The 72,089-nt window shown below is 49.9% G+C and overlaps 1 protein-coding gene across 1 annotated transcript; it reads left to right on the plus strand.

The window, feature by feature from the left end:
* Window positions 1–14,130: 14,130 nt before the first annotated feature.
* Window positions 14,131–53,311, plus strand: LOC140724338 (NACHT, LRR and PYD domains-containing protein 3-like). Its single transcript, XM_073038791.1, has 10 exons — window positions 14,131–14,222; window positions 16,125–16,628; window positions 17,201–17,361; window positions 21,451–21,622; window positions 21,722–21,787; window positions 23,342–25,079; window positions 47,788–47,874; window positions 48,030–48,200; window positions 48,356–48,507; window positions 53,268–53,311. The coding sequence occupies exons 1-10, from the start codon at window positions 14,213–14,215 to the stop codon at window positions 53,309–53,311; spliced, it is 3,105 nt and encodes a 1,034-aa protein (XP_072894892.1). The 5' UTR covers window positions 14,131–14,212.
* Window positions 53,312–72,089: the final 18,778 nt, after the last annotated feature.

The raw sequence follows: 72,089 nt of genomic DNA on the forward strand, positions 1-72,089 counted from the left end.
GCCCCTCTCCAGAAATCAAATGCAACCGGGTCTGAAAAAAAAACACCCTCCTGCAGGCGCAAAGAAAGTCACTTCAATATCGTTCTTAACCCTTTCTGCTGCAGGGAAGAGCGAGATAATCTCTAACATGATTTACCCAGGGTCCCGAACGCGCAACATTACCAGTTACAGTTGTTGTCCTGTTTGCCGCGAGTTTCCAGCACCTTATGTTTATCTCAAACTCGAACCGTCTGCAGTTGGCTTGAAAATATTCTTCAAGGATTTTGTTTTTTTTTAAATAAACCGGTCCAGGAGACCTTTCCCGGGAAAACGTCTGGCCATTTGGAATGGCCGGAAACCTATTCCAAAGGTATTACCGGCGGGGTGTGAACCAACAAACATTGCTTGTGGAAAGAAACCCGCTGTTAACCGTGGGCGACGGGGTTCCTTGTAATAATAGTTGTCCAGATGGAACTGCAATAATCTCTAGTGTTAGAGTTAATCAATTCCCCTGAATCGAGAGGCGCTGAGGAAATCTTTGACCAGATGTGTTACAGTTGAGTGTGAATATATTTAGTCGGAGGTGTTTGGATTAATTTCAGCAGAAAGGCGGCTTCCCGCACCTGAACAGGTGAGTGACGTTGGAGCTGAAACTACCTACACCGGGCAGTCCTGCTTACACACAGGGGGCTGAAGCTCAGCCCCTCCCAGAACCCGGGCTGGATCAAATTCTTAGCCTGGGACTGGCTGGGTTAAACAGAGAAACTCCGCCCCACTGGTTGCAATGAAAGAAAAAGGAGGGATCTAGGCGGAAATCCGACAGAAAGGTCAAACCCGTCCTGAGCCGGTGAGAGTTAGTGTGATCCGGACCGCGGCAGTCCCGCTCTACCCCGGCTCACCCGGCCCTGTCCATCGGTTCACAGTCGAATGTCCTCGGGAGCAGCAGCATAGACTCAACTCTCCGTACAGGGAGAACAAACCGGTTCCCGGACCATTGTCCGTCACACCCGGATATCAGACTGCGTTTTTCCGGGACCACACTGAACACCAACCGGTTACGATATCAGAGGTAAGTGTTGTCTATTATTCTGCACAAGCACAACTATTCAGCGAGGCGAGGCTTTGTTCGGGATCGGGAGTGAATTTAGTGGGAGAAGGGAGTCCTGACGTGCTCGTGCTAACGAGTCAATTGTCCAAATGGATTAAGAGAAGCGAGCTGGGTACTACTGAGTGAGAGCAGAAGGAATCTTTCACCCTGGTAGAAACATATGAAATATCCCACGGGGCAGCGAACCGTCACCGATCTCTCTCGAACAAGAGAAAACAGCAGATGCTGGAAATCCGAGCAACACGCACACAATGCTGGAGGAACTCTGCAGGCCAGGCAGCATCTGTGGAGAAACAGTCCAGTCACCTTGGAGGCCACAGGTAGCGTTCTTTACATCGCGCCATTGGTTCCACCGCTCTTCCCTGCAGCAGAAATGGTTAAATACAATATTAAGCTGCCTTCACATCTGAACCACAGTGTCCTGTCGAACCGGTTGGATTGGATTTCAGCGGAACAGCCGCTCCCTGTTCTGAGGAACGCGCACTGACGGGCAGCCGCTTACACACAGACCCTGAGCACCGAGTCTCACAGAACAACAAGCCCCACCTTCCAAATCAGTCAATCATCTGCCCTCTTACCCTTTCCACTCCAGTCCTGATTAAAGGTCTGGTTCCGCAATGTCGTCTGTTTACACATATCCATAGATGCTGCCTGACCTGCTGAGTTCCTTCCAGCATTCTGTCTGTTGCCATGGTTACGAAAGTTCCGTGTGGGGCGGTGGGCGGGGCTATTTCTAAGAAACGGCCCACAGTACCCACATTGTCAGAATGTTCTTGGGGAATTAACTTGAGAACAATTCAACTTGTGATATTTATTTCCCATATTTATTTCCAACTAACCAGTTGTCTGTGCTTTGGATCAGCGAACAAGGAGATATTTGTGTTTTCTAAGCTACTTCTGCTGCTGGTGCTCTTTGTGTTCCTGCTGTTTTCTGTTTGCACGAGTGACATTTTCCACCGGTCAGGTGAAGTTTAAGATCAGCCCCCACCAGTTTCTGAGCAAGGGTGCGAGATTAAAACAGCAAGCATCTGCTCTGTTTCCGGAATTTCCTATTTCAGACCAACACATCTATTGTTCCTGTGTCGATTGAGGGTGTTTTGAACTCTTCTCCTCAATGGCCAGTGGAAGCAAAGACCATAATTCTGTTGAAGGCCGAGATTTTTGATAAACAACGGGCTTGACGTGTTGCAGGGATGCACATGGAGGCATAGGTAATGCAATGTTACATCAGTTCAGCCGTGATCTCATTATCTGCACAGCAGTTTCGAGGGCCGGGGTGGTCCAATTATGTGTTTTCTTGCGTTGACTGGAAAAAAAATTGCGTTCAGCTTTGTGTGTTAAATGTGTGCCCCAGCTGTATTAACGTGTCGAAATTTTGACAAATTCAGTGAGCTAGCCAGCACGGTCCTGGACCGAGGGACGCGCTCCTCGTTCCCCGTTACTGACTCCACAGTCTCCACTGCTCCACGCGCACCAGCTCACCGCCCCGCCCACTGCACTCGCGCGCACCAGCTCACCGCCCCCGCCCACTGCCCTCGCGCGCACCAGCTCGCCGCCCCGCCCACTGCCCTCGCGCGCACCAGCTCACCGCCCCGCCCACTGTCCTCGCGCGCACCAGCTCACCGCCCCGCCCACTGTCCTCGCGCGCACCAGCTCACCGCCCCGCCCACTGCCCTCGCGCGCACCAGCTCGCCGCCCCGCCCACTGCCCTCGCGCGCACCAGCACACCGCCCCGCCCACTGCCCTCGCGCGCACCAGCTCACCGCCCCGCCCACTGCGGTCGCGCGCACCATCTCACCGCCCAGCCCACTGCGGTCGCGCGCACCAGCTCACCGCCCCGCCCACTGCCCTCGCGCGCACCAGCTCACCGCCCCGCCCACTGCCCTCGCGCGCACCAGCACACCGCCCCGCCCACTGCCCTCGCGCGCACCAGCTCACCGCCCCGCCCACTGCCCTCGCGCGCACCAGCTCACCGCCCCGCCCACTGCGGTCGCGCGCACCATCTCACCGCCCAGCCCACTGCGGTCGCGCGCACCAGCTCACCGCCCCGCCCACTGCCCTCGCGCGCACCAGCTCACCGCCCCGCCCACTGCCCTCGCGCGCACCAGCTCGCCGCCCCGCCCACTGCCCTCGCGCGCACCAGCTCGCCGCCCCGCCCACTGCCCTCGCGCGCACCATCTCACCGCCCAGCCCACTGCCCTCGCGCGCACCAGCTCGCCGCCCCGCCCACTGCCCTCGCGCGCACCAGCACACCGCCCCGCCCACTGCCCTCGCGCGCACCAGCTCACCGCCCCGCCCACTGCGGTCGCGCGCACCATCTCACCGCCCAGCCCACTGCGGTCGCGCGCACCAGCTCACCGCCCCGCCCACTGCCCTCGCGCGCACCAGCTCACCGCCCCGCCCACTGCCCTCGCGCGCACCAGCACACCGCCCCGCCCACTGCCCTCGCGCGCACCAGCTCACCGCCCCGCCCACTGCCCTCGCGCGCACCAGCTCACCGCCCCGCCCACTGCGGTCGCGCGCACCATCTCACCGCCCAGCCCACTGCGGTCGCGCGCACCAGCTCACCGCCCCGCCCACTGCCCTCGCGCGCACCAGCTCACCGCCCCGCCCACTGCCCTCGCGCGCACCAGCTCGCCGCCCCGCCCACTGCCCTCGCGCGCACCAGCTCGCCGCCCCGCCCACTGCCCTCGCGCGCACCACACGTGGCCAACTCATTTGAGCTTTTCAAGCCTCCTCGTCAGCAGTCTGGCTCCATTTCTTCAAGTATTGGCTTGTCCGATATTCTTGCTGTCTAATGCACTCTTAACACTTTCCTTCAGCATCCAAGTTCAAAGTCGTCGATTATTTTGTATTCAGCCTCACTAACAGATCAGCTCTCACAGCCATACATCGCAACTGGAAATACCATAGACCCGACTCTACGTTCTTCGTAGACGATTTTATGTCTCTGCGCTTCAGAATTTTATCTAAATTTCCCATTTCTGCCCTGTCCGGAAAAAAGAGCTATTTAATTTCGTGGCTGCTGTTACCAGCTATAGAAATCTTTGAACCGCCAAAATCTGTTACTGTTTCCACTTCCTTTCCATTTATTACCACGAAGTTGATAGGGCTGGCCGGTATACTTAGTATTGAGGAACAAGTCAACTTTTCCACTTACTTCTTTCACGTTCATTTGAAGCTTCCGCAGATCTTTCTCACTTTCCCCATTGGAGTCGCATCACCCGCAAGTCTGAGGCTGTTAATGTTTCATCCGGCAGTTTTACAAATCCTCCCTTGGAGTGTCCGGCACCCTGAGCCCATAGGCTGGTCCTGGACTGATTCCACTTATTCCACTTACTGTTATTTAATTATTTATGGTTTCTATATTGCTATATTTCTACTCTATTCTTGGTTGGTGCGACTGCAACGATACCTAATTTCCCTCGGGATCAGTAAAGTATGTCAGTCTGTCTGTCTGTCTGTCTGTGTCTGTCTGTCTGTCTGTCTGCCTGTCTGTCTGTTGATTACAACACTTTGAGTCCTCGATGCCAGCATTTCTCATGATGTGTTCAGTATAGGAATAAAACAAGCAGGGTGGCCGTATGCAGCCTTATCGCACTCGTATCCCAATCCTGAACCAGTTTGTTGTTCCATGGTCAGTTCTAACTGTTGCTTCTTGATCTTCGTACAAGTTTCTCATAGGGGAGATCAGATGTCCAGGTATCCCCATTTCTTTAAGGATTTGCCACAGTTTATGTGGTCCACACTGTTGAAGGCTTTAAAATAGCCAATAAAACACAGATAAATACTTTTCTGGAATTCTCTCGATTTCTCTGTTATCCAGTGTAAGTTAGCAATTTGGAGCACAGCGCAACTGCCTCTACCTCTTCTAAAACCAGCTTGTACATCCAGCAGTTGTCGTTCCGTGTATTGCTGGAGGCTTGCTTGCATGATCTTTAGCAATACCTTGCTCGCATGTGAGATTTGTGAAATTGTTGGAAATATGACATTCCTTTACATTTCCCTTCTTGGAAATTGGGATATAAACTGTTCTTTTTTTTCCAGTCTAAAGGCCATTTTTACGTTTACCAGTTTGCATGCAAATTGCACGCAGCACTTTTACAGCATAACTTTTAAAGTTTTAAACAATTCATCTGAACTCCTGTTTCATCCTGCAGCCTTATTATTGGCAAAGTTTTCAATTCGACTTCACTTTCCAGAATATCTGGCTCTGGATCGACGAGGAAGTCACTGCAGGTGTCTTTGCTATTGGGATATTTCCTGTACAATTCTTCTATGTACTCCTGCCATTTCTTTTTGATGTCTTTGCTTCTATATAGTTCTTCCTTTTTTTTGTCTTTTCCTATACTCATTCTGGCATGAAATGTTCCTTTAATTTCTGTAATCTTCTTGAACAGATTTCTTTTTTTTTTCTAATGTTGGCTTCTTCAGCTTCTTGGCATCACTCCTTTAAGTAAGTTTCCGTATCTTTCCTCTTCTTGAACTTCGTGTACAGTTGGTGGTATTTGTTTCAATCTCTATTGGCCTTCACTTCTATTCACAGCTCAGCCTCCGCAGAAAGCCAATTTGCTTTCCCGACCTCCTTTGTGTTTGCAATACTTTTTGTTGGCACCTCTTGTATAATGATCTTTATTTCTGTCCATAGTTCTTCCGGCGTTCTGTCCACCGAGTTTAATCCATGAATCTGTTCTTCACCTCCATGTCATGTTCTTGAGGGATGCGATCAACATCAAACTTCTGGTCCGTTGGTTTTCCTGATGGTCTTCAGTTTCATTCTGAATATTGCAGCAAGGAGCTCCTGGTCTGAGATTGTCAGAGACCAGAGGGACTGATGAGTTCACTCACTGCGGCGACACGGGGCTGTGAAGGGGTGTTTGCCACGCTGTCCTTCAGCAGTCAGGGTACTGAGTGCAGGAGTTGGGAGCTCCTGGTCTGAGATTGTCAGAGACCAGAGGGACTGATGAGTTCACTCGATGCGGCGACACGGGGCTGTGAAGGGGTGTTTGCCACGCTGTCCTTCAGCAGTCAGGGTACTGAGTGCAGGAGTTGGGAGCTCCTGGTCTGAGATTGTCAGAGACCAGAGGGACTGATGAATTCACTCGATGCGGCGACACGGGGCTGTGAAGGGGTGTTTGCCACGCTGTCCTTCAGCAGTCAGGGTACTGAGTGCAGGAGTTGGGAGCTCCTGGTCTGAGATTGTCAGAGACCAGAGGGACTGATGAGTTCACTCACTGCGGCGACACGGGGCTGCGAAGGGGTGTTTGCCACGCTGTCCTTCAGCAGTCAGGGTACTGAGTGCAGGAGTTGGGAGCTCCTGGTCTGAGATTGTCAGAGACCAGAGGGACTGATGAGTTCACTCACTGCGGCGACACGGGGCTGCGAAGGGGTGTTTGCCACGCTGTCCTTCAGCAGTCAGGGTACTGAGTGCAGGAGTTGGGAGCTCCTGGTCTGAGATTGTCAGAGACCAGAGGGACTGATGAGTTCACTCGATGCGGCCACACGGGGCTGTGAAGGGGTGTTTGCCACGCTGTCCTTCAGCAGTCAGGGTACTGAGTGCAGGAGTTGGGACACTATTCTCTTTGAGATAACATGAGCCGCGCTGCCCAGTAAGTCCCCTGAATTAACCCTAGTCTTGTCAAAGGACAATTTACAAGCTGCCCGCCTGCACGTCTTCAGACTGGGGTGAAAGCGGATCAGCCGGAGGAAACCCATGTGATCACGGTGAGAACCTGCAAACTCTCAAAAACTTTCAAAAGTTGAAACCGGGTAGTTCCAACTGTAAAGACTTGTGTTAACCACTATGGAGCCTTTGTAAAAGTCGTTGGCGAGACTGCGTTTGCAGGACAAAGTATAGTTCTAGCTACTATGTTTGAAAAGGCTTGATTAAAGTGGAAATAGTGCGGGGAAGATTTGCGAGTGTGTTGTCAGGGCCAGAAGGCCTCAGTGCTGGGGAGAGGATGCCACTCTATGTCTTTACTCCCTGGAATGTAGGAAACTGAGCAGCGACCTTACAGAAGTGTTTTAAATTATGAAGGGCAGTGAAGCCTCGCTATCCCGTCACTCAGAGCTCTCTCTCCCATTCCCTTATTCGTGATCCATCTTATCCTCCTCAGTGGGCGGCAATTTCGCAATTTCCCACAACTTCGCCACCCCATTCCCCGTTCCGCCAGTATTGAGTGAATCACTGGCCAACTCTCCCAGTCCCGTCACTCCTGATCCCCGCAGCTCCCTGTGCCCTCGCTCCGACCTTATTGCCGTCCACCTCATCCTGGGTGGCGGCCATTTTGTGCTTGGTACAGTTGCCGCCCGACCATCCGACGTCGTCGAATACGTAGCAGCCTAAAGCTCATTATCCGCTCACTCCTCTCGCCGTTCATTCAATCCTAACCATCCTCAACCATCCCTCCTCACCATCCTCAACCATCCCTCCTCACCATCCTCAACAATCGCTCCTCACCATCCTCAACCATCCCTCCTTACCATCCTCAACCATCCCTCCTCACCATCCTCAACCATCCCTCCTCACCATCCTCAACCATCCCCCCTTACCATCCTCAACCATCCCTCCTCACCATCCTCAACCATCCCTCCTCACCATACTCAACATTCCCTCCTCACCATACTCAACATTCCCTCCTCACCAGCCTCAACCATCCCTCCTCACCATCCTCAACTATCCCTCCTCACCATCCTCAACCATCCCTCCTCACCATCCTCAACAATCCCTCCTCACCATCCTCAACCATCCCTCCTCACCATCCTCAACCATCCCTCCTTACCATCCTCAACCATCCCTCCTCACCATCCTCAACAATCCCTCCTCACCAGCCTCAACCATCCCTCCTCACCATCCTCAACAATCCCTCCTCACCATCCTCAACCATCCCTCCTCACCATCCTCAACCATCCCTCCTCAACATCCTCAACAATCCCTCCTCACCAGCCTCAACCATCCCTCCTTACCATCCTCACTTTCCCCTCGCTTTCCTCTCTCCCGGAAGTCAATCTAAACTTCTGCCGGGAGATATTTTCCGACATGAATTGTAAAACCAACATCTACTATGAGTGATGTACACCCCAGTCCCCAGGGTGTTTGCACTCCTCCGTGTGTCAGTCCCTCCAGGCCCATTTGTAATCTGTCCATCACCCGCTCCCTCAGCAAACTTCGAGCCGAACGCAATAGGTGACTTTTAACAGGGAGAATCTCCACGAATGTGTCTGACAAGATGTGGATCAACAACCGTTCCTTGTGAATTGATGTCAACCGTGGGCCACAGGTTTCTTGTGGCGACAGCTGCGCGAATGGGAAATTAATAATTTTTTAATGTTACCAATGTCAAAAACTCTCCGGAATCGCGAAGCTCTCGGAAAATATATGACTGAAGACTTTCAGAAATCCTGTGGGGGCAAATTGTCGAACGTGTTTGTGTGACTTCAGCAGAAAGGCGACTCCCTGCACCCGGACAGGTGAGGGATGTTCGAGTTGAAACTCGTCCTGAGCTGGGAAGCTTCATTCTCACACAGGGTGGAGCTCAGAACCTTCCAGAACCCGAGATGGATCAAATCCTCGGACTGGGATTCGCTGAATTAAACAAAGAACCTCCGTCCCATTGGTTGTGATGGAACTGCAAGGAGGGAAATTGTTTGACCTACGCGGAAGTTCAGACAGAACCTACCCGCGTCCGCGAGAGACGGTTAACGCAGCCTTTGATATTCCTGTCTGTGGTTCCTCCATTTGCCCCCAGTCCCCTCTCCCCCCGCTGCCGGACATACCCCGGGCCGCCGAGGGTGCGCGCACCAGAAATGCGGCCATGTACGCTTATTCCAGCTCAATCGGACCAGTGTATCTGTAATGCCCGACGGACACTGTATAAACAAATAGCCTCGGAGGTAGCAGCTTAGACTGAAATCTCTGTACATGGTGAGCACACCGCTCACCCGGGACCGCACTGAACTCCGTCCGGTTTCAACATCGCAGTAAGTGTTGTCTCCGATTCTTCAGAACCAGGGAGCGTTCACAGCGGGGTTCGGACCGGGAGGGAATTCAATGGCAGGAAGGAGCTCTGAAATGTTCAAGTTAACGAATTAATTACTGAGCAAACGGATTAGGAGAAGCGACGTCATTACCTTCAATCAAAACATTGTCCTGTTGGTTTCTACTGAGTCAGTACTGTAGAACGTTTCACACCGACAGTGATATCCGAAATGTCCCACGGGGCAGGGCTCCGTCTCTGATCGATCTCTCTCTCTCTCTCTCTCTCTCTCTCTCTCTCTCTCTCTCTCTCTCTCTCTCTCTCTCTCTCTCTCTCTCTCTCTCTCTCATTCTCTCTCTCTCTCTCTCTCTGTGATCTCACTCTGTCTCTCTCTCTCTGTCTCTCACACACACACGCACATTCACCCACACACACACACATACACACGCACACAGACACACTCACACACACACACTGACACACACACACTCACACACACACACACACACACACACACACACACACACACACACACACTCACACACACACACACTCACACACACACACACACACACACACACACACTGACACACACACACACTAAAACTAACTACTCAAAACAACAGATAAAACGTGAGATTTTACTGTTTGGATTGTCTCAGTTAAGAATGTGGCAGATCGGCTAATTCCATTATTTATATTTTCATAGAAAGAAAGATATTAAAGCCACAGATGATTAGGTGTTAAGATGAATTAGAATACTGGAAACTCACAAAGTCTGATAACAATTGTGACAAGTCGGCATTCAGATTGCTGACACGGGGGAACTTTCTCTCCTCTGTCACCGAGTTTTATTGATATCCCCCTGGAACAGTAAGATTTGACTACAATATTCAGCCTGCTTTGCTGACAGTTGAAGGGAGGGGAGGAATGTTGAACCGGTTGGATTTGTTTTCAGCTGAAACGCCGCTCCCTTATCCGAGGAATGTCTGCGTGTCGGAATCCGTCCTGCGGACGGGCAGCAGCTTGCACACAGAAAGTCGCGCTGTGAGTCTCACAGAACAGCAGCACCGGCTCCTCGCCCGATTCTCTGCTATGAAGCTGGAAGAAAACGACATGAAAATATATCCGCACGAAGACTGAATATTCTTAGTGAATTAAGGTGAGAATAATTCAGCTTCTGATATTTGTTTCCGATCTTTATTTCAAATCGATCCATGATCTGTGTTTTGCATCGGTGATTATTAACTCATTCGCTCCATTTTAATCCCTTCCGGCGGCGATATGATTTGTGATCCTACACTTTCTTGTCAGCATTACTGAGATTTTTCACAGCTTATGCCACGATTAAAAACTGATCTGAAACCAAGGATTCCGATTTCAAAGCAAGCGTGTCAAAACTCTGTTTGGACAACACGTTTCCCGTTTCCAAAGCTTGTCATTTCAGATGAATGCATGTTATATTTTCCTTTGAGACTGTGTTTATTGTGGGTGCTTCCAACTGATCCGCTCGACATCCTGTAGAAGCAAAGATTTTGATTCTGTTCAAGGCCACGGAACACAGTAAACAGCGTGGGTGGAGGCGGTGGTGGGAAAAGGGGAGGGGGGGCAGGTTACAGAAAGAGACAGGCGGCAGGCGGTATTTCGGAGCGAAAGCCATGATTTTATTGTACGGGGCAGAAGGCTGGGTGGGCTGAGTGGCCGATTTCTGCGTGGTATATTGACAGTAAAGATCTGAGTCCAGATAGTAAATGGCGAACTCCAGAGTTACTGTAACATTGTTTACTGTAGTACAGGGAGGAAGAGAGCGCGTTGGGCCGTAGAAGGGGTCGGGCCACCGGGAGCGATCCTCAACGGTACGGGAAGTGGTGGCCGGGTTGAGGACCGACAACCCGGGACCCCCCTGTTTCAGGGGAAGGACAGGGAGAGTAAACCTTCGGGGGACGACCAGCGCAGTGGGCTGGTAGTGGCGGGCGTCCCGGGAGAGGAGGGGCCACTGGTAGCGTGTGCTATAACTGTGGGAAAGAGGGGCATTTCCGGCGGGAACGTGAACAGTCAGGGGTGTGCTACAGCTGTGGGGAAGGGGCACACTTTCGGAGGGATTGTGAGAAGCGAGACGTCCCGAGGTGGGCAAGCCCCCGGGCGAATAAGAACGGAGAGGAGTCAGAAACTTAGGAGAGACTCTGTGAGGGAACGGACTGGAGTCTCTGGAGGAACACGTTCCCAGAAATCTGCAAGGGGACCACCGAAAGCCCAAGCCTTTATTCCGGCTGGGCTGGTGGGGCCCCGTTCCAGCGTGGGCCTACCGATAGAGGGAGTTTGCGCAAAAGCCATCCTCGACACAGGATGTCAGGTTACGTTATTGCACCGACCGTTCTACAACAAATATCTAAAGCACTTGTCAGTAACCCCATTTGAGGCACTGGAGATTTGGGATGTGAGTGAGGGTGATAATCCGTATTCCTGTCAGTGAGATTGGAATTTTCGGAGGGTGATGTGTGAGTGTCTGAAGCCATTGAGACGCTGGTGTTTGTTTGTCCGGACCCGGCGGAAAGAGGTGTCGCTCTGCCCTTCTGGTGGGGACTAACTCCCCTCTGGTGCGACGGCTCCTGGGAGCCGGTAAGGAGAAGGCGCTGGAGAACTTTCTGGAGACCCTCTCGGTACACCCAGTGTTTCAAGCGGTGTTTCGAGCTGGATCCTGAGTGCAAACGAGTGTCGGTGTGGTGTACGCAAGGGTGGTCTAAAGTGATACGACCAGGGGAGGTGGCACTAGTGATGCGGACCCCCAGATTCCCCGGAGTGCCGTCGGTCGAAGCCCTGTTAGTTGGCGCCCAAGAAGATCTCGAGGGGGAGACACGATTTCCGGCGGGGGTGCTGGTGAGGCCCGAAGTGCAGAGGCCAGCGGTGGTACCTGCGAGGCGGATGGCCGTGAGTGTCAGGAACACTACGGCAGGAGAAATCACCTTTAAGAGAGGGATCCTGCTGGCGCATTTGTTCCCGGTGACGGTAATGTCTAGCGCCCCTGTGACGGCTACTAAGGGGGAAGGATTGGAAAACAGAGGAAAGCTGACCGCTGAGGCCTTTAACTTTGGGGATTATCCTGTGTCACCGGAGCAGAAACGCAGGCTGGTGGAGAAGATGTTGAAGCTGGAAGATGTTTTTTCTCTTGGCGAATTTGATGTGAGTTGCTCCAAGAGCACTCGCCATATCATCCGAGTGACTGAGGACACCCCGTTCAGAGAGAGGTCACGGCGACTGGCCCCAGCAGATGTGGAAGACGAGCAGCAACACTTGTGCAAGTTGAAAGAAACTGGAATCATCACTGAGTCCCGAAGCCCCTATGCGTCCCCAATAGTAGTGGCCCGGAAGAAGATGAGAAGGGTACGCATGTGTGCGGACTCTCGGACTTTGAACAGGCGAACTGTCGCTGACCAGTATATCAAATATGGGATATTAATTGCCCAGCAATAAAATCTAAAATTTGGCAATGCCAATCCACCTTCCTTTTTTTAACTTCTGTAAATGTCTTTTACCAAAACTAGAATTTTTATTCTGCCGGATATATATGAAGAAATTTTTCAATGAACATTGTCAAAAAAAGATTTCGGAATAAAAATTGGTACCGCTTGAAATATATGTAAGAACATAGGTGAAAAAATCACCTTAATACCATTAATCCGACTTATCAATGATAAAGACAACGGTGAACATTTAGTAAACAAATATTTAATGTGATCAATTAAGGGTAAAAAATTAACCTTAAATAAATCCTTTTTTTTGTAATTTTAATCCCTAAGCATATAAAATAAACAGTAACTAATTTAAAATGCAAATTTCTGTAAATTGGAACCTGCCTATTTAGGGGGAACAATTCACTCTTCTTAAAATTCAGTTTATACCCGGAAGAATTACTAAACTGAGCCAACAATGATATAACTGCAGTAATGGATTTCTCAGGATCAGAAATGTATAATAACAAGTTGTCTGCATATTAAGATAACTTACGGATATCCATCCCGTGAGTAATGCCAAAAATGTTAGGTGATTCTCTAATAGCAATTGCCAAAGGTTCCAGCGCAATATCAAATAATAATGGACTAAGCGGACAACCTTGCCTGGTAACCCGAAATAAGCAAAAAAAGTGAGGTGCCGGAGACAATTTTCCACAATATGTACCAGTCACACACAGAATATCTACAGAGTTCTACAAAGACTGATCATGAGTCACCATGGCATTGTGCATGGAAAGTTGTGTTCAACAATACTTTTTTAAGATTTTTGAAGATGATTGTCAATGAGTGTGGGGGAGTGGGTATTGTACATTGGCAAGCTGCCTCATGACAGCTTGGTCTGGAAGATAACGTCCCATGCGGTACAGAGAGAGAGCTAGTTGGGTTCAAAAGTTGCCTTGAAGCTAGCAAGCAAAGAGTGGTGGATGAAGGTTTCTCCTCAGAGTGGAGGCGGGTAACTAGTGGTGTACCGCAAGGGTACAAGTTAGGACATTTGATATTCGTTATTTGATAGCAATGATTAGAATGCAAGTGCACAAGGCTTGACCATAAATTTCGCCGATGACAGAAAGTTAGTAGATGGTACTCACGGTGAATATTATCGTCGCTTATAGGGGATCTAAATGGGCAGAGGATGGTAAATAGATTCCAAAACCAACCCGAGCAGCAACGGTTTCATGCAGAGGCTGGTGATTATGTGGCGGGAACTGCCAGAGGAAGTGGATGAGGTAGACACAATTATATAATTCCAGAAGCAGTTGGGATGTGAAGATGGAAGGAAGAGGACAGGAGGAAAACGGGCCCAACTTAGAAAATTAGGACCATCTCAGTGTACACTGTGGTCAGCATTGTCTCTATGGGCTGAAGGGTTAGTATCTGTGGTTTGTTGCTCTGTGCCTCTATCGGAAGAATGCTCTAGATATCACTGGACAGACATACAGACATGGTTTGGGAGTTGATGCGAACTGCAGCTCTAATACAGAGAATGGCTGTACTGTCACATTTGCAAAGTAATCCTCTGACTCACTGTCTGCTTGTTGTGTGTAATTCAGGGCATTACCAGCAGGTGGAGCTGTCCAGCACCGGGGTCAGAGTGTAAACAAGACGACGACAATAAACAACCGTCAGTCAGAATCAGAATGGCTACAGGTATGTTCACCTGGATCTTTATAACTAAACTTCTGTCCTGTTGGTGCACAATAGTTCAGATGAAGAAGCTTACACAGGCGCTAACAGGGCAGAGAAAAAGTTTCATCAAGCAGTGTCATTGATCCCACTGGTAAAGTGATTTGTGTAATCGATCGGTCCAACAGTTCCAGCGAAGGGACCTGACACCAGTAATGGTCGAATGACTCCACTCACCAGGCAAAGCTTCACCTGAGTGAAAGGAGCCGGAGACCCTGAATCAGCAGGTTGAGAGTGAAACACGAACAGGAATGTGACAGCGGTGTTGTTTGTTACGTAAAAGTCTACAGACAGACGGACATACTTTATTGATCCCGAGGGAAATTGGATTTCGTTACAGCCGCACCAACCACGGATAGTGTAGAAATATAGCAATATAAAACCATAAATAATTAAATAATAATAAGTTACTCATGCCAAGTGGAAATAAGTCCTAGACCCGCCTATTGGCTCAGGGTGTCTGACACTCCAAGGGAGGAGTTGTAAAGTTTGATGGCAACAGGCAGGAATGACTTCCTATGACGCTCAGTGTTGCATCTCGGTGGAATGAGTCTCTTGCTGAATGTACTCCTGTGCCTAACCAGTACATTGTGGAGTGGATGGGAGATATTGTACAAGAGGGCATGCAACTTGGACAGCATCCTCCTTTCAAACACCACCGTCAGAGAGTCCAGTTCCACCCCTACAACATCACTGGCCTTACGAATGAGTTTGTTGATTCTGTTGGTATCTGCTATCATCAGCCTGCTGCCCCAGCACACAACAGCAAACATGATAGCACTGGCCACCACAGCCTGGTAGACATTGAATCTTTGGACACTCCCTTACTTTGTTCAAAATATACAGTCTTTCTGTTCTTGCACATTTTAAAAAAATCTATTCAATATACATAAGTGGTTTACTTGTTTACTTATTTTTTTTAAATTTTATTATTATTTTTCACTGCTAGATTACCTATTGCATTGAACTGCTGCTGCTAAGTTAACAAATTTCACGTCACATGCCGGTGATAATAAACCTGATTCTGATTCTGTTTTACGTGTGCAAGTTTACCCTTCAAGCTCCAGTGTTCCGGGGCAAACTGTCCCAGCCGAACCAGATAACAAACAACCCCATCCGGTAACGTACTTGTGAATCTCCCCGACACTCTTCCCAGCTGAGTCACATCCATCCTGTAGATTGTTAGCAACTGCATCCTTAGCAAATGCAAAGCTCTCTCAGTGAGATTTTGTTTAGCTACTGGAACTGCACGCACGACTCTCCCTTTGCCAATGAATTGTATAGTTGCTACATGACATTTATCATTCAGGAGACGGGATGGGACCCAGGGGACCAGGCATCATGGGCTTCAAGGTTATGTTCAATTTGTAACCCAGGGGACTGGACGTTGTCCATCTCAAGGCAGAGGTCAGTCTTTGACCCAGGGGACAAGACAGTGTGTGACAAAGCAACCGGAGAACGTTTGATCTGGAAGATCGGACTACGAGTAATCCAGTGGCCTGTCTGTGAGTGATACAGGTGACTGGACAGTTTGTGATCCAGGGAGATTTATGTCTGTGGGAGATAATCCCAGTGATAATTCCCGGTATCTGCTGATGCCGTTCCATTAATAACCGCTGGTTATTGGTGTGTTCAACAAATGCATATCAGTATTACTGTGTCTACCCAGTTCTTTTTCTGGGAGTCGATGTGTCCACTCACTGGCTTACCGTGATGGTCACCTGGCAGGATGTGTGGTTCACATTCACCAGCACAGTCCCACTCCAAATCCGGTCAGCCGGAGTCCCGGCCCCATTGCAGACACCCATTGTGAATCCTTGTTCGAGCATAAATCACTCTAAACCTCCAATTCATCATTTACTGCAGGTGGGAAATTAAATCGGTTACAGAAAGTACTCAAGAGGTTTTTACCAGGTAGCTCATCGAGGGAAGATAATCGGGACACGGGAAGCAAGGTTCCAAAGCAGGGTCAGATTGACAGCAATGTCCCAATGGAATGCGGTCCGGCCGCAGAGGAGGAGGAGCAAATTCAGCCCAGAGACAGTGACGTCAGAGACACTGAGCAGGACCCTGGAACCGGCACAAGTGAGGCGACTGCCTGTCAGCCCAGAGACAGTGACGTCAGAGACACTGAGCAGGACCCTGGAACCGGCACAAGTGAGGCGACTGCCTGTCAGCCCAGAGACAGTGACGTCAGAGACACTGAGCAGGACCCTGGACCCAGCACAAGTGAGGCGACTGCCTGTCAGCCCAGAGACAGTGACGTCAGAGACTCTGAGCAGGACCCTGGAACCGGCACAAGTGAGGCGACTGCCTGTCAGCTCGGAAACTCATTAAACACGGAATTGTCAAGTGCCCAACAGGGAGTGGGTGAGTGAAACATGAGGGTGATGTGTTCGCAGAATGAGGTGGGAAGTGGGTAAATGTGATTCCTTGTTGGAGGGTTGGTCAGAGAGGGATAAAGTGGGCGTGGTGCAGTCGGTGTAGTGTGGCACCGGTTACCGCACTACAGGAAATGTCCTACCTGTTCTGAGGATTTCCAGGATGTGTATCGGAGGAAATGCAGCTCTCCGGATCAGAGAGTATGACCAGGATATGAGTTCTGGGAAATGTATTCGCCAGGATAGAGAGAGTATCTCTGGGAAGCGACAGTCCCAACATTTATTGCCCATTTTAAACTGAAATCGGTGAGTGGGTGGGACGGTGGGAGAGACAGGTTTCTGGTGAATGGGTTCCTTCTGGGAACGTCTAGCACAGCGCATTGATGGGTCGGTTTTTTAAGGCCAGTGTTGGAGATTAGGGCAAAATACGTGTTTCCAGCTGAAAGCAGGTAAACATTGAGGTTCAAGACATGACTGGTTTGTTAGGGATGGGTGAGAGCGGTGGAGACAAGCGAGATTTGAGTTTGTGACTACATTCTCATTTTATATTCGCCGAGCCAGAGTTTACAATCTCCGACCTCCTGGCAGAGGGGGGCGAGTATCGACTGTACCAACTGACCAAGTTCTACAGGGACAGACTCAAACATGCAATTGAAGAAATGGTTGAAAGACTCGGTTGGATGTTGACAAAGGAGGGACATTTCAGTAGAGAAGAAAATGAGGTGAGTGTATTCAGTGTAATGCCACTGAACTGCTGGTATCAGAGGGAATAGTGATCGATATTAATCTCCTGCACGTTCTAGGAGTTCTACATGGCAATGGAGACTTTGCTCTCTGACTTGTCTTCAGTAGATCTGATTCGGCTGTTCAGGTGGGGAGCACTGGGAACTGCAGGTTCAGAGTCACCTTCTCCTCTCACACCTGCTGTATTTATCAGTGTACCGGAACTCAGTAAGACCTTTGTCTTCAGTAGATCTGTTTCAGCTGTTCAGGTGGGGAGCACTGGGAACTGCAGGTTCAGAGTCACCTTCTCCTCTCACACCTGCTGTATTTATCAGTGTACCGGACCTCAGTCAGACCTTTGTCTTCAGTAGATCTGTTTCAACTGTTCAGGTGGGGAGCACTGGGAACTGCAGGTTCAGAGTCACCTTCTCCTCTCACACCTGCTGTATTTATCAGTGTACCGGACCTCAGTCAGACCTTTGACTTCAGTAGATCTGTTTCGGCTGTTCAGGTGGGGAGCACTGGGAACTGCAGGTTCAGAGTCACCTTCTCCTCTCACACCTGCTGTATTTATCAGTGTACCGGACCTCAGTCAGACCTTTGACTTCAGTAGATCTGTTTCAGCTGTTCAGGTGGGGAGCACTGGGAACTGCAGGTTCAGAGTCACCTTCTCCTCTCACACCTGCTGTATTTATCAGTGTACCGGACCTCAGTCAGTCCTTTGACTTCAGTAGATCTGTTTCAGCTGTTCAGGTGGGGAGCACTGGGAACTGCAGGTTCAGAGTCACCTTCTCCTCTCACACCTGCTGTATTTATCAGTGTACCGGACCTCAGTCAGACCTTTGTCTTCAGTAGATCTGTTTCAACTGTTCAGGTGGGGAGCACTGGGAACTGCAGGTTCAGAGTCACCTTCTCCTCTCACACCTGCTGTATTTATCAGTGTACCGGACCTCAGTCAGACCTTTGACTTCAGTAGATCTGTTTCGGCTGTTCAGGTGGGGAGCACTGGGAACTGCAGGTTCAGAGTCACCTTCTCCTCTCACACCTGCTGTATTTATCAGTGTAAAGGACCTCAGTCAGACCTTTGACTTCAGTAGATCTGTTTCAGCTGTTCAGGTGGGGAGCACTGGGAACTGCAGGTTCAGAGTCACCTTCTCCTCTCACACCTGCTGTATTTATCAGTGTACCGGACCTCAGTCAGACCTTTGACTTCAGTAGATCTGTTTCGGCTGTTCAGGTGGGGAGCACTGGGAACTGCAGGTTCAGAGTCACCTTCTCCTCTCACACCTGCTGTATTTATCAGTGTACCGGACCTCAGTCAGACCTTTGACTTCAGTAGATCTGTTTCGGCTGTTCAGGTGGGGAGCACTGGGAACTGCAGGTTCAGAGTCACCTTCTCCTCTCACACCTGCTGTATTTATCAGTGTACCGGACCTCAGTCAGACCTTTGACTTCAGTAGATCTGTTTCGGCTGTTCAGGTGGGGAGCACTGGGAACCGCAGGTTCCGAGACACCTTCTCCTCTCACACCTGCTGTATTTATCAGTGTACCGGACCTCAGTCAGACCTTTGACTTCAGTAGATCTGTTTCGGCTGTTCAGGTGGGGAGCACTGGGAACTGCAGGTTCAGAGTCACCTTCTCCTCTCACACCTGCTGTATTTATCAGTGTACCGGACCTCAGTCAGACCTTTGTCTTCAGTAGATCTGTTTCAGCTGTTCAGGTGGGGAGCACTGGGAACTGCAGGTTCAGAGTCACCTTCTCCTCTCACACCTGCTGTATTTATCAGTGTACCGGACCTCAGTCAGACCTTTGACTTCAGTAGATCTGTTTCGGCTGTTCAGGTGGGGAGCACTGGGAACCGCAGGTTCCGAGACACCTTCTCCTCTCACACCTGCTGTATTTATCAGTGTACCGGACCTCAGTCAGACCTTTGACTTCAGTAGATCTGTTTCGGCTGTTCAGGTGGGGAGCACTGGGAACTGCAGGTTCAGAGTCACCTTCTCCTCTCACACCTGCTGTATTTATCAGTGTACCGGACCTCAGTCAGACCTTTGACTTCAGTAGATCTGTTTCGGCTGTTCAGGTGGGGAGCACTGGGAACCGCAGGTTCCGAGACACCTTCTCCTCTCACACCTGCTGTATTTATCAGTGTACCGGACCTCAGTCAGACCTTTGACTTCAGTAGATCTGTTTCGGCTGTTCAGGTGGGGAGCACTGGGAACTGCAGGTTCAGAGTCACCTTCTCCTCTCACACCTGCTGTATTTATCAGTGTACCGGACCTCAGTCAGACCTTTGTCTTCAGTAGATCTGTTTCAGCTGTTCAGGTGGGGAGCACTGGGAACTGCAGGTTCAGAGTCACCTTCTCCTCTCACACCTGCTGTATTTATCAGTGTACCGGACCTCAGTCAGACCTTTGACTTCAGTAGATCTGTTTCGGCTGTTCAGGTGGGGAGCACTGGGAACCGCAGGTTCCGAGACACCTTCTCCTCTCACACCTGCTGTATTTATCAGTGTACCGGACCTCAGTCAGACCTTTGACTTCAGTAGATCTGTTTCGGCTGTTCAGGTGGGGAGCACTGGGAACTGCAGGTTCAGAGTCACCTTCTCCTCTCACACCTGCTGTATTTATCAGTGTACCGGACCTCAGTCAGACCTTTGTCTTCAGTAGATCTGTTTCAGCTGTTCAGGTGGGGAGCACTGGGAACTGCAGGTTCAGAGTCACCTTCTCCTCTCACACCTGCTGTATTTATCCGTGTACCGGACCTCAGTCAGACCTTTGACAAGGTTCCGCACGGTAGGTTAGTTAGGAAGGTTCAATCGTTAGGTATTAATATTGAAGTTGTGAAATGGATTCAACAGTGGCTGGATGGGAGATCCCAGAGAGTATTGGTGGATAACTGTTTGTCAGGATGGAGGCCGGTGACTGGTGGTGTGCCTCAGGGATCTGTAATGCGTCCAGTGTTGTTTGTAATGTACATAAATGATCTGGATGATGGGGTGGTACATTGGATTACTAAGTATGCAGAGGACACTAAGATAGGTGGCGTTGTGGATAATGAAGTAGGTTTTCAAATCTTACAGAGAGATTTAGGCCAGTTAGAAGAGTGGGCTGAAAGATAGCAGATGGAGTTTAATGCTGATAAGTGTGAGGTGCTACATTTTGGTAGGACTAATCAAAATAGGACATACATGGTAAATGGTTGGGCATTGAGGAATGCAGTATAACAGAGTGAACTATTAATAATGGTGCATAGTTCACTGAAGGTGGAATCGCATGTGGATAGGGTGGTGAAGAAAGCTTTTGGTATGCTGTCCTTCATAAATCAGAACATTGAGTACAGGAGTTGGGAAGTAAAGATAAATTGTTCAAGGCATTGGTAAGGTCAAATTTGGAGTATTGTGTACAGTTCTGGCCACTGAAATATAGGAAAGATGTCAACAAAATATAGAGAGTACAGAGGAGATTTACTAGAATGTTAACTGGGTCTCAGCACCTAAGTACAGAGAAAGGTTGAACAAGTTAAGTCTTTATTCTTTAGAGCGTTGAACTTTGGGGGGGGGGACTTGATAGAGGCATTTAAAATTATGAGGGGATAGATAGAGTTGACGTGCATAGGGTTTTTTCCATTTAGAGTAGACGAGATTCAAACAAGAGGACATGAGTTGAGAGTTGGGTGCAAAAGTTTAGGGGTAACACGAGGGGGAACTTCTTTACTCAGAGAGTGGTAACTGTGTGGAATGAGCTTACAGTAGAAGTGGCAAAGGCAGGTTCAATATTGTCATTTTAAAAACTGGATATGTATATGGACAGGAAGGGAATGGAGGGTTATGGGCTGAGTGCAGTTAGGTGGGACTCGGCACGGACTGTGTTACTGTGCTGTAATAGTCATATCGTTGTATGACATAAGTGCAAGGGCTGCATATCTGGACTGTTGAACAGGCAATCAGTCTAAAATTAATTTTGCATCTTATCAGGACCGTCGGTCAAACTCACCTCAGCTCATTAATCCAGGATGAATATTAATCTGTGAGATTCGCCATGTCTGTCCATCTACTCCACAATAAATTAATTGTTTGCTTTTATAGAAAGTCACTGAACTGACAGAGAAGGGAAACCGGACAGAGAGTTCCAGACTCTTCCTCAGTTTGGTGATGGGCAAAGGCTCCCGGGCCCGGAGGGCGATGTGGGAATCCTTTGTGATGTGGAGGACTGAGTTACCGAAGTTGGACAGGATACTGAGGGAGATACAGGAGCTCGGTATGTTAAAAACACGCACTGAACACAAAGGCACATTGAACTAAATAGTTGTAATTATTTTAGTTCTGTTTTCATGAACTCTTTTGTTGATTTAAACAGGTCCTGACCCAGAGGAATACATAAACATCGCACAAGGGTTGTCTGAGTTACCCACTGAACTGACAGGTGAGTGATGAAATGCTCAGTTCAAACCACATCTCAAATGTTAGACTGTGACTTGGCAGAATCTGGGAATGAAAATCCACCATCAATCATTCGCCGATCTCTGGTTTCAGGTTACAATTCAGATCATCTCTCGTTACAGCCTGAACATTGTAAAGCGTATTTTTCCAGCTGTTCCAGCTGTTGATGTATTAATCCAGTCCTTGTGTCTCTGAACCCTCCACTCCGGGTCCTAACACTCTGGAAATCCCTACACACCCCAGACAGGCTCCTGACACACTGTATGACCCAGTCCAGGTGACCTTTCTCTCTTCAGACCTTTCAGATTCCGAAGCACCTTCTCCTTCGTAATAGCAGCTGCACTCAATTCTGTCCGCTGATGCTCTTTACAATTTGGAATTCTGCTAGTGACTTCCACAGAGTATGTCTGACATTTCCTTTTGCACCCATTACTAAATCTACAACTTCATTTTCCAGCGGTTCGATATCAACCCTCTACTTTTTTTACTCTTTATATATCTGGGAAAGAACAAAAAAAACCACTTTGTTATCCTCTCTTATGCTATTGACCATATCCTCGCATTTCCTGCACATTCACGTATCTCTTGAAGAACCTATAACATAGTTGCCTCCAACACGACCCAGGCTGTGAAAAATCTGCCCACATGTACACTAAATTTACTCCATTGCACCTTAACCAAATGCCCTCTGGTATGAGCCATGAATCCCAAGTTGAAAGTAAAATACAGGCTCTCTACCCCAAATCTGATCTCTCAATCTTATAAACATCTGTCAGATCTCTATTCTAACTCCAGAATAAACAATCCAAGTTTCTCAAACCACTACTTACCTCACATGGCACCGAATCCAAGCAACATCCTGGTGAACCTGTTCTGCACCCTCTCCAATCATCCCCAGTGCTGGACAAGCAGAAGTGAACACAATACTCTAGATGCTCCCGAAAACCATAAGTCTTAGGAAGATAATTAAGCCATTCAGCTCAGTGAATTTGCTCCGCAATTCCTCTCAACCCCATTATCCTGCCTTCTCTAAATGCCGACGCTCTTCCGAATCAGGAACATCTCTGAGTAAAGAAACCTCCATTTCCCGCATGTTCTGTTCCTGTTTTGACACCATTGGTGTTTGCAGTGGACACCTGTGACTCCCCAGTGTGTAGCTTTGCCAAAATGCACAGTGTCCTGCTCTCCATATTTCCACACCAGGTCAGCAATAACATCGTCTGTTAATGATGCAAACAATGCTTTAAATATAGTGAAATGTTGTAACTGGAGTGCAGTCAGGATTGCAACAGGATATCGGGGAATGTTCACCTTCATCAGTAATTAGTGTTAGAATATGAGGATTGGACATTTTTCTGAGACAATCATCGCTGTTAGTTCCAGTGACTGTGAACAGAATTTTACTTTCTGTCCTAATATCCATGGAAGCATTGAATTAATTCATGTAATCTCAAACACTGAATATTGGAATGTAGTTATAAAGTTCTTTGTCAGTTGAGCTAGTTAACATTTTGAATATGTTTTTGTTCCCATGAAGATGTTCAACAGAAACACAAGGAGACTCTGCGGGCACAAACTGAAACACTGAGAGTGAACACGATCCTGATGAGGGAGAAGGTGAAGGTTTTCCAGCTGATTGATCGATACACAAAGCTCACGGTCATTTCTACTCTTCGAGATCGGAGACTGGTGGAACACGAGCTGCTGGCAAGAGGCAGAGACCACGAGGATTATAGAGAGAAACATCTCCGTGGAGCGTTAGAAAAAATACAGACTGCTCAGTTATTCCACAGCAGTTTTTCCCGGAGTAAATCCAAATCTGGGAGTTCTGCAGCAGTAGCCGGAGTGCCAGGAATCGGGAAAACAACAATGGTACAAAAGATTGTTTATGACTGGGCCGCGGGGAAAATATTCCAACAGTTCCAGTTTGTCTTCAGTTTCAAATTCCGGGATTTAAACTCTATTAACTGCAGAATAAACCTGAGGGAACTGATTCTGGATCAGTATCCTTACTTTGGGAATATCCTGAGAGAGGTCTGGAAGAACCCAGAGGGATTGCTGTTTATATTCGATGGTTTGGATGAATTCAAGCACAGAATCGATTTTGCGGACAGTCGGAGAGATACAGAACCCAAGCACCAGTGCTCAGATCCCGAGTGGTGGTGTGAAGTGTCTGACATAGTGTACAGTTTAATCCAGGGCAAGCTGCTCCCAGGGTGTTCAGTGTTGGTGACCACCCGCCCCACTGCGTTACATTTATTGGAAAAAGCGAAGATCGGTGTCTGGGCTGAAATCCTGGGATTTGTTGGTGAGGAACGGAAGGAATATTTCATTAAGCATTTTGAAGATCAGATGGTGGCAGCTGCTGTTTTCAAACACGTGCAGGAGAACGAGATCCTGTACACCATGAGCTACAACCCCTCCTACTGCTGGATCCTCGCTCTGACACTGGGCCCCTTCTTCACACAAAGAGTCAGGGACCTGCAGCGAGTTCCCAAGACCATCACTCAACTGTACTCCTACTATATTTACAACATCCTGAAAAATCACGGCCGTGAGATTGAGAGACCCCGTGATGTGTTACTCAGGGTGGGTCAGATGGCCTACAGAGGAGTTTCCGAGAAGAAGATTGTGTTTGCAGACGGAGATTTGATCAAGTTCAATCTACAGCCTTCCCAGTTCCTGTCCGGGTTCCTGATGGAGCTTTTGGAGAGAGAGGATTCTGCCCGGAGCGTGGTGTACACATTCCCACACCTCACCATCCAAGAGTTTGTAGCTGCAGTCGCACAATTCCTGACTGTACATCCCGAGGATATCCTGAAATTCCTCACTGAAGCCCACAAGACAAAAGATGGGCGATTTGAGGTATTTCTCCGTTTTGTTGCTGGTCTCTCCAACCCAATGACAGCTCGGGGCCTGGAGGAGTTTCTGGGTCCATTTCCTAATCAAACAACCTGCCGGGTGATTGACTGGGTGAAGGAGGAGGTTAAACGCCAGAGTGGAAACATGGAGAGTGAAGCTGGTAGAAGGAGACTCCTGAACACATTGCACTACCTGTTTGAGTCTCAGAATCGTGGACTGGCTCAGGCCGCACTGGGATCTCTGAAAACACTTTCATTCAGTGGAATGACACTGACCCCTATTGACTGCGCGGTCCTGTCTCATGCCATCGGACTCTGTGATACAATAAAACATCTCAACCTGAAGAGCTGCAACATTCAGTGTGAAGGAATCCAGCGGCTGGGAGCCGGGCTGCACAAGTGCCAGGAGTTGAGGTAACTTGATTTATCTCTCACTCAGAACTGTGAAACTGTTCCATTGTGCTGTTTCAATGAAAAGGGATTTGGGTAAAACTGCAGTAAATCAGATTGAGATGAATTGTGACAAATGCCACGCCCTTCATCCTGTGCGATCACTCTTCCCCATCCCCCTTTTTCCTGTTGGATTTCTCTTAGCCATTACCCTTCCTATTGTCAGATTTCTCTTCCACACCCCCGTTCCTGCTGTGGGATCTCCCTGCTGTCGGATCACTTTCCCTATCCCCCTTCCTGTGGGATCTCTCATTCCCATCACTCTTCTGCCTGTGGGATCTCTCTTCCCCAAACCCCCAACTCCTGGGGGATCTCTTCTCCCCATCCCAGTTCTTCCTGCGGGATCTCATTTCCTCATCCCCTTCCTCCTGTGGGATGTTTCTTCCCCAACCCCCTTCCGCCTGTGGGATCTCTTTTCCCCATCCCAATTCCTCCTGCAGGATCTCTCTTTCCTATCCCCCTTCCACCAGTGGGAACTCTCTTCCCAATCCCCCCATAACTGTGGCAACTCTTTTCCCCATCCCATTTCCTACTGCGGGATCACTTTTCCACATCCAGCTTCCTCCTGTGGGATCTCTCTTCCCCATTCACCTTCCTCCTGTGGGATCTCTCTTCCCCATTCACCTTCCTCCTGAGGGATCTCTTTTCACTTTCTCCTTCCTCCTGTGGGATCTCTCTTCCCCATTCACCTTCCTCCTGAGGGATCTCTTTTCACTTTCTCCTTCCTCCTGTGGGATCGCTCTTCCTCATTCACCTTCCTCCTGAGGGATCTCTTTTCGCGATCTCCTACCTCCTGTGGGATATCTCTTCCCCATTCCTTTCTTCCTGTGGGAACTCTCTTCCCCATCTGCTTCCCAATGAAGATTTCTTTTCCAGATCTCCTTCCTCCCGTTCGATCTCTCTTCCTGATTCAGCTTCCTCCTGCGGGATCTCTCTTCTATATCCACTTCCTCCTCTGGGATCTCTCTTCCCCATCCCCCTTCCTCCTGAAGGATCTCTCTTCCCCATCCCCCATCCTTCTGTGGGATCTGTCTTCCCCATCCCCCTTCCTCCTGTGGGATCTCTTCCCCATCCCCTTCCTCCTGTGGGATCTGTCTTCCCCATCCCCCTTCCTCCTGTGGGAACTCTCCTCCCCAACCCCTTGCTCTTGTGGGATCTCTCTCACCCATCCCCCATCCGTCTGTGGGATCTCTCTTCCCCATCCCCTTCCTCCTGTGGGATCTCTTTTCCCCATCCCCCTTCCTCCTGTGGGATCTCTCTTTCCCATTCTCCTTCCTCTTGTGGGATCTCTCTTCCCCATCTCCCTTCCTTCTGTAGGAATTCTCTTCCGGATCCCCTTCCTCCTGTGGTATTTCTCTTTCCCATCCCCCAACCTCCTGTTGGATCTCTCTTCCTGATTCTGCTTCCTACTGTGGGATCACTCTTCCCCATCCACATCCTCCTGCCGGAAATTTCTTCCCCATCTCACTTACTTCTGAGGGATCTCTCTTCCCCATCCCCCTTCCTCCTGTTGTATCTCTCATCCCCATCCCTCTTCCTCCCGTGGGATCTCTCCTTCCCATTCCCCTTACTCCCGTTGGATCTCTCTATCCTATCCCCCTTCCTCTTGTGGGATCTCTCCTCCCATTACCCCCAACTCCTGTGGGATCTCTTCTCCCCATCCCACTTCTTCCTGCGGGATCTCATTTCTTCATCCTCTCCCTCCTGTGGGATGTTTCTTCCCCATCAACCTTCCTGCTGTGGGTTCTGTCTTCCCAGTCCCCCTTCCTCCTTTGGGATCTCTTTTCCCCACCCCCTTCCTTCTGTGGGATCTCTCTTCCCCATTCCCCATCCTCCTGTGGTATCTCTCTTGCCCAGCCACGTTCCTCCTTTGGGATCTCTCTTCCCGTTTTTCCTTCCTCCCTTGGGATCTCTCTTCCCCATCCCCCTACAACTGTGGTATCTCTTTTCCCCATCCCAATTCCTCCTGCGGGATCTCTTTTTCCCATCCCCCTTCCTCCTGTGGGATCTCTTTGTCCCATCCCATTCGTCCTGTGGGATCTCTCTTCCCATCCCTTTCCGCCTGTGGGATCTCTCTTCCCCATCCCACTTCCGAATGCGGGATCTCTCTTCCCTATCCACTTCCTCCTCTGGGATCACTCTTCCCCATCCCCCTCCTCCTCTGGGAAGTCGATTCCCCATCCTCCTCCCCCTGTGGGATCTCTCTTCCCCATTCTCATCCTACTGTGTGATCTCTCTTCCCCATTGCCTTCCTCCTATGGGACCTCTTCCCCATCCCCCTTCCTTCCATGGGATCTCTCTTCCCCAGCCCCTTCCTCCTGTGGGATCTCTCTTCCCCATTCTCCTTCCTGCTGTGTGATCTCTCTTCCCCATCGTCTTCCTCCTGTGGGACCTCTTCCCCATCCCCCTTCCTCCTTTGGGATCTCACTTCCCCATCCGCCTTCCTCCTGTGGGATCTCTCCTTCCCATTCCCCTTACTCCCGTTGGATCTCTCTTTCCTATCCCCCTTCCTCCTGTGGGATCTCTCCTCCCATTACCCCCAACTCCTGTGGGATCTCCTCTCCCTCCTGTGGGATGTTTCTTCCCCATCCCCTTTCATGCTGTGGGATCTGTCTTCCCAGTCCCCCTTCCTGCTTTGGGATCTCTTTTCCCCATCCCCCTTCCGACCGTCGGATCTCTCTTCCCCATTCTCCTTCCTTCAGTGGGATCTCTTTTCCCAATCCCCCTTCCTCCTGTGGGATATCTCTTTCCCATCCTCTTCCTCCTGTGGGATCTCTCTTCCCCATCCGCCTTCCTCGTGTGGGATCTCTCTTCCCCATCCCCTTTCCTTCTGTGGGATCGCTTTTCCCCATCCCCTTTCCTTCTGTGGGATCTCTCTTCCCCATCCTCCTTCCTCCTGTGGGATCTCTCTTCCCCATCCATTCCCTCCTGTGGGATCTCTCTTACACATCCCCCTTCCTGCTGTGGAATCACTCTTCCCCAGCCCCCTTTCTCCTGTGGGATCTCTCTTTCCCATTCACCTTCCTCCTGTAGGATCTCTCTTTCCCATCCCCCTACCTCCAGTGGGATCTCTCTTTCCCATTCTCCTTCCTCTTGTGGGATCTCTCTTCCTTCTGTGGGAATTCTCTTCCGGATCCCCTTCCTGCTGTGCTATCTCTCTTTCCCATCCCCCTACCTCCTGTTGGATCTCTCTTCCTGATTCTGCTTCCTACTGTGGGATCACTCTTCCCCATCCACATCCCCCTGCCGGAAATTTCTTCCCCATCCCACTTACTCCTGAGGGATCTCTCTTCCCCATCCATCTTCCTCCTGGGGATCTCTCTTCCCCATCCCCCTTCCTCCTGTGGGACAATAGACAATAGGTGCAGAAGTAGACCATTCGGCCCTTTGAGCCTGCACCGCCATTTTGAGATCATGGCTGATCAATTCCTATCAATACCCGGTTCCTGCCTTGTCCCCATATCCCTTGATTCCCCTATCCATAAGATACCTATCTCGCTCCTTCTTGAAAGCATCCAGAGAATTGGCCTCCACTACCTTCCGAGGTAGTGCATTCCAGAACCCCACAACTCTCTGGGAGAAGAAGTTTTTCCTTAACTCTGTCCTAAATGACTAACCCCTTATTCTCAAACCATGCCCTCTGGTACTGGACTCTCCCAGCATCTGGAACATATTTCCTGCCTCTATCTTGTCCAATCCCTTAATAATCTTATATGTTTCAATCAGATCCCCTCTCAATCTCCTTAATTCCAGTGTGTACAAGCCCAGTCTCTCTAACCTCTCTGCGTAAGACAGTCCAGACATCCCAGGAATTAACCTCGTGAATCTACGCTGCACTTCCTCTTAACCCTGGAGACCAAAACTGTACACAATACTACAGGTGTGGTCTCACCAGGGCTCTGTACAAATGCAAGAGGATTTCCTTGCTCTTGCACTCAATTCCCTTTGTAATAAAGGCCAACATTCCATTGGCCTTCTGCATTGCCTGCTGCACTTGCTCATTCACCTTCAGTGACTGATGAACAAGGACTCCTAGATCTCTTTGTATTTCTCCCTTACCTCACTCTACGCCGTTCAGATAATAATCTGCCTTCCTGTTCTTACTCCCAAAGTGGATAACCTCACACTTATTCACATTAAACGTCATCTGCCAAGTATCTGCCCACTCACCCAGCCTATCCAAGTCACCTTGAATTCTCCTAACATCCTCATCACATGTCACACTGCCACCCAGCTTAGTATCATCAGCAAATTGGCTGATGTTATTCTCAATGCCTTCATCTAAATCGTTGATGTAAATTGTAAACAGTTGTGGTCCCAATACCGAGCCCTGTGGCACCCCACTGGTCACCACCTGCCATTCCGAGAAACACCCATTCACCGCTACCCTTTGCTTTCTATCTGCCAAACAGTTTTCTATCCATGTCAATGTCTTCCCCCCGATGATCTGACCTTTGATTTTACGCACCAATCTCCTAAGTGGGGCCTTATCAAATGCCTTCTGAAAATCGAGGTACACTACATCCACTGGATCTCACCCGTCTAACTTCCTGGTTACATCCTCGAAAAACTCCAACAGATTAGTCAAGCATGATTTACCCTTGGTAAACCCATGCTGGCTCGGCCCAATCCTATCACTGCTATCTAGATATGCCACTATTTCATCCTTAATAATGGACACTAGCATCTTCCCCACCACTGATGTCAGGATGACAGGTCGTTAGTTCTCTGTTTTCTCCCTCCCTCCTTTCTTAAAAAATGGGATAACATTAGCCATTCTCCAATCCTCAGGAACTGATCCTGAATCTAAAGAACATTAGAAAATGATTACCTATGCATCCGCAATTTTCAGGGCCACCTCCTTTAGTACCCTAGGATGCAGACCATCTGGACCTGGGGATTTGTCAGCCTTCAGTCCCATCAGTCTACTCATCACCGTTTCCTTCCTAATGTCAATCTGTTTCATTTCCTCTGTTACCCTATGTCCTTGGCCCATCCATACATCTGGGAGATTGCTTGTGTCTTCCCTAGTGAAGACAGATCTAAAGTACTTATTAAATTCTTCTGCCATTTCTCTGTTTCCCATAACTATTTCACCCAATTCATTCTTCAAGGGCCCAACACTGTTCTTAACTATCTTCTTTCTCTTCACATACGCAAAAAGCTTTTGCTATCTTCCTTTATATTCCTGGCTAGCTTGCGTTCGTAACTCATTTTTTCTCCCCGTATTGCCTTTTTAGTTAAGTTCTGTTGTTCCTTAAAAACTTCCCAATCATCTGTCCTCCCACTCACCTTAGCTCTGTCATACTTCCTTTTTTTTAATGCTATGTAATCTCTGACTTCCTTTGTCAACCACTGTGGCCCCTTTCCCCCCTTTGAATCCTTCCTTCTCTGGGGATGAACTGATTTTGCACCTTGTGCATTATTCCCAAGAATACCTGCCATTGCTGTCCCACTGTCTTTTCTGCTAGGCTATCCGTCCAGTCAACTTTGGCCAGCTCCTCCCTCATGGCTCCATAGTTTCCCCTGTTCATCTGCAACACTGACACCTCCGAGCTGCCCTTATCCTTCTCAAACTGTAGATAAAAGCATACCATGTTATGGTCACTACCTCCTAATAGCTCCTTTACTTCAAGATCGCTTATCAAATCCTGTTCATTACACGACACTAAATCCAGAATAGCCTTGTCCCTGGTCGGCTCTCATACAAGCTGTTCCAAGAATGCATCCCGTACGCACTCTACAAACTCCCTATCCTGGGGTCCAGCACCAAACTGTTTCTCCCAGTTCACCTGCATGTTGAAATCCCCCATCCCCCTTCGTCCTGTGGGATATCTCTACTCCATCCCCTTCCTCGTGTGGAATCTCCTTTACCCATCCCCCTTCCTCCCAAACGATCATTTTTCCCCATCCCCCTTCCTCCTATAGGAACTCCCTTCCCCATCCCACTTCCTCCTGTTGGATCTCCCTTCACCATCCGCCTTCCTCCTGTGGGATCTCTCTTCCCCATCCCCCTTCCTCCTGTGGGATCTCTCTTCCCCATCCCCTTTCTCCTGTGGGATCTCTCTTCCCCATCCCCCTTCCTCCTGTAGGATCACTCTTCCCCATCCCCCTTCCTCCTGTGGGATCTCTCTTCCCCATCCCCCTTCCTCCTGTGGGATCCCTCTTCCCCATCCCCCTTCCTCCTGTAGGAACTCTCTTCCGCATCCCCCTTCCTCCTGTGGGATCTCTCTTCCCCATCCCCCTTCCTCCTATAGGATCTCACTTTTCCATCCCCCTTCGACCTGTGGGAACTCTGTTCCCCATCCCACTTCCTCCTGTGGGATCTCTCTTCCCCATCCCCCTTCCTCCTGTTGGATCTCCCTTCCCCATCCCCCTTCCTCCTATAGGATCTCTCTTCCCCATCCCCTTCCTCGTGTAGGATCTCCTTTACCCACCCCCCTTCCTCCTATAGGATCTCTCTTCCCCATCCCTCTTCCTCCTGTTGGATCTCCCTTCACCATCCGCCTTCCTCCTGTGGGATCTCTCCTTCCCATTCCTTTTCTCCCATAGGATCTCTCTTTTCTATCCCTCTTCGACCTGTGGGAACTCTGTTCCCCATCCCACTTCCTCCTGTGGGATCTGTCTTCCCCATCCCACTTCCTTCTATGGGATTAATCTTCCCCAGCCCACTTCTTCCTGTGGGATCTGTCTTCCCCATCCCACTTCCTCCTGTGGGATTTCTCTTCCCCAGCCACCTTCCTCCTGTGTGATCTCTCCTTCCCATCCCCATTACTCCCGTAGGATCACTCTTTCCTATCCCCCTTCCTCGAGTGGGATCTCTCTTCCCCATCCCCTTCCTCCTGTGGGATCTCTCTTCCCCATCCCCTTCCTCCTGTGGGATCTCTCTTCCCCATCCCCCTTCCTCCTATAGGATCTCTCTTCCCCATCCCCCTTCCTCCTGTGGGATCTCTCTTCCCCATCTCCTTTCCTCCTGTGGGATCTCTCTTCCCCATCCCCCTTCCTCCTGTGGGATCTCTCTTCCCCATTCCCTTCCTCCTGTGGGATCTCTCTTCCCCATCCCCCTTCCTCCTGTAGGATCTCTCTTTTCCATCCCCCTTCGAACTGTGGGAACTCTGTTCCCCATCCCACTTCCTCCTGTGGGATCTCTCTTCCCCATCCCCCTTCCTCCTGTGGGATCTCTCTTCCCCATCCCCTTCCTCGTGTAGGATCTCCTTTACCCATCCCCCTTCCTCCTAGAGGATCTCTCTTCCCCATCCCTCTTCCTCCCGTAGGATCACTCTTTCCTATCCCCCTTCCACCTGTGGGAACTCTCTTCCTAATCCCCCCATAACTGTAGTATCTCTTTTCCCCATTCCATTTCCTACTGCGGGATCACTTATCAACATCCAGCTTCCTCCTGTGGGATCTCTCTTCCCCATTCACCTTCCTCCTGAGGGATCTCTTTTCGCGATCTCCTTCCTCCTGTGGGATATCTCTTCCCCATTCCTTTCTTCCTGTGGGATCTCTCTTCCCCATCTGCTTCCCCATGTAGATTTCTTTTCCCGATCTCCTTCCTCCCCTTCGATCTCCCTTCCTACTGCGGGATCTCTCTACTATATCCACTTACTCCTCTTGGGATCTCTCTTCCCCATCCCTCTTCCTCCTGTGGGATATCGCTTTCCCATCCTCTTCCTCCTGTAGGATCTCTCTTCCCCATCCCCCTTCCTCCTGTAGGATCTCTCTTCCCCATCCCCCTTCCTCCTGTGGGATCTCTCTTTCCCATCCCCTTCCTCCTGTAGGATCTCTCTTCCCCATCCCCCTTCCTCCTGTGGGATCTCTCTTCCCCTTTCTCCTTCCGCCTGTGGGATCTCTCTTCCCCATCCTCCTTCCTCCTGTGGGATCTCTCGTTCCCATCCCCTTCCTCCTGTAGGATCTCTCTTCCCCATCCCCCTTCCTCCTGTGGGATCTCTCTTCCCCTTTCTCCTTCCGCCTGTGGGATCTCTCATGCCCATCTCTTTTGTCCTGTGGGATATCTTCCCCATCCGCCTGTGGGATCTCTCTTCCCCATCCCCCATCCTCTTGTGGGATCTCTCTTCCCCATATCCCTTCCTTCTGTGGGAATTCTCTTCCGAATCCCCTTCCTCTGTGGGATCTCTCTTTCCCATCCCCTTCCTCCTGTAGGATCTCTCTTCCCCATCCCCCTTCCTCCTGTGGGATCTCTCTTCCCCTTTCTCCTTCCTCCTGTGGGATCTCTCATGCCCATCTCTTTTGTCCTGTGGGATATCTTCCCCATCCGTCTGTGGGATCTCTCTTCCCCATCCCCCATCCTCTTGTGGTATCTCTCTTTCCCATCCCCCTACCACCTGTTGGATCTCTCTTCCTGATTCTGCTTCCTCCTGTGGGATCTCTCTTCCACATCCCCCATCATCCTGTGGGATCTCTCTTCCCCAGCCCCCTTCCTCCTGTGGGACAATGGACAATAGACAATAGGTGCAGAAGTAGACCATTCGGCCCTTCGAGCCTGCACCGCCATTTTGAGATCATGGCTGATCATCTCCTATCAATACCCGGTTCCTGCATTGTCCCCATATCTCTTGATTCCCCTATCCATAAGATACCTATCTAGCTCCTTCTTGAAAGCATCCAGAGAATTGGCCTCCACTACCTTCCGAGGCAGTGCATTCCAGAACCCCACAACTCTCTGGGAGAAGTTTTTCCTTAACTCTGTCCTAAATGACCTACCCCTTATTCTCAAACCATGCCCTCTGGTACTGGACTCTCCCAGCATCTGGAACATATTTCCTGCCTCTATCTTGTCCAATCCCTTAATAATCTTATATGTTTCAATCAGATCCCCTCTCAATCTCCTTAATTCCAGTGTGTACAAGCCCAGTCTCTCTAACCTCTCTGCGGCAGACAGTCCAGACATCCCAGGAATCAACCTCGTGAATCTACGCTGCACTTCCTCTACAGCCAGGATGTCCTTCCTTAACCCTGGAGACCAAATCTGTACACAATACTCCAGGTGTGGTCTTACCAGGGCTCTGTACAAATGCAAGAGGATTTCCTTCCTCTTGTACTCAATTCCCTTTGTAATAAAGGCCAACATTGCATTAGCCTTCTTCACTGCCTGCTGCACTTGCTCATTCACCTTCAGTGACTGATGAACAAGGACTCCTAGATCTCTTTGTATTTCTCCCTTACCTAACTCTACACTGTTCAGATAATAATCTGCCTTCCTGTTCTTACTCCCAAAGTGGATAACCTCACACTTATTCACATTAAACGTCATCTGCCAAGTATCTGCCCACTCACCCAGCCTATCCAAGTCACCCTGAATTCTGCTAACATCCTCATCACATGTCACACTGCCACCAAACTTAGTATCATCAGCAAATTTGCTGATGTTATTCTCATTGCCTTCATCTAAATCGTTGATGTAAATTGTAAACAGTTGTGGTCCCAATTCCGAGCCCTGTGGCCCCCCACTAGTCACCACCTGCAATTCCGAGAAACACCCATTCACCGCTACCCTTTGCTTTCTATCTGCCAACCAGTTTTCTATCCATGTCAAAGTCTTCCCCCCGATGCCCTGAGCTTTGATTTTACCCACCAATCTCCTATGTGGTGATATTTTTTACTGAGTTAAGTATTGTATGTAATTAGTTTTGCTACAACAAGTGTATGGGACATTGGAAAAAAAGTTGAATTTCCCCATGGGGATTAATAAAGTATCTATCTATCTATCTATCTATCTATCTATCTATCTATCTATTAAATGCCTTCTGAAAATCGAGGTACACTACATCTACTGGATCTCACCCGTCTAACTTCCTGGTTACATCCTCAAAAAACTCCAACAGATTAGTCAAGCATGATTACCCTTGGTAAATCCATGGTGGCTCGGCCCAATCCTATCACTGCTATCTAGATATGCCACTATTTCATCTTTAATAATGGACTCTAGCATCTTCCCCACCACCGATGTCAGGCTGACAGGTCGATAGTTCTCTGTTTTCTCCCTCCCTCTTTTCTTAAAAAATGGGATAACATTAGACGTTCTCCAATCCTCAGGAACTGATCCTGAATCTAAGGAACATTGGAAAATGATTACCAATGCATCCGCAATTTCCAGGGAAACCTCCTTTAGTACCCTAGGATGCAAACCATCTGGACCTGGGGATTTGTCAGCCTTCAGTCCCATCAGTCTTCTCATCACCGTTTCCTTCCTAATGTCAATCTGTTTCATTTCCTCTGTTACCCTATGTCCTTGGCCCATCCATACATCTGGGAGATTGCTTGTGCCTTCCTTAGAGAAAACAGATCTAAAGTACTCATTAAATTCTTCTGCCATTTCTCTGTTTCCCATAACTATTTCACCCAATTCATTCTTCAAGGGCCCAACATTGTTCTTAACTATCTTCTTTCTCTTCACATATGTAAAAAGCTTTTGCTATCTTCCTTTATATTCCTGGCTAGCTTGCGTTAGTACCTCATTTTTTCTCCCCGTATTGCCTTTTTAGTTAAGTTCTATTGTTCCTTAAACACCTGCCATTGCTGTTCCACTGTCTTTTCTGCTAGGCTATCCGTCCAGTCAACTTTGGCCAGCTCATCCCTCATGGCTCCATAGTTTCCCCTGTTCAACTGCAACACTGACACCTCCGAGCTGCCCTTATCCTTCTCAAACTGCAGATAAAAACATATCATGTTATGGTCACTACCTCCTAATGGCTCCTTTACTTCAAGATCGCTTATCAAACCCTGTTCATTACACAAGACTAAATCCAGAATAGCCTTGTCCCTGGTCGGCTCTCGTACAAGCTGTTCCAAGAAAGCATCCCGTAGGCCTTCTACAAACTCCCTATCCTGGGGTCCAGCACCAAACTGTTTCTCCCAGTTCACCTGCATGTTGAAATTACCCATCCCCCTACCTCCTGTGGGATCTCTCTTCCCCATCCCCCAGTGGGATCTCTCTTTCCCATTCCCCTACCTCCAGTGGAGTCTCTTTTTCCCATTCCCCGTCCTCTTGTGTGATCTCTCTTCCCCATCTCCCTTCCTTCTGTGAGAATTCTCTTCCGAATCCCCTTCCTCCTGTGGTATCTCTCTTTCCCATCCCCCTACCACCTGTTGGATCTCTCTTCCTGATGCTGCTTCCTACTGTGGGATCACTCTTCCCCATCCACTTCCTCCTGCCGGAAATTTCCTCCCCATCCCCCGTCCTCCTGTGGGATCTCTCTTCCCCAGCCCCCTTCCTCCTGTGGGACAATGGACAATAGACAATAGATAGATAGATAGATAGATAGATACTTTATTCATCCCCATGGGGAAATTCAACTTTTTTTCCAATGTCCCATACACTTGTTGTAGCAAAACTAATTACATACAATACTTAACTCAGTAAAAAAAAATATGATATGCATCTAAATCACCGTCTCAAAAAGCATTAATACCGGTAGCTTTTAAAAAGTTCTTAAGTCCTGGCGGTTGAATTGTAAAGCCTAATGGCATTGGGGAGTATTGACCTCTTCATCCTGTCTGAGGAGCATTGCATCGATAGTAACCCGTCACTGAAACTGCTTCTCTGTCTCTGGATGGTGCTATGTAGAGGATGTTCAGAGTTATCCATAATTGACCGTAGCCTACTCAGCGCCCTTTGCTCAGCTACCGATGTTAAACTCTCCAGTACTTTGCCCACGACAGAGCCCGCCTTCCTTACCAGCTTATTAAGACGTGAGGCGTCCCTCTTCTTAATGCTTCCTCCCCAACACGCCACCACAAAGAAGAGGGCGCTCTCCACAACTGACCTATAGAACATCTTCAGCATCTCACTACAGACATTGAATGACGCCAACCTTCTTAGGAAGTACATTCGACTCTGTGCCTTCCTGCACAAGGCATCTGTGTTGGCAGTCCAGTCAAGCTTCTCGTCTAACTGTACTCCCAGATACTTGTAGGTCTTAACCTGCTCCACACATTCTCCATTAATGATCACTGGCTCCATATGGGGCCTAGATCTCCTAAAGTCCACCACCATCTCCTTGGTCTTGGTGATATTGAGACGCAGGTAGTTTGAGTTGCACCATATCACAAAGTCCTGTATCAGTTTCCTATACTACTCCTCCTGTCCATTCCTGACACACCCCACTATGGCCGTGTCATCAGCGAACTTCTGCACATGGCAGGACTCTGAGTTATATAATAGGTGCAGAAGTAGACCATTCGGCCCTTCGAGCCTGCACCGCCATTTTGAGATCATGGCTGATCATCTACTATCAATACCCGGTTCCTGCCTTGACCCCATAACCCATGATTCCCCTATCCATAAGATACCTATCTAGCTCCTTCTTGAAAGCATCCAGAGAATTGGCCTCCACTTCCTTCCGAGGCAGTACATCCAGGCACCCACAACTCTCTGGGAGAAATTTTTCCTTAACACTGTCCTAAATGACCTACCCCTTATTCTCAAACCATGCCCTCTGGTACTGGACTCTCCCAGCATCTGGAACATATTTCCTGCCTCTATCTTGTCCAATCCTTTAATAATCTTCTATGTTTCAATCAGATCCCTTCTCAATCTCCTTAATTCCAGTGTGTACAAGCCCAGTCTCTCTAACCTCTCTGCGTAAGACAGTCCAGACATCCCAGGAATCAACCTCGTGAATCTACGCTGCACTTCCTCTACAGCCAGAATATCATTCCTTAACCCTGGAGACCAAAACTGTACACAATACTCCAGGTGTGGTCTCACCAGGGATCTGTACAAATGCAAGAGGATTTCCTTGCTCTTGTACTCAATTCCCTTTGTAATAAAGGCCAACATTCCATTAGCCTTCTTCACTGCCTGCTATACTTGCTCATTCACCTTCAGTGACTGATGAACAAGGACTCCTAGATCTCTTTGTATTTCTCCCTTACCTAACTCTACACCGTTCAGATAATAATCTGCCTTCCTGTTCTTACTCCCCAAGTGGATAACCTCACACTTATTCACATTAAACATCATCTGCCAAGTATCTGCCCACTCACCCAGCCTATCCAAGTCACCCTGAATTCTCCTAACATCCTCATCACATGTCACACTGCCACCCAGCTTAGTATCATCAGCAAATTTGCTGATGTTATTCTCAATGCCTTCATCTAAATCGCTGATGTAAATTGTAAACAGCTGTGGTCCCAATACCGAGCCACGTGGCACCCCACTAGTCACTACCTGCCATTCCGAGAAACACCCATTCACCGCTACCCTTTGCTTTCTATCTGCCAAACAGTATTCTATCCATTTCAATGTCTTCCCCCCGATGCCCTGAGCTTTGATTTTACCCACCAATCTCCTATGTGGGACCTTATCAAATGCCTTCTGAAAATCGAGGTACACTACATCCACTGGAACTCACCCGTCTAACTTCCTGGTTACATCCTCGAAAAACTCCAACAGATTAGTCAAGCATGATTTACCCTTGGTAAATCCATGCTGGCTCGGCCCAATCCTATCACTGCTATCTGGACATGCCACTATTTCATCCTGAATAATGGACTCTAGCATCTTCCCCACCACTGATGTCAGGCTGACAGGTCGATACTTCTCTGTTTTCTCCCTCCCTCTTTTCTTAAAAAATGGGATAACATTAGCCATTCTCCAATCCTCAGGAACTGATCCTGAATCTAAGGAACATTGGAAAATGATTACCAATGCATCCGCAATTTCCAGGGCCACCTCCTTTAGTACCCTAGGATGCAGACCATCTGGACCTGGGGATTCGTCAGCCTTCAGTCCCATCAGTCTACTCATCACCGTTTCCTTCCTAATGTCAATCGGTTTCATTTCCTCTGTTACCCTATGTTCTTGGCCCATCCATACATCTGGGAGATTGCTTGTGTCTTCCCTAGTGAAGACAGATCTAAAGTACTCATTAAATTCTTCTGCCATTTCTCTGTTTCCCATAACAATTTCACCCAATTCATTCTTCAAGGGCCCAACATTGTTCTTAACTATCTTCTTTCTCTTCACATACCTAAAAAAGCTTTTGCTATCTTCCTTTATATTCCTGGCTAGCTTGCGTTCGTACCTCATTTTATTCTCCCCGTATTGCCTTTTAAGTTAAGTTCTGTTGTTCTTTAAAAACTTCCCAATCATCTGTCCTCCCGCTCACCTTAGCTCTGTCATACTTCCTTTTTTTTTTAATGCTATGCAATCTCTGACTTCCTTTGTCAACCACTGTGGCCCCTTTCCCCCCTTTGAATCCTTCCTTCTCTGGGGATGAACTGATTTTGCACCTTGTGCATTATCCCCAAGAATATCTGCCATTGCTGTTCCACTGTCTTTCTGCTAGGCTATCCTTCCAGTCAACTTTGGCCAGCTCCTCCCTCATGGCTCCATAGTTTCCCCTGTTCATCTGCAACACTGACACCTCCGAGCTGCCCTTATCCTTCACAAACTGCAGATAAAAACATATCATGTTATGGTCACTACCTACTGATGGCTCCTTTACTTCAGGATAGCTTATCAAATCCTGTTCATTACACAAGACTAAATCCAGAACAGCCTTGTCCCGGGTCGGCTCTCGTACAAGCTGTTCCAAGAATGCATCCCGTAGGCACTCTACAAACCCCCTATCCTGAGGTCCAGCACCAAACTGTTTCTCCCAGTTCACCTGCATGTTGAAATTCCCCATCCTCCTACCTCCTGTGGGATCTCTTTTCCACATCCATTTCCTCCTGTGGGATCTCTCTTCCCCATCCCCCCTCCTTCTATGGGATCTCTCTTCCTCATCCCCTTCCTCCTGTCAGGTCGCTCTTACTCATCCCCTTCATCCTGTGGGATCTTGCTTCCCCATGCCCCTCCTTTTGTGGGATCTCTCTGTTCTCCATCTCCCTTCCTCCTGTGGGATCTCTCTTCCCAATCCCCTTCCTCCTGTGGTATCTCTCTTTCCCATCCCCCTACCTCCTGTTGGATCTCTCTTCCTGATTCTGCTTCCTATTGTGGGATCTCTCTTCCGCATCCAATAACTCCTGCCGGAAATTTCTTCCCAATCCTCCTTCCCTCTGTGGGATCTCTCTTCCACATCCCCCTTCCTCCTGTGGGATCTCTCTTCCCCATCTCCCATCCTCCTGTGGGATCTCTCTTCCCCAGCCCCCTTCCTCCTGTGGGATCTCTCTTCCCCATCTCCCATCCTCCTGTGGGATCTCTCTTCCCCATCTCCAATCCTCCTGTGGGATCTCTCTTCCCCAGCCCCATTCCTCCTGTGGGATCTCTCTTCCCCATTTCCCATCCTCCTGTGGGATCTCTCTTCCCAGCCCCCTACCTCCAGTGGGATCTCTCATTCCCATTCTCCTTCCTCTTGTGGGATCTCTCTTCCCAATCCCCTTCCTCCTGTGGTATCTCTCTTTCCCATTCCCCTACCTCCTGTTGGATGTCTCTTCCTGATTCTGCTTCCTATTGTGGGATCTCTCTTCTGCATCCAATAACTCCTGCCGGAAATTTCTTCCCAATCCTCCTTCCCTCTGTGGGATCTCTCTTCCACATCCCCCTTCCTCCTGTGGGATCTCTCTTCCCCATCTCCCATCCTGCTGTGGGATCTCTCTTCCACAGCCCCCTTCCTCCTGTGGGATCTCTCTTCCCCATCTCCCATCCTCCTGTGGGATCTCTCTTCCCCAGCCCCCTACCTCCTGTGGGATCTCTCTTCCCCATCTCCAATCCTCCTGTGGGATCTCTCTTCCCCAGCCCCATTCCTCCTGTGGGATCTCTCTTCCCCATCTCCCATCCTCCTGTGGGATCTCTCTTCCCCAGCCCCCTACCTCCAGTAGGATCTCTCTTTCCCAATCCCCTTCCTCCTGTGGTATCTCTCTTTCCCATCCCCCTACCTCCTGTTGGATCTCTCTTCCTGATTCTGCTTCCTATTGTGGGATCTCTCTTCCGCATCCAATATCTCCTGCCGGAAATTTCTTCCCAATCCTCCTTCCCTCTGTGGGATCTCTCTTCCACATCCCCCTTCCTCCTGTGGGATCTGTCTTCCCCATCTCCCATCCTCCTGTGGGATCTCTCTTTCCCAGCCCCCTTCCTCCTGTGGGATCTTTCTTCCCCATCTCCCATCCTCCTGTGGGATCTCTCTTCCCCATCTCCCATCCTCCTGTGGGATCTCTCTTCCCCAGCCCCCTACCTCCAGTGGGATCTCTGTTTCCCATTCTCCTTCCTCTTGTGGGATCTCTCTTCCCCATCTCCCATCCTGCTGTAGGATCTCTCTTCCCCATCTCCCATCCTCCTGTGGGATCTCTCTTCCCCAGCCCCCTACCTCCAGTAGGATCTCTCTTTCCCAATCCCCTTCCTCCTGTGGTATCTCTCTTTCCCATCCCCCTACCTCCTGTTGGATCTCTCTTCCTGATTCTGCTTCCTATTGTGGGATCTCTCTTCCGCATCCAATATCTCCTGCCGGAAATTTCTTCCCAATCCTCCTTCCCTCTGTGGGATCTCTCTTCCACATCCCCCTTCCTCCTGTGGGATCTGTCTTCCCCATCTCCCATCCTCCTGTGGGATCTCTCTTTCCCAGCCCCCTTCCTCCTGTGGGATCTTTCTTCCCCATCTCCCATCCTCCTGTGGGATCTCTCTTCCCCATCTCCCATCCTCCTGTGGGATCTCTCTTCCCCAGCCCCCTACCTCCAGTGGGATCTCTGTTTCCCATTCTCCTTCCTCTTGTGGGATCTCTCTTCCCCATCTCCATCCTGCTGTAGGATCTCTCTTCCCCATCTCCCATCCTCCTGTGGGATCTCTCTTCCCCATCTCCCATCCTCCTGTGGGATCTCTCTTCCCCAGCCCCATTCCTCCTGTGGGATCTCTCTTCCCCATCTCCCATCCTCCTGTGGGATCTCTCTTCCCCAGCCCCCTACCTTCCGTGGGATCTCTCTTTCCCATTCTCCTTCCTCTTGTGAGATCTCTCTTCCCCATCTCCCTTCCTTCTGTGAGAATTCTCTTCCGGATCCCCTTCCTCCTGTGGTATCTCTCTTCCCATCCCCCTACCACCTGTTGGATCTCTCTTCCTGATGCTGCTTCCTACTGTGGGATCACTCTTCCCCATCCACCTCCTCCTGCTGGAAATTTCCTCCCCATCCCCCGTCCTCCTGTGGGATCTCTATTCCACATCCCCCATCCTCCTGTGGGATCTCTCTTCCCCATCCCCCTTCCTCCTGTGGGACAATAGACAATAGGTGCAGAAGTAGACCATTCGGCCCTTCGAGCCTGCACCGCCATTTTGAGATCATGGCTGATCATCTACTATCAATACCCGGTTCCTGCCTTGTCCCGATATCCCTTGATTCCCCTATCCATAAGATAGCTATCTAGCTTCTTCTTGAAAGCATCCAGAGAATTGGCCTCCACTTCCTTCCAAGGCAGTGCATTCCAGACCCCCACAACTCTCTGGGAGAAGAGGTTTTTCCTTAACTCTGTCCTAAATGACCTACCCCTTATTCTCAAACCATGCCCTCTGCTACTGGACTCTCCCAGCATCTGGAACATATTTCCTGCCTCTACCTTGTCCAGTCCCTTAAACCTCTATGTTTCAATCAGATCCCTTCTCAATCTCCTTAATTCCAGTGTGTACAAGCCCAGTCTCTCTAACCTCTCTGCGTAAGACAGTCCAGACATCCCAGGAATTAACCTCGTAAATCTACGCTGCACTTCCTCTACAGCCAGGATGTCCTTCCTTAACCCTGGAGACAAAAACTGTACACAATACTCCAGCTGTGGTCTCACCGGGGCTCTGTACAAATGCAAGAAGATTTCCTTGCTCTTGTACTCAATTCCCTTTGTAATAGAGGCCAACATTCCATTAGCCTTCTGCACTGCCTGCTGCACTTGCTCATTCACCTTCAGTGACTGATGAACAAGGACTCCTAGATCTCTCTGTATTTCTCCCTTACCTAACTCTACACCGTTCAGATAATAATCTGCCTTCCTGTGCTTACTCCCAATGTGGATAACCTCACACTTATTCACATTAAACGTCATCTGCCAAGTATCTGCCCACTCACCCAGCTTATCCAAGTCACCCTGAATTCTCCTAACATCCTCATCACATGTCACACTGCCACCCAGCTTAGTATCGTCAGCAAAATTCCTGATGTTATTCTCAATGCCTTTATCTAAAACATTGATGTAAATTGTAAACAGCTGTGCTCCCAATACCGAGCCCTGTGGCACCCCACTGGTCACCACCTGCCATTCCGAGAAACACCCATTCACCGCAACCCTTTGCTTTCTATCTGCCAACCAGTTTTCTATCCATGTCAATGTCTTCCCCCCGATGCCGTGAGCTTTGATTTTACCCACCAATCTCCTATGTGGGACCTTATCAAATGCCTTCTGAAAATCGAGGTACACTACATCCACTGGATCTCACCCGTCTAACTTCCTGGTTACATCCTCGAAAAACTCCAACAGATTAGTCAAGCATGATTTACCCTTGGTAAATCCATGCTGGCTCAGCCCAATCCTATCACTGCTATCTAGATATGCCACTATTTCATCCTTAATAATGGACTCTAGCATCTTCCCCACCACCGATGTCAGGCTGACAGGTCGATAGTTCTCTGTTTTCTCCCTCCCTTCTTTCTTAAAGAGTGGGATAACATTAGCCATTCTCCAATCCTCAGGAACTGATCCTGAATCTAAGGAACATTGGAAAATGATTACCAATGCATCCGCAATTTCCAGGGCCACCTCCTTTAGTACCCTAGGATGCAGACCATCCGGACCTGGGGATTTGTCAGACTTCAGTCCCATCAGTCTACTCATCACCGTTTCCTTCCTAATGTCAATCTGTTTCATTTCCTCTGTTACCCTATGTCCTTGGCCCATCCATACATCTGGGAGATTGCTTGTGTCTTCCTTAGAGAAAACAGATCTAAAGTACTCATTAAATTCTTCTGCCATTTCTGTTTCCCATAACAATTTCACCCAATTCATTCTTCAAGGGCCCAACATTGTTCTTAACTATCTTCTTTCTCTTCACATACCTAAAAAAGCTTTTGCTATCTTCCTTTATTTTCCTGGCTAGCTTGAGTTCGTACCTCATTTTTTCTCCCCGTATTGCCTTTTTAGTTAAGTTCGTTGTTCCTTAAAAACTTCCCAATCATCTGTCCTCCCACTCACCTTAGCTCTGTCATACTTCCTTTTTTTTTAATGCTATGCAATCTCTGACTTCCTTTGTCAACCACTGTGGCCCCTTTCCCCCCTTGAATCCTTCCTTCTCTGGGGATGAACTGATTTTGCAAATTGTGTATTATTCCCAAGAATACCTGCCATTGCTGCTCCACTGTCTTTTCTGCTAGGCTATCCTTCCAGTCAATTTTGAGCAGCTCCTCCCTCATGGCTCCATAGTTTCCCCTGTTCAACTGCAACACTGACACCTCCGAGCTGCCCTTATCCTTCTCAAACTGCAGATAAAAGCACATCATGTTATGGTCAATACCTCCTAATGGCTCCTTTACTTCAAGATCGCTTATCAAACCCTGTTCATTACACAACACTAAATCCAGAATAGCCTTGTCCCTGGTCGGCTCTCGTACAAGCTGTTCCAAGAATGCATCCCGTAGGCACTCTACAAACTCCCTATCCTGGGGTCCAGCACCAACCTGATTCTCCCAGTTCACCTGCATGTTGAAATTCCCCATCACCCTTCCTCCTGTGGGATTTCTCTTCCCCATCCCCTTCCTCCTGTGGGATCTCTCTTCCCCTTCCCCCTTCCTCCAGAGGGATCACTCTTCCCAATCGCCTTCCTCCTGTGGTATCTGTCTTCCCCATCCCCCTTCTTCCTGTGGGATCTCCCTTCCCCATCCCCTTTCCTCCGCTGGGATCTCTCATCCCCATCCCACTTCATCCTGTTGGATCTCTCTTCCCCAACCCCTTCCCATTGTGGGATCTCTATTCACAATCCCTCTTTATCCTGTGGGACATCTCTTCCCCAGCCCCCTTCCTCCTGTGTGATCTCTATTCCCCATCCCTCTTCCTCCTGTGGGATCTCTCTTCCCCATCCCCCTTCCTCTTGTGGGATCTGTCTTCCCCATCCCCCTTCCTCCTGTGGGATCTCGCTTCCCCATCCCTCTTCCTCCTGTTGGATCTCTCTACACCAGCCCCCTTCTTCCTTTGGGATCTCCCTTCCACATCTGCATTGCTCCTATAGGAACTCTAGTTCCCAGTCCCCTTCCTCCCGTAGGATCTCTCTTCCCTATCCCCCTTCCTCCTGTGGGATTTCTCTTCTCTATCCCTCTTCCACCTGTGTGATCTCTCTTCCACATTCCCCTTCCTCCTGTAGGATCTCTCTTCCCCATCCTCCTTACTCCTGTGGGAACTCTCTTCCTGATTCTGCTTCCTACTGTGGGATCTCTCATCGCCTTTCCCTTCTCCTGTGGGATCTCTCTTGCTGATTCCATTTCCGACTGTGGGATCTCTCTTCCCAATCTCTTTCACCCTGTGGGATCTCTTCCCCATCCTCCTTCCTCCTGTGGGATCTCTCTTCCCCATCCCTGTCCTCCTGTTGGATCTCTCTTCCCCATCTCCTTCTTCCTATGGGACCTCTTCCCCATTCCCCTTCCTCCTGTGGGATCTCTATTCCCCATCCCCCCAACTCCTGTGGGATCTCTTTTCCCCATCATACTACTTCCTGCGGGATCTCTTTTTCCCCATCCATTTCCTACTGTGGGATCTCTCTTCCACATCCCCCTTCCTACTGCGGGATCTCTCTTCCCCATTCCCCTTCCACATGTGGGATCATTCTTCCCCATCCCCCTTCCACATGTGGGATCACTCTTCCCCATCCCCCTTCCTCCTGTGGGATCTCTCTTCCGCATCCCCCTTCCTCCTGTGGGATCTCTCTTCACCATCCCCCTCCCTCCTGTGGGATCTCTCTTCCCCGTACCCCATCCTCCTGTGGGAACTCTCTTCACCATCCCCCTCCCTCCTGTGGGATCTCTCTTCCCCATCCCCCTTCCTCCTGTGGGATCTCTTTTCCCCATCCCCCTTCCTCCTTTGGGAACTGTTTTTCCCATCACATTCCTCCTGTGAGATCTCTCTTCCCCATCCCCTTCCTCCTGTGGGATCTCTTTTCCCCATCCCCGTCCTCCTGTGGGATCTCTCTTCCCCATTCCCCTCTTCCTGTGGGATCTCTCTTCCCCATCCCCCGTCCTCCTGTGGGATCTCTCTTCCCCATCCCCCTCCTCCTGTGGGATCTCTCTTCCCCATTCCCCTCCTCCTGTGGGATCTCTCTTCCCCATTCCCCTCCTCCTGTGGGATCTCTCTTCCCCATTCCCCTTCCTCCTGTGGGATCTCTTTTCCCCATCCCCGTCCTCCTGTGGGATCTCTCTTCCCCATCCCCCTCCTCCTGTGGGATCTCTCTTCCCCATCCCCCGTCCTCCTGTGGGATCTCTCTTCCCCATCCCCGTCCTCCTGTGGGATCTCTCTTCCCCATCCCCCTCCTCCTGTAGGATCTCTCTTCCCCATCCCCCTTCCTCCTGTGGGATCTCTCTTCCCCATCCCCTTCCTCCTGTGGGATCTCTTTTCCCCATCCCCTTCCTACTGTGGGATCTCTCTTCCCCATCCCCCTTCCTCCTGTAGGATTTCTCTTCTCCATCCCCCTTTCTCCTGTGGGATCTCTCTTCCCCATCTTGCTCCTGTGGGATCTCTCATCGCCTTCCCATTCTCCTGTGGGATCTCTCTTGCTGATTCCGTTTCCAACTGTGTGATCTCTCTTCCCAATCTCTTTCACCCTGTGGGATCTCTTCCCCATCCTCCTTCCTCCTGTGGGATCTGTCCTTCCCACTCCCTTTCCTCCAATAGGTTCTCTCTTTCCTAACCCCTTCCACCTGTGGGAACTCTCTTCCCCATCCCCCCAACTCCGGTGGGATCTCTTTTCCCCATCCATTTCCTACTGTGGGATCTCCTCTTCCACATCCCCCTTCCTCCTGTGGGATCTCTCTTCCCCATCCCCGTCCTCCTGTTGGATCGCTCTTCCCCATCTCCTTCCTCCTACGGGACCTCTTTCCCATCCCCTTCTTCCTGCGGGATCTCTCTTCCCCATCCACTTCCTCCTCTGGGATCTCTCTTCCACTTTCCTCTTCCTCCTGTGGGATATCTCTTTCCCATCCTCTTCCTCCTGTGAGATCTCTTATCCCCATCCCCCTTTCTCCTGTGGGACCTCTCTTCCCCATCCCCCGTCCTCCTGTGGGATCTCTCCTTCCCCATCCCACTTCCTCCTGTGGGATCTCTCTTCCCCAACCCCCTTCCTCCTGTGGGATCTCTTTCCCCCATCCCTTTCCTCTTGCGTCTTTCCATCCATTCCCTCAGGTGGGGTCTCTTCCTCCATCTCCCATCGACATTTCCCAATTCACAAATCTTCCTCACTGTGGGGCTATATCACCCCCATCCCTGCCCCTTCTGACACTCTGTGGTCAGTAACACTTTTCTAGCCAACGGAGAACGAGACAGAAAATGTGGAGTTCACAGGGTCACAGCAACAGACTAAATGACTGACATTGGGTGAATACCCTGGAGCTGGGCAGTGAGGGACATTGACAGTGATGGGAACTCCGATCAGTGCTTTACGGAAGTGTTTAATGTTTCCTGAAATATCCGCGTGAGAGAATTACCCTCAGTCCCACGGTTTGTATCACTTTGTTCATCAATTTGTCTGTTTGTGTTTAGACTTGGGGAGAATGAACTGGGAGATTCAGGAGTGAAACTGGTGTTGTCGGCTCTGGGGAACCCGGAGTGTAAAATACAGAAACTGTGGTAAGTACCAGACTGTGGGAGATTATGTTTATAGTCACTGGGTGTCTGACACCGAACATTAATGTAATCAGTAATAGTGTTACTGATAAACACTGGGGATTTGTACCGTCTCCTGTCTCTCTGTGTCCTTCACACTCACTCTCTCTCATCTCCAGGCTGGAGAGAGTCGGTCTCACAGATTCTGTTGCCGAGGATCTCATCTCCGCTCTCAGTACAAAACCATCACTGACGGAGCTGTACCTGAATTATTATGAACAGGAATATTCAGGAGTGAAACTGGTGTCTGCGGCTCTGGGGAACCCGGAGTGTAAAATACAGAAACTGCGGTAAGTACCAGACTGTGGGAGATTGTGTTTACAGTCACTGAGTGTCTGACACCGAACATAAATGTAATCAGTAATAGTGTTACTGATAAACACTGGGGATCTGTACCGTCTCCTGTCTCTCTGTGTCCTTCACCCTCACCCTCTCTCATCTCCAGGCTGAGGGATGTCGGTCTCACAGATTCTGGGGCCGAGGATCTCGTCTCCGCTCTCAGTACAAATCGATCATTAACTGAGCTCTACCTGGATGATAATGAACTGGCATATTCAGCAGTCAAACTGGTGTTGTCGGCTCTGAGGAAACCGGAGTGTAAAATACAGAAACTGTGGTAAGTACCAGACTGTGGGAGATTGTGTTTACAGTCACTGGGTGTCTGACACTGAACATTAATGTAATCAGTAATTGTGTTACTGATAAACACTGGGGATTTGTACCGTCTCCTGTCTCTCTGTGTCCTTCACCCTCACTCTCTCTCATCTCCAGGCTGTGGGATGTCGGTCTCACAGATTCTGGGGCCGAGGATTTCGCCTCTGCTCTCAGTACATACACATCCCTGACGGAGCTGTACCTGGGTTATAACAAACTGGGAGATTCAGGAGTGAAACTGGTGTCTGCAGCTCTGAGGAACCCGGAGTGTAAAATACAGAAACTGCGGTAAGTACCAGACTGTGGGAGATTGTGTTTACAGTCACTGGGTGTCTGACACAGAACATTAATGTGATCAGTAATTGTGTTACTGATAAACACTGGGGATTTGTACCGTCTCCTGTCTCTCTGTGTCCTTCACCCTCACTCTCTCTCATCTCCAGGCTGGTCAATGTCGGTCTCACAGATTCTGGGGTCGAGGATCTCGTCTCCGCTCTCAGTACAAAACCATCACTGATGGGGCTGGGCCTGACATTCAACTCTCTGACAGACGGATCTGTCCCCGCTCTCCGCCGCCTCATACTGACCCACCCGAGTCTGGAGCGGATCGTGTGAGTGTTTGTGTTAATGTTCAATGTGATAAAATGTCAGCGGATCCGCGGGTTTTCTGGTGATATTTGTCTGTGAGTGTTGTTGAAACATTAACCCCGGTCCCCTGTTACTGACCCTGTTGTGTGATCTGTTTATTTCATCTTCATTCTCCATTCTGTTTCAGGCTGGGGTACAATCAGTTCAGTGAGACCGGGAAGAAGGAACTGGAGCCTCTGCAGGAAGTCAGACCCGGACTGAGAGTGGGGATCCTGAACATCTGAATGTGTGAACATCCCCGCCCGCGGGATGGAGCCGATTCCCTGCCCTCCCCTTTAACTCCCCCTCCCCTTTAACTCACACCTCCCCTTTAACTCCCCCCTCCCCTTTATCTCCCCCCTCCCCTTTAACCTCCCGCCCTTACCTTTAACGGCCGCGCGCCGGGGCTGATTCCCAACGGTTTTAACGGAACTGGCTCCGGTCTCGAGCTCGGTGATATCGGAAGCCCTCCCGCGGTGACGCATTTCCGCCCGTTGTCCGGCGGCGCCACTTCCGCCGGATGTGCGTGACCGAGACTCTCCCGCGTGACCCCCCCGGTGAATTACCCGGACAGGAGGAGCCCGGGGAGGGGGTCGGGGCTCAGTCTGGGACACCAGTGTCCCGGGAGAGAATCCTTTTGCTCCCGTTGCCGAGGACGGTGCATTCGGCAGTCAGGCCGATACAATGGTGTTAAATTGACAAATCCCTCGGCAATGGCCTCGGATCCGCAGCGATCCCGGACACGGCCCTGAAGTGTGATTGGATGCAGAGTGACGGTGAGAGACGGGACTGATTAATCTACCGGTCACCCGTTGTTACCGGTCAGTTAATTGTGAGTGAGTCGGGAACAGTGTGGCGACCCACTTTCTGCGCAGGCGCATGGACTCACAAATAGCCAGCGCGGTGAGCACCTCTGACGTCATTTCCGCTCGGAGAGGGCGGGCGCTCGGGATTAAATGCGCAGGCGCATCGGCTCACAAATACCCAGGGATTAAATACCAGCGCCGCGAAGTTTGAATAAACTAGTCTGGAACAGACTCACCGACTGCGTGTCGTTGTCTCTAACTCTGTACATAGTACATCGCTACAACAGTGTATTTATTCCCGCAAGTCAGCAGCTCACATACTGTTTAATTTGCATTTATCATGATGAAATAAATAAACCGCTTTAACTTCCTGCCTTGGTGTCGGACTTGAGTTTGTTTGAGGTTTCCGCTGCCCCCCGCACCCTGTGCACTGTAACAGTGGGTCGGAGCACCTCACACTGACACAGTCGCGTTTCAGCTCCAGGCTGAGGGAGGTCGGACTGGCAGAGTCTGGGTGCCCAGGATCTCGTCTCAAATTAACCCCCTTCCTGGCTAACCGTCCCCCTCCTGTACCCCGCAGACAGTTAATATCGTCCCGAATATCAGACGTGAGTCACTGAGGTCCGGAGTACGAGACGGATGGAGGATGGAATACCGGCGTGAAACACAGAGTGAAGCTCCCTCCACACCGTCCCATCACACACTCCCGGGATCAGACACAGAGTGAATCTCCCTCCGCAACGTCCCATCCCACATCCCCGGGGCAAGACACAGAGTGAATCTCCATCCGCACCGTCCCATCACACACTCCCGGGGTCAGACACAGAGTGAATCTCCATCCACACCGTCCCATCACACACTCCCGGGGCCAGACACAGAGTGAATCTCCCGCCACACCATCCCATCACACACTCCCGGGGCCAGACACAGAGTGAAGCTCCCTCCACACCGTCCCATCACACACTCCCGGGGTCAGACACAGAGTGAATCTCCCTCCACACCGTCCCATCACACACTCCAGGGGTCAGACACAGAGTGAATCTCCCTCCACACCGTCCCATCACACACTCCCGGGGTCACACATAGAGTGAATCTCCCTCCACACCGCCCCATCAAACACTCCTGGGGTCAGATACAGAGTGAATCTCCCTCCACACCGTCCCATCACACACTCCCGGGGCCAGACACAGAGTGAATCTCCCTCCACACCATCCCATCACACACTCCCGGGGTCAGACACAGAGTAAATCTCCCTCCATACCGCCCCATCAAACACTCCCGGGGTCAGAAACAGAGTGAATCTCCCTCCACACCGTCCCAACACACACACCCGGGGTCAGATACAGAGTGAATCTCCCTCCACACCGTCCCATCACACACTCCCGGGGACAGACACAGAGTGCAGCTCCCTCCACACTGTCCCATCACACTTACACCTGGGGTCAGACACAGAGTGAATCTCCCTCCACACGGTCCGATTACACAGTGAGGTATTATGAAACAGCGAATCTCCCTCTCTGACCATTCAGTATAGGCTCAGAACTGAGAGATTGACATGCGGTTGAAGGGGGGAGTCTAACTCCGGAATTCAACTCTCCCCCATTTTCTCCACAAATCCCTGTCAACACAGAGAGGGAGGCGTTTGGGGAGAGAGGGGGTGTGACAGAGACGAGGGGGCTGCATGGCTGTGGTAGGTCACGGGGAGGGAGGCGATGACGGAGAAGGGGATTGTGGTAGATGTTGAAGGGGTCGACGGAGACGGAGAGGCGTGCAGGTGAGGGATGTGTCGAATGATGTGAGGAGAACAGCAGCGGAGGTTGGAGTATCCGAGGACGTGTCTCTCCGCTGTAGTCTGAATTACACCCCCCCCCCCCCCCGCTTCAAAAGGCGACAATCACACCAGTGCCGGAGAAGAGTAGGGAGAGCTGCCTCGACAACAATCGCCCAGTGACACTCACACTTTCTGGGATTAACTGCTTTGACAATAGACAGTAGGTGCAGGAGTAGGCCATTCGGCCCTTCTAGCCAGTACCACCATTCACTGTGATCATGGCTGATCATACACAATCAGTACCCCGTTCCTGCCCTCCCCCCATATCCCTTGACCCCGCTATCTATAAGAGCTCTATCTAACTCTCTCTTGAATGCATCCAGAGACTTGGCCTCCACTGCCTTGTGGGGCAGAGCATTCCACATATCCACCACACTCTGGGTGAAAAAGTTTTTCCGCATCTCCGTTCTAAATGCCCTACCTCTTATTCTTAAACTGTGCCCTCTGGTTCTGGACCCCCCCCAACATCGGGAACATGCTTCCTGCCTCCAGCGTGTTCAATCCCTTAATAATCTTATATGTTTCAATCAGATCCCCTCTCATCCTTCTAAATTCCAGTGTATACAAGCCCAGTCGCTCCAATCTTTCGACGTATGAAAGTCCCGCCATCCCGGGAATTAACCTCGTGAACCTACGCTGCACTCCCTCAATAGCAAGAATGTCCTTCCTTTAATCGGGAGACCAAAACTGCACACAATACTCCAGGTGGGGTCTCACCAGGGCCCTGTACAGCTGCAGAAGGACCTCTTTACTCCTATACTGAATTCCTCTTGTTATAAAGGCCAGCATGCCATTAGCTTTCTTCACTGCCTGCTGTACCTGCATGCTTGCTTTCATTGACTGATGTACAAGAACACCTAGATCTCGCTGTACTTCCCCTTTTCCTAACTTGACTCCATTTACATAGTAATCTGCCTTCCTGTTCTTGCCACCAAAGCGGATAACCTCACATTTACCCACATTAAACTGCATCTGCCATACATTTGCCCACTCACCCAACCTGTCCAAGTCACCCTGCATTCTCATAACATCTTCCATACATTTCACACTGCCACCCAGCTTTGTGTCACGACTTGGAGCAAGGTTCCTCTCTCTCTGAGAGTCGACCAACAATCCGGCAAGGGCTGACCGGAGCTGTCGGAGTCTTATCCTCTGGTGGCTAATGGAAACCAGGTGCTGGTGATTGAGAGGAATTGGGAACGATTGGGAATCAAGTGTGGGGATCTGGTTGAGAGGCTGGTCATACCCAGAGTCGACCCCTTCTCCAGCGAGGACGTGGGCCCGCTGTGATTTGGGGAAACTCGACGGAAGGACTACCGCGGATACGATCTCACTCGCTCTCCCCTGGCCCCTGGGTATTATAACACCGACGCCAGGCTGCTGTTGACTGAGACCAGCTCGGCGTTCAGCATTATCCTCCCCTCCGTTCTGATCCACAGGCTCCAAATCCTGGGCCAGCGAACCTCCCTCTGGAACTGGATGATGGAGATCCTCATCACCGTGACTCCCTCAGCACCGGGACAGGCTCCCGGCTCACTGCCGCCATCGGGGAAGGGAGAGGAGCCTGAAAACTCGACGATTCAGCAACACCTTCTTCCCCTCCGCCATCAGGTGTTTGGATGCGTCAGAGCACCCCCGACATTTCTGCCGTATTTATTATATATATATATATATTTGTAATTTACATTAACCTTACATCCTTTAAAATAGGAAAGGGGGATATAAAGACAAGAGATATAGAGAGGGAGAGAGAGAAGGAGGGATAGAGGGAGGGGGAGAGATAGGGAAGAGAGAGAGAGAGACTGAGCAGTTGTTCACTTCAAGGAGGGACGGGGGAGTGAGGGGGGAGAGAGAGAGAAGGAGGGAGGGAGGGAAGAGATATTAGGGAAGAGAGAGTGAGGAGTTGTTCATTTCACGGAGGGGGAGAGAGAGAGAAGGAGGGAGGGAGAAAGAGGGAGGGGAGGGATATTAGGGAAGACAGAGTGAGGAGTTGTTCATTTCACTCGGAGGGACGGGGGGAGACAGAGAAGGAGGGATGCAGAGGGAGGGAGGGAGAGAGAGGGAGGGGGAGAGATATTAGGGAAGAGAGAGAGAGACTGAGTTGTTCATTTCACTCGGAGGAAGGGGAGTGAGAGAGAGAAGGAGGGAGGGAGAGAAAGGGAGGGGAGGGATATTAGGGAAGAGAGAGAGACTGAGGAGTTGTTCATTTCACTCGGAGGGACGGGGGAGTGAGAGAGAAGGAGGGAGGGAGGGAGAGATTCGGGAAGGGAGAGAAAGACTGAGGAATTGTTCATTTCACTCGGAGGGAGGGGGAGAGAAGGAGGGATGGAGCGGGAGGGAGGGAGAGAGAAGGAGGGAGGGAGAAAGAGGGAGGGGGAGAGATATTAGGGAAGAGAGAGACTGTGAGGAGTTGTTCATTTCACTCGGAGGGAGGGGGAGAGAAGGAGGGATGGAGCGGGAGGGAGGGAGAGAGAAGGAGGGAGGGAGAAAGAGGGAGGGGGAGAGATATTAGGGAAGAGAGAGACTGTGAGGAGTTGTTCATTTCACTCAGAGGGAGGGGGCTCGCTTGCTTCGATGGGTGTCGGGTGTTTGTCCCCGGGGTCGTGGTTTCCCCCGCACAGAGGGTCTGAATCCCCGGCGATGAGCAGAGCAGTGGGTGGGTTGGGGGGGTGGTGTCGATGGGACACAGTTCCCCAGGACAACAAGGCTCAGCATGAGTGATACATACCCCTTTGTATTTCACTCCTTCTCTAGTCCCCTTCTTCCACTCCTTTCCCCCTCCCTTCTCTTTATACCCCCCTCCGTCCATTAACTTTACATCCTTTTTGCTTTACCAAAAAAGAACAAATCTCAGGTCGTGTAAAGCACCGATGGTAAATCGGACCGTGAATCCGGCAGAGGAGATGCGGCACAGGGGGACGGGACATTCGACACGCCGGCCTCCGTCAGTCGGGACACTGAGTACGGGAGCCGGTGGGGTCACGTCCCAGTTGTACAAGACGTCGGTGAGGCCGCACTGGGAGTCTGGTGTTCGGTTCTGGTCGCCCTGCTGGGGGAAAGATGCCCCCGAGCTGGGAGGAGTCCGGGGGAAGATTTGCGAGGAACTTGCCAGGACTCGGGGGACTGGGATACGGAGAGAGCTCGGGAATGTTGAGGATTTGTTCTGTGACATTTCAGAGACGTATGAAAGCACGAGGGGGGCACAGATCAGGCGAATGCGTGCGCTTTATTTCCCCCAGGACTGGGGTATCGAGAGCAACAGCGCACGTGATTGAGGTGAAAGCAGCTGAAGAGGGGAGCGGGAGAGCGAGAGGGGTTGGATAAAAGGGAGAGCGGGGTCGAGAGGGAGTAGAGAATGGGAAGAGAGAGAATAATCGGAAGGGGGAAGAGTTGGGGGAAAGGGAGGCAAGGTAGTGAGAGGAAGGAAAATGAGGATGTAACAGCGAAGGTCGGAGGGGTGGAGGATGAGAAAGAGAGAGAGAGTTCAGAGGGACGAGGGTAAAGAGAAAGCAAGATGGCGAGTGAGAGCGATAGAAGGAGGGAGGTTAGGGACGAGGGGCAGAGAGGATGGGTTAGTGAGAGATGGGGAGAACGAGGGTGTTGTCATGTGATTGGAGTCGGACCCACGGGCTGTTGACAGAGATCCCGGATCTTTTCAGAAATATCCGGGCACAGAGGTGCAGGCTTCTCACAGATGAAACGATGGCGAACCTGACTGCAGCGGGAGAGATGAGTGTACCATGTACATCCTTTGCATTCGAACTCTCCAGCGTTCTTCCCGTACACGACCTGAGAGGCCACTTTTCTGTCGAGGGGAAAACCACCTCAAATGACAACTCCAGCAGACAGCCCTGTGTCAGTCCCCCAAAGTCACTGACACCCTCCCTCACCACTGACCTGTAGCAGAGCCCAACATCTCCCACTTCCCCAACACAGTCCTGTGTCAGTCCCCAAAGTCACTGACACCCTCCCTCACCACTGACCTGTAGCAGAGCCCAACATCTCCCACTTCCCCAACACAGTCCTGTGTCAGTCCCCAAAGTCACTGACACCCTCCCTCACCACTGACCTGTAGCAGAGCCCAACATCTCCCACTTCCCCAACACCGCCCTGTGTCAGTCCCCAAAGTCACTGACACCCTCCCTCACCACTGACCTGTAGCAGACCCCAACATCTCCCACTTCCCCAACACAGCCCGGTGTCAGTCCCCAAAGTCACTGACACCCTCCCTCAGCACTGACCTGTAGCAGACACCAACATCTCCCACTTCCCCAACACAGCCCCGTGTCAGTCCCCAAAGTCACTGACACCCTCCCTCACCACTGACCTGTAGCAGACCCCAACATCTCCCACTTCCCCAACACAGCCCCGTGTCAGTCCCCAAAGTCACTGACACCCTCCCTCACCACTGACCTGTAGCAGACCCCAACATCTCCCACTTCCCCAACACCGTCCTGTGTCAGCCTCCGGAATACACCCACTGACTCACACTCTCCCTCAGGCTCATGTCAGTCCCCAAACTAATCGCTTACCCCACAGTCCCGTGTCCCATTATGTTCCCACTGACACACCATAGAGCAGTACAGGCCCTTCAGCCCTCCATGTTGTGCCGACCCATATAATCCTTTAAAAAAAGTACTACCCCGTAACCCTCTGTTTTCCTTTCATCCGTGTGCCTGTCTAAGAGGTTCTTAAATACCCCTAATGTTTTAGCCTCTATCACCATCCCTGGCAAGTCCTTCCAGGCACTCCCAGCCCTCTGTGTAAAAAATTTACCCCCGATGTCTCTCCTAAACTTCCCTCCCTTAATTTTGTGCCTATGCCCTCTGGTGTTTGCTATTGGTGCCCTGGGAAACGGGTACTGGCCTCTCATAATCGTCTAGACCTCTATCAAGTCCCCTCTCATTCTTCTACGCTCCAAAGAGAAAAGTCCCAGCTCTGCTAACCTTGCTTCATATGACTTCTCTACCAAACCAGGCAACATCCTGGTAAATCTCCTCTTGACCCTCTCCATAGCTGCAAACTTGCCACCAAGGCCATCTATTCCATCATCTAAATCACTGGAACACAGCATAAAGAGAAGCGGTCCCAACACCGGCCCCGGCAGAACATCACCGGTCACTGGCAGCCGACCAGAAAAGGATCCTTTTATTCCCACTCACCGCCCTCACCGTGATACCGACACCCCGCTCTCTGTAGCATCACCGACACCCCCTTCACCGTCTCCCTCAGTGTTACAGATCCGTCAGTCTCTGATCGCCCCCGATCAAAAATACCGGAGCCTTTGGGAACACTATCCGGAGGTGAACAGGACCCAGCGCCCATGTCGACCGCAGATCGACGAGCCGAACTCAGCCCTTGAATCCAGGACAGGCGAGGATTCCCGCCCGGATCTCTGTCTCAGGAATGTTCCGGCCCTCAACCACAACGCCTCCACCCCCGAGAGCAAACTGTTTGTCCCCGAAAGCCACCGCTCCACCCTCGAAAACGAATTGTTCGCCCTGCGAAGGAACCTCTCGGTCCTGAGCACCGATCTCTCCGTTCAGCATCAAGCACAAACTCATCTCCGAGACAGATTCAATGATCTGGAATTGAAGTACAGAACTCTCGACGAAACCAAGGCTCAAATCTGCCAACTGCTGACTGTCGCGGTTTCTCGTGCCCCACAAACGACCAGGAGACGCAGAAGGTTCTTCAAGAAGTGTTGAACTTTAATTTGCAAATCAAAGCTGAGACAGTCGTTGAGCTAGTCGCCGATTGCCCACCGATCCTTGGACATAGCATTTTTTATAGCAATCTCCTGGTTTAGTTGCATTAGCATATCCAATCGGTCTACAGTTGCGTATCACAAGTACATCCGCCACTATTGTTTCTACCCATTGACTTAATCCTGTTCTAATCTACATCTATGGGGAGAAGCGATGTCGACGTTTCGGGCCGAGACCCTTCGTCAGGACTATCCGAAAGGAAAGATAGGTTAGTCGTGACGAAGGGTCTCGGCCCGAAACGTCGACATCGCTTCTCCCCATAGATGCTGCCTGGCCTGCTGTGTTCTACCAGCATTCTGTCTGTGTTGTTGTTTGAATTTCCAGAATCTGCAGATTTCTACATCTCTTAGCTGCCTCTCATTAACACACCATTGTCTTCTACATTCTTAAGATTTCATTCTCCTACTAAATTGGATACATGCATAGCAAATAGCAAGTTCAAAGCTAACTAGATAGTATTGATTACACAGCAAACAATGCAACTTTTATACTCCAGTATATCCCCCCTTTGAGACCCATAGGGTCTCACACAGAGAAAGAAGACTTAAGAGCCCGCGCACAAAAGCCCCAATAAACTCAAGCACTTATTCCCAAATCTCGGGTTAAACTATAATTTTCTGCGCCAAGACCTCAAAGTATTCTCTCCCGGTTACCCTGGGCCGCTGAGCCAAAAACCTGTCCCTTTGTACCTGAGACAGGGGGGAAAAAACTCAGAAGCTCTTGCAATCTACTCCCACACTGTCGTTTTGCTCTTGTTCATCCTGCAGGTGTTGTAGGCTGTAACGATACATTTTCGGTGTTTCTTTCTCCACTAAGCTTGCTTCAGTAATTGCCACGAGCATCGGAAATTGTTTGGTTGCAGCACGCACTACAAGAGACTTGAGACAAGGAGGAAAACAGCACAGCTCAACAATACAATACTGACAGTTTTTGCCATCTTAGTCAGCCATGCTCCCCATCCTCCGAGTCTACTGTCTAACCAGTCAAATAACTGATGTCCGGGCCCTGCATTCTGTTTAACTTCCTTTCTTAGACTTTTCAACTTATACATTGCCTTAGTAAACGATCCTTCCGGACTAGTGTTATTTGGTATAAAAGTACAGCACTTCTCTCCAAACATCACACAAACTGCGAGGAAGCCTGATAGAACATACACCAATATGGGCACATTGGTGCGTTCCACATACAGCTTTGATAGCAGGGGTCTGTTATAACACAAAGCTTCAGGGAGCAAGCCTTAATCGGACCTGGACACTGTCGTTCACATTGCTCCCCTGTGCTCTCTTTGCCACCGCGTGCAGGTGGAGGAGTTATAAGGCATGGGGACTACATGCTGAGTGGGGCTTTCCCTTGAGCACAGGTAGTAATTCTGTCGCTCCATCATTCCTGCCGTGTAAGTTGCCCATTGATACCACTGATTAGTACGTGTCTGTAACCATGACGAGGAGGTAAGTGTTGTGCTCCTCTTACTTCTTTTTTGTAGGTTCTGTGGGGACTTAACAGTCCCATTCCGTATCTGCCACACTAATGGTTCCCAAGTCTGCACTGGAGTATGTGGGTGCTTTGTCCCCAGGGGCACGACTGGTCGTTCCCAGCTCATCCCCATTATCTGAAGAAGCCCTACTGTCCACCACCATATCCTGAGGGTCTTCAGGCCCGTCCTCAGGACCAAAAATTTCCCTTACTAATTGATCAAACTCCTGAGGTGCAGTGTCAGCTTCTTGTTCCTCCGGGCTGTCTCCTGCTAACTGCTCCTCCGCATCACTTACCTCGGACACCTCACCTGATTGCCCCTGCGGGGCTGCCCTCGTGCAGTGGTTCAGACGGTACCAGGTGGGAGCGTCCTTCTACCTGAACTGCGGTGGGTGACGCCTTGGTCACCGTAAAGGGTCCTTCCCCCTTCTCGGCTCGTTCCACTTTCTCCGAAAAACTCGCACGTGAACCTGGTCTCCTGGTTTGATCTGTCCTTCCCCTTGTCCGGTCTCCGGCTCTTTCTGTTTTTCCTGGGCATAAATAGACCTATGTATCATAGTTAGCTGCTGCATGTATTGTTTCAATTCTATTTCCAATTGTTCCAAGCTAGGTCCTTTATACGGCCCTCTCCACTGGGGCACTGGCATGGGCCTCCCAGTGAGCATCTCATGCGGTGTCAGGCATGTCATTCGATTAGTTTGCGTGCAGTAACTCATCAATGCTAACGGTAAAGCACCGACCCAATTAAGTTTAGTGTCTGCACAGATATTGTTCAGTTTGGCTTTCAGGGTTCCATTAATTCTCTCTACCATGCCCTGCGACTGAGGGTAGTATTCACATCCAAATCTTTACTTTATCCTCAGCGCCTGTAATACCAATTTGACCGCTTTCTGGATAAAAGCTGAACCATTGTCTGAGCTAACTTCTGTAGGTATTCCAAACCTTGGGATCACTTCAGTTGTCAGAAATTTTACCCCTGTCTTTGCCCCTTGATCTCTTGAAGGTACCACCTCCACCCATCTGCTAAATCGATCAATTACTACCAGCATGTACCTCTTCCCTCTCACTGTCTTTATCATGTCTACGTAATCGATCACTAGATGTTTAAATGGTCCTTCAGGTACAGGAATGTGACCTATTGGGGTTGTAATTCCCTTCCGAACATTATTCTGTGCGCATACCTCGCACTGTGACAAGACAAAGTCCACTGAAGCCTGGATATAAGGCGACCAAAAACCATCCTTCTTTATTTTCTTTATCACTTCCGCCCTTGCACAATGGTCCATCCCATGCGCTTCTGAAATCAGAACCGTCAGTAGAGGGCGCTACCAACAAACCGTCTTCCGTGCTCCACAAGCCTTCCGGGTTCTGCTTGCCCCCCCCCCCCCCCTTCGTCTCCACATCGTCTGCTCTGCCAAAGTTGCCTTACCTTGTATTTCAATTAGGTCCTCTACCACAGGTTCTGGAGCTAGGCTTACCTGGGGGGCAATGACAGCTGATGTACATCCAGACGCTTCTCTGGCTGCCTCGTCCGCAGCTTGATTTCCCTTTGTTATTACATCATTTCCCTTTTTATGTGCCTGGCATTTTACTATAGCCAATGCTTTAGGTTTCATCATGGCTTTTATTAAGTCTAGAATTTGCTGACAATGTTGTATGGGATCTCTATTACATTTTTTAAAAGCTTTTTGCTTCCACACTGCCCTGAACAAATGGCATACTCCATGAGCATATGCCGAATCAGTATAGATGTCTACTTTCTCACCTTCCATCATTTCACACGCAGCTGTCAGGGCTTTGATTTCTGCTAGTTGGGCGGAACACGGTTGGGGACAGGACTCCATCCTAATAATCTTATAGCTCGACTGATCCTGCTGCACTACTGAGAACCCTGCATGATTTCCATCATAATCCCTATAACAAGAGCCATCTACGAACAAAACCTTTTTATCTATCTCCTCTAGTGGTTCTGACCGTAAATCTGCTCTCAATTTGGCAAATGTCATCGTCTTCCCTACACAATCATGGGGTTCTCCTTCATAGCCCAAAGGGACAAAATCGGCTATATTACTGGTAGTGCATCTCTGTATGGTTATGTCTGGAAATGTCAATAGCATCTGATACGCTGCTATCCTGGCTGGCGTCAGCACAAATTTCCCTCTTTCCAGCAATTCTGCTACTTTGTGGTGTGTGTACAGAGTCACAGGATAGCCCAGGGTTACAGATGATGCCTTTTCATATGCATAGTACAGCGCCGCCAATCCCTGATAACAGGGTGGGTACCCCTGAGCCACCTCATCTAGTCTCGTACTGTAGTATGCTATCGGCTGCTTTGCTTTTCCTGTGCCTGTCTCTTGTGTTAGAACCGCTGTGACACAACCTTCCTGTCGGTTGGATACATACAAATGAAACACCTTCTCGTTGTCAGGCAAAGCTAATGCTGGTGCTGACTGCAATTCCTGCTTAATAGTATTGAAAGCTATCTCCGCCTCTCCATTCCACTGTAATCCGTTCTTCAAATTTGTATGTCCTGCTTCTTTCATTATCTTTCTCAAAGGTGCCACAATCTCAGCATATTCTCCTATCCAATCTGAGCTGTACCCTGCCATTCCCAAAAACGTCATCATCTGCCCTACAGTCTGGGGTTTTGGGGCCTTAGTTATTGCCTCAATCTGATCTGGTGCTATCGCCTTCACTCCCTTGGATATTACCCTGCCTAAGTATTCCACTTGCTGCGTGCAAAATTGCATTTCCTTTTTGGATACTTTATGTCCTCCGTGCGCCAGCTTCTCTAACAGAGTTATAGTGTCCTGTTCACACTGTTCCTTACTGTGGGAGCAAATCAACAGGTCATCCACATACTGTAACAATGTACTTTCCAGTGGTATGCCCTCCAGGTCTGCCTTCAATACCTGATTAAAAACGTGTGGTGAATGTTTAAACCCTTGCGGCATTCTGGTATAGGTATACTGAGCAGCTCTGTAAGTAAATGCAAACAGATACTGATACTGGTCGGCCAGAGGAATGCTGAAGAAAGCCGAACACAAATCGATCACTGAAAAGTAACTTGCTTCTGGTGGAACATTAGTCAAAAGCGTGTGTGGGTTGGGGACTACCGCTGGCCAGTCCTCTACCACATCATTTACCGCTCGCAAATCATGCACCAATCTCCACTTAGATTTATCTGCTTTTAATACCGGCAACAACGGGGTATTGCACGGACTGTTTGTTCTTTTAAGCACTCCTATTTCAAGCAACCCCTGTACTGTCGATGCTATTCCCTCTTCTGCTTCTGGTCTTAGAGGGTATTGTCATCTCCTGGGTGGAATTGCTCCCCTTCTCAGCCTTATTTCCACCGGACTAGCTGTTTTTATTTTCCCTACGTCCGTGTCATGCTGTGACCACACAATAGACGGCAACTCATCTAACCTTCTATCTTTCTGCTGGCCTCTTTCCTTTCCCAGCAAGGGCATGTGTGGTTGGGGAGTTATTTCGACCTCTCTCACTGTCCCTACCATATCTACACTTACCATTATTTTAATGCAATTGTTGTCTTCTGATATCCACACCTCTGGCGTGATTTTCCTCCACACTGTTACGGTTTCAGCACTCTTACCTAAAGGTCCTAAGTCTTTAGACTGATATCCCTTGTTTACCAACAACATTACGTGGGGCGCAGCCTCCGGTATCCTGTACCATTTTTCTAAAAAGGTGTTCCACTTAACTTGTAAAGTTGCCCCTGGCTTTCCAATTATCACAGCCTCCCCTTCCAGGTGCTGTTGGGTACATGCCTCCGGGTGCCATCTCTCCTCTAACTCCCTGTTCTGAGCCTCGTCAAAAATCACTGTACAATGTAGCTCAGATTTGGGCATGACAGCCCTGGGTAATATAGCCTGCACGCCCTTTTTCCATTTTTCCCAGGTTTCCTGAATCTGATCTGCGATGTCTCCTATCCAAAAGACATTAGCCTTCTTGTCTTCTTGCACTATCAATTGAGCCCCTGCTCTTTCCACACTCAGCCCATTTCTGGTGCATTCTAATTTTAATTCCAGTTTCAATAAGGCATCTCTGCCTAACAAATTAATCGGAGTTCCTTTAAATACTAGCACCGGCAAAACAATTCCTTTATTTCCCATTCTCAACCGCACTGGAGCCGTGCACTGTGTCAGCTGTGTTTTCCCCGAGAACCCTACCGTCTTAATAAACTTTCCTGACATGGGAAGGTGAAGGGCATACTGTGGCTGTACGCAAGTGTACGTGGCTTCAGTATCTATCATCATTAGTGTCAGTTGCCCTTCTAACATAACCTGAACAATGGGTTCCTCATCTGCCTCCCTTGTTATCATTGGGTAAACTCCCTTCCCACTCAAGTTCTCGGGGCACCCCTAATACCTCACATAGGGGTTCACAGGTCCGCTTGGGCCTGTGGGGGCTGGTCCTTGGCTAAACTTTGGTTCCCTTCTTATCGGTTCCTGCTGGTGTGTGACAGGCCATGGTGTAAACGGACAATCTCTTCTCATGTGACCTGGCTGATTATATCCCCAGCACAATCTCTCTACCTCTCTTTCCCCCTGTTTCCTCGCTGGTCCCCTCTGCCCATAGCTCCTTTGTCCCCCTCCTTGGGACTTCCAGTCCTGTCTGGGCTGTTTGAATTTAGTCTGTTCCTGATAGGGCATTTGTGGGAATGCTCCCTCAGAGACGTTGATTATTGGCATGGGGTTTTCCGGCCCTTGTCTAACAGTATGATCGGTCCCTCCATATAGCGGTGCTTCATCCAATTCGATGGCTGTACTCGGACCGGTGGTTGCTGGCAGCATCTTTTTGCTTTTCTCTTTTTTCCTTCTTTTTGAGTTCTTCGAGCTGCATTTGTATTAACTTTCTTTGCACCTCTTCCTGCTGCTCAGCCAACCTTCGTTTGTCTTTCCGGTATTTCTCAACCGCATGGACTACGTGGTCTCTGAATTCTTGTGGGGTCATTGACATCAGCCCAACCACTTCCTCCAGTTTGGATTTTACTTGCGGAGGCATTGCATCCAAAATGCTATGTCGGAACAGTGTGGTGATAAATAAGCTATTTTCCACCTCTTGCTCAGTCTCCAGTCTCCACCTTTTCAACTGGTTTTCTACGTTGGCTGCTGGGTTTTCAGTGTCTCCCAGTGGATCCCCCTTTAAGGCTTCGGGGTCCACTTTGGGTGGATAAAGCTTCCTGAGGGCCTGCCATACCCTCTGCCTCACTCTGTCAAACCCGTCTCCATCAGTTCTCGGGTCGTTCGAGTTCACTAGGCCAACCATTTCCATTAGTTCGTTAAATTTGGAGGTTCCCATCAACCTTATCGATAGTGCCTTCAAATCTCCCATAGCCAATAATCGTCCCGCCGTTTCTTCTTCAAAGGCTCTAATCCATTTCCCTGCTCCTTCATGTAGATTGGGCAGAGTGTTTTTCAGCCCTTCTAGGTCCTGGGATCCCCAAGGGATATACTGCACTTGTCCTGATCCTTTAACTAACAACGGCATCATTCTTCCTCCTTCTTCCCACCTGCCCTGGCTCTCCTCCTCGCCTGACTCCCCTTCTGTCTCAGGGTATGTCTTTACTGACTCCCACACAAATGTCTCCGGGGTCCTCTTCTTCCCTCGGTCTCCGTGTGGAGTCCTTCCTTTCTGTCCTGATTCAGTACTTGGTTGGCCCCTGGAGTATTTTTCGCATCTCCTCTGGCAATCCCCTCTCAGTAACTTATCTAGCTCTCACTCTACTTCTGCAAGTCGCTCCCCTACCGCCTCCTTCTGCTCTTCTAGGCTTCTGCCTCCTACCTCTTCCCCACAAATTCCCGCATCCTCTCTCTCTCTCCACTTAACTCTTGCTCCTCCAATGAGTCACCTTCTCTTTCTTCCTGTCCGTGTCTGTACACCTGTGGCAGGGACTCCTCATGATCCTTACTCGTGCTTGATTCCCTTCTCTCTTGTGTTTCTCCAAGACTCTCATCTCCTATCTTTTTTCCACTTCCTCTTGAATGCCTCATCTCTTCCTGCCCTGATGAGCCACTTTCCTTTCTAGTCTGTTTATTTCTATAGTATAACCGATACTCCTCATACTCCTTTTCCTCTCAAGTATTTCATCCGTTCAATCCCTTCTTCCATTTCTCTCTGTACCTGTTCTATCTTTATCCTTTCTGCCTGTATCTCCTTCCATATCGCCGCGTTTTCCTTCTCGTATTGTCTTTTTTCCTCCTCATTATCCCAAACTTGTACTTCTCCCTGCATGTTTACTGTTACCGTCAGCAGGGGGCACTGCTTAGGGGTTCCTTCCTCATTATAGGGAGGGGGCTTTTCTGTTTCTTTCGCATCCGGGTACGGAGCTGAAGCCAGCTTCTCACTGTACCTTCCTCTCTCTCTAACAGGCTGTTTCTCCAGCACCTTAGTGCCTTCCTCGCTTGTAATCAATATTCTACCTGTCCTCCTCAGCCTTTCCCCCTCCGTTCTGAAGAGTCTTAGCACTTCCATTTCTCGTTCTCTTTTTTGCCCTCTTTTCTTAGATTTATCTTTTGGTTTGTAATTTTTAATTAGTGCCTCCATTTCTTCGCACAAACTTGCATCAAACGTTCCTTCTCTTGGCCGTTTTGTGACCAGGTTTTTGGTTCTCTTCCCATTTTTCTGAAGTTTTTCTGATCTCACATTCATTTACCGGGATTTTTTTTGCTCAGAATCTCTACTGCCGTTCCTTTACCTGTCATGTTGTTCTCTCTTTTTAAGGTATTTCAGAGATTCACATTTCGTTTACTGGATAATATTATTTACTCTAATTCTATGCTGGTCTATCGTCTATCTACCAGCGCTTTAAACTATATATTGGACTGTCCTTGTTTCCTATTATGTTCTGCTCGTACAGACCTCTATTCAGAGCGGTATCCACAGAACTTTCTCTTTGCACGTCGTCTGTTCAGACCCTTATTTCTTAAGGCGGTATCCACGAGGATTTTCTCTATTTTTCCTTTCCCTACCCGTTCAGCCCTTCGTTTCATACGAAGCGGTATCCACAGGGACTTACCAACACCACGTGGAATTTTTCTTCACTTAACTTCTCATTAGCTTATTTGTACCTACCCTCACTGCAGTGTTCTTGATCAATCCTCTGAGCCTCCTGTTAACCCCCAATTCCGCCAGATTCTTTGGACCGGAGAGACCCTTCGGCAGTGGTTCCACACTTCTGAGACTCCGAGACCTCCCCAAAAGCCAACAGAATTCTTAGTCCAAATTGTCGCAAAAAGCGCTTACCTTTTGTTTGGGCGCACCCTTTATTCTGTCAGCCTTGTGGGGGTCCCTAGAGGACTGGGAAGCGTCCCCAATCTGCCGTTTCCTTTCCGCGGGTCTCTTTCCGGTCCTGCCGCGGTCGCCAATTTTGTCGTGGTTTCTCGTGCCCCATAAACGACCAGGAGACGCAGAAGATTCTTCAAGAAGTGTTAAACTTTAATTTGCAAAACAAAGCTGATACAGTCAGTGAGCTGGTCGCCGATTGCCCACCGATCCTTGTGCATAGCATTTTTTATAGCAATCTCCTGGTTTAGTTGTATTAGCATAGCCAATCGTTCTACAGTTGCGTATCACAAGTACATCCGCCACTATTGTTTCTACCCATTGATTTAATACTGTTCTAATCTACATATCTTAGCTACCTCTCATTAACACACCATTGTCCTCTACATTCTTAGGATTTCATTCTCCTACTAAATTGGATACATGCATAGCAAGTTCAAAGCTGACAAAATAGTTTTGATTACACAGCAAACAATGCAACTTTTATACTCCAATATGACCGGCAGACAGGGTGAGGAAACATCCCCACTCCCCCCGCTCCGAATCACAAGGCAGAGAGGGAGGGGAGGCTGCTGATCTCGGGAATGTGGCGACGAGACTTCAGGCGAGAGCGACACCTACTGACCGAATGCGAGCAGTGCGTCAAGCGACGGTGTGCCGGGAGAGACACCTAGTGGCTGGCCCCGGGAGTGCGTTATTGCTGCCCCACAGGGGGAGCTTCACCCTGCGTTCGGTAGGACGAGCGGAGGAGCTCTGATCCCGAATATGAGTGACGTTACGGTGTGGAGGGAGATTCACTCTGTGTCTGACCCCGGGAGTGTGTGATGGGACGGTGTGGAGGGAGATTCACTCTGTGTCTGACCCCGGGAGTGTGTGATGGGACGGTGTGGAGGGAGATTCACTCTGTGTCTGACCCCGGGAGTGTGTGATGGGACGGTGTGGAGGGAGATTCACTCTGTGTCTGACCCCGGAAGTGTGTGATGGGACGGTGTGGAGGAAGATTCACTCTGTGTCTGACCCCGGGAGTGTGTGATGGGGTGCTGTGGAGGGAGATTCACTCTGTGTCTGACCCCGGGAGTGTCTGATGGGACGGTGTGGAGGGAGATTAACTCTGTGTCTGACCCCGGGAGTGTGTGATGTGATGCTGTGGAGGGAGATTCACTCTGTGTCTGACCCCGGGAGTGTGTGATGGGACGGTGTGGAGTGAGATTCACTCTGTGTCTGACCCCGAGAGTGTGTGATGGGACGGTGTGGAGGGAGATTCACTCTGTGTCTGACCCCGGGAGTTTGTGATGGGACGGTGTGGATGGAGATTCACTCTGTGTCCGACCCTGGGAGTGTCTGATGGGACGGTGTGGAGGGAGATTCACTCTGTGTCTGACCCCGAGAGTGTGTGATGGGACGGTGTGGAGGGAGATTCACTCTGTGTCTGACCCCGGGAGTTTGTGATGGGACGGTGTGGATGGAGATTCACTCTGTGTCCGACCCTGGGAGTGTCTGATGGGACGGTGGGGAGGGAGATTCACTCTGTCTCTGACCCCGGGATTGTGTGATGGGACGGTGTGGAGCGAGATTCACTCTGTGTCTGACCCCGGGAGTGTGTGATGGGACAGTGCGGAGGGAGATTCACTCTGTGTCTGACCCCGGGAGTGTGTGATGGGCCGGTGTGGAGGGAGATTCACTCTGTGTCTGACCCCGGGAGTTTGTGATGGGACGGTGTGGATGGAGATTCACTCTGTGTCCGACCCTGGGAGTGTCTGATGGGACGGTGTGGAGGGAGATTCACTCAGTGTGTGTGTGTGTGAGATGAGCCGGAGTAGAGAGAAAAAGTGAAGGGAAATTGAAGTTGAGTGGGATTTAGAGGTTTTATCTTTTTGAATCATTCAGGAGGAGACTCTTGGCTGAGAGAAGGTACAAAACTGTTCATGATTTGTTTTCAGTTTAAATATTGTTTCCTTCTTTATAATCGCACAGTCAGAGCAGTAGCAATGACTATCAGGAGAGTTGAATACTCCTCCTGCGAGATGTGGGAGGGCATGGAGAGCTCCAGAGTCCCCGACAACTTCACCTGTAAGAAGGTCATCCAGCTGCACCGTCTATCACTCTGCGTTACAGAGTTGGAACTGGAACTGGATGAACTCGGGATCATTCGGGAAGCTGAAGAGGTGATAGGGAGGACATATAGAGAGGTGCTTACACCCAAAGTGTAGTGTTCAGGAAAATGGGTGACACACAGGACGGTGAAAGGACTTAAACAGCCAGAGACAGTGCGGCGACCCCTCGTGGCCAACCCGCTCAATAACAGGCAGTCCACTTTGGATACCACTGGGTGGGAGGAGGGAGGGGCAAATGACCAAGCAGGGGAAAGTCTCACCGGTCAGGTCTCTGACACTGACTGTGGTTCTGTGGCTCAGCAGGGAGTAAAGGGTGAAAGTTGGCGAGCTGTATCGATAGTGTTCTCTCTGTTAGGGGAAAGGAAAAGAGACACTGTGGACGGGAACGAGATTCCTCGACGGCATGCTGTCGTTATCGTCACCGGTGTATAAGTAGGAAAAGGGAGCCGGTTCTCCAAACTGATGTGTGTGCAGGTGTGGACAAAATTAGAAAGAACATTCAGTTTAATACGTGGCTAAGGAGTTAGTGTTGAAACCCACGTAATATGTATAAGGAAACAGATAGCAAGTATATGTAGGATATCAGTAAGTACATTCACGCATTAAGTATACACACACACACATTTAAGCAGCTTGAAGCACCCCGGGCATTTTGAATGCCATTGCAATCGACAATTATTCACAAAGCAGATTGTCTTCTGCCGAGCGAACACTGGGGGGGCAGCACAGACCCCTGCCTGGAGGCCGCGCCACACCGCCCCCACCTCGCTCAGCTCCTTCACTTCCTCTCCCATGAGCAACTCTCACAGTTTACACCTTAACTGGGATCGAACTAATATCCCAGCGGCAAGGTTTGCCATTAGAAGGGGAGAGTGGTGGTATAAACTAGAGTTGCAGGGACGTGTAAATAAGAACGCCATTAGAGTTAGTTGAGTGGTTGTTCGGACAGATGTTGTGAGGACTTCTGGAGCCTGTCGAGCCTGTCGGGACTCATGTTCTGAGCGGCGTACGTTTCAATGCGGGAAGTATTGTTTGAAGGGCCGATGCGCTCAGGTCAGGGGTCAACGTCTCTCAGCCTGACACGGCAGATATCAGTGAGACTAGATTGCAGGCGGGACAGTACCGTTTGCATAAGCTATGAACGGGACACACAGACCTCACTGTGACACGGAGATGTTCTTCAATGGGACACTGAAAGTGTTTCGGTGTCAGTGCCACAACCCACATCTGACATGAACACGCCCCTCATCGTGACACTGACACACTAACAGGCTCTGCACCACAGCAGGATCTCACCACTCAACGAAACCAACACAGAGTCAGGCCCTGCACTGTAACTCGAATACAGTCCTCCCCGTATGCATAACACCCTCCCTCCCCGAATCCATCACCCTACTCCTACACCATTCCCAGTCACAGTCCCACAGACTGCAGTACCCACTCCCGTTTCCGTCACCCACCCCTCGCCTACAAGCAGCCCCGTCTCCGTGACCCACATCCTCTCCTGCACACTTCGCCGTCTCCATCATCCCGTCCGTACCCATACGCCCCGCCCCGTCTCCGTGATACGCTCCACCCGCTAAACGCTCCCCATCTACGTCATCCCTCCACTCTCCTCCCATTCTGTGACACAGGCAATTGTGCGGAGTATGAGGGAGAGATAATGGCTGGTGTTTCACCTCCCCCCGTACCACGGCTATCGATCAACAGGATCTGAAACTCTCCACAACTCTGCATGCACAGGCCGGTCACGTGTTCTCAGTGTCTGCAAACTCACCACCCTTTCCCTGGCCTCCTCTCTCCTTCCGAAACGCTGGGTATCGGTGAGTGGGGAGAACGGAGGAGGGAGAGGGTTTCGTACTTTTGCTGACTCCGGTAGGGTGTGCTGCGATGGTGCGGGAGGGTCTTTGCATGTCTGACCCCGGGAATGTGATGGGATAATATTTAGGGAGCTTCACTCTGTGTGTGACCCCGGAGTGTGTGTTGAAACAATATGGAGGGAGTTGCACTCTGTGTTTGATCCCGGGGGAGAGTGATGGATCGTTGCGGAGGGAGCGTTACTCAGTGTATGTTTCCAGGAGTGTGTGATGGCATTGTAGGGAGCGATTCTCTCTCTGTCTGTGACTCCTGACCCTGGGTCAGTGGATGTCGGCGATTAAACAGACTCCAAACAAAGACAGGAAGCAAGAAAATGGCGCCTCACACGTTCTGCTCAAACCGCTGCAAACTGAACACCCTTTCTGTGGCCCCACTCTCCGCCCCTTCCTTCCTCTTTTCACAGCACACCATCCCTTCTCTATGATTCTTTGTTTTTTTTTTAATAATATATTTTACTGAAGGAACGGCACAATATAGACTACATACTGGATTACATTTTCCTCCATTTTGCTTTTGTATCTTACCCCTGAACAAACCTCCCCTCGCCGGCCCTCCCCGAACATACGATGTATTTGCAATACAACACTTCACAAACACAAGTGCGGGCATTTCACAGCCACGTTCTCACAGACGCCCTCAGAGTGAATTTAATCTTTTCCCCTAAAAAAAACATTACGTCATCTAACCAAGCAGCGGCAGGATGTGAGAGTGGCAGATTTCCCGACCAGTAAGATTCTCCTACGTGGCACAAACTACGGTGCAGGTGGGAGGGCTTCAATATACATTGTGGGTTTCCCCACCCCCCCCCCCCCCCCCCCCAAAGCAAGGCGGGATCTGTACGGAAGAGATGGTAGAAGGTTTACACATAAGCTGGAGGGGAACCGATATCCCAGCGGGATGGTTTGTCAGTACTGTGCATGAGAGTTTTTGGGAGAGTAGTTGAACTCCAGTTGCGGCGGGGTGGGGGATTCAGAGTTCGCGAGCAGACAGCGGAGTCGATATGGAGACAGATGTTGTTCGGACCTCAGAAAAAGTCAGGAATCGAAAGTTTGTGCATCATGCGACTGGTGAACCTGAGCTCCGTATATTTCAATGCAGGAAGCTTCTGAGAAGCGCAGTTGAGCTCGGGGTATGAACCAACACAGTGGATATGATATTGCAGCCATTATTGAGAACAGGGTGTAGGAGGTGCAAGCGGGACAGCACGAATTTTCGGGTTTCCCTGTTTTGAGACGGGAGAAAGCGGAAGGAATAACAGGGGGAGGGGTGACATTACAGAACTGAGCAAATGTCAGCGCAGAGCACAGTCAGAACAGACTAGAGAACTCGTCTCAGTGAATCTTTATAGGCCGAAACACAGAAACAGAAAACTTACAGCACAAAACAGGCCCTTCGGCCCACGAAGTTGTGCCGAACATTTCCCTGCCTTAGAAATGACTAGGCTTACCAATAGCCCTATATTTTTCTAAGCTCCATGTACCTATCCAAAATTCTCTTTAAAGAGCCTATCGTATCCGCCTCCACCACCGTTACCGGCAGCCCATTCCACACACTCTCCACTCTCTGAGTGAAAAACTTCACCTCTGTACCTACTCCCCAGCACCTTAAACCTGTGTCCTCTTGTGGCAACCATTTCAGCCCGGGGAAAAAGCCTCTGACTATCCACACGATCAATGCCTCTCATCATCTTATACACCTCTATCAGGTCACCTCTCATCCT

Source organism: Hemitrygon akajei, unplaced genomic scaffold (assembly GCF_048418815.1).
Source record: "Hemitrygon akajei unplaced genomic scaffold, sHemAka1.3 Scf000189, whole genome shotgun sequence".
Taxonomy (NCBI): domain Eukaryota; kingdom Metazoa; phylum Chordata; class Chondrichthyes; order Myliobatiformes; family Dasyatidae; genus Hemitrygon; species Hemitrygon akajei.

Coding starts and splice junctions, on each gene's coding strand:
- LOC140724338 (XM_073038791.1), top strand. Junction 16,629..17,200: donor AAGTGCCCAACAGGGAGTGG/GTGAGTGAAACA, acceptor TCGCCGAGCCAG/AGTTTACAATCTCCGACCTC. Junction 17,362..21,450: donor TCAGTAGAGAAGAAAATGAG/GTGAGTGTATTC, acceptor TTGCTTTTATAG/AAAGTCACTGAACTGACAGA.